The sequence below is a fragment of the Fundulus heteroclitus genome, chromosome 5 (genome assembly GCF_011125445.2).
Source record: "Fundulus heteroclitus isolate FHET01 chromosome 5, MU-UCD_Fhet_4.1, whole genome shotgun sequence".
NCBI classification, from domain to species: domain Eukaryota; kingdom Metazoa; phylum Chordata; class Actinopteri; order Cyprinodontiformes; family Fundulidae; genus Fundulus; species Fundulus heteroclitus.
The window spans coordinates 9,512,985-9,564,512 of record NC_046365.1 but is presented as its reverse complement, the minus strand read 5'-3'; the positions used below and the strand labels follow the sequence as shown (position 1 = coordinate 9,564,512).

General features: G+C 40.2%; 3 protein-coding genes across 3 annotated transcripts; all 3 read left to right on the top strand.

Moving 5' to 3' along the window:
* The first annotated feature begins 11,070 nt into the window (after nt 1-11,070).
* On the top strand, nt 11,071-12,525 carry LOC105936672 (retinal cone rhodopsin-sensitive cGMP 3',5'-cyclic phosphodiesterase subunit gamma). The gene is made up of 3 exons (XM_012877615.3): nt 11,071-11,221; nt 11,625-11,740; nt 11,830-12,525. Exons 2-3 carry the CDS (start codon nt 11,637-11,639, stop codon nt 11,945-11,947), a joined length of 222 nt encoding a protein of 73 aa, XP_012733069.1. The 5' UTR covers nt 11,071-11,221; nt 11,625-11,636; the 3' UTR covers nt 11,948-12,525.
* An 18,199-nt stretch (nt 12,526-30,724) lies between these two features.
* LOC105936695 (endoplasmic reticulum resident protein 27) lies at nt 30,725-39,121 on the top strand. Its single transcript, XM_012877651.3, has 7 exons — nt 30,725-30,864; nt 32,827-32,912; nt 34,608-34,745; nt 34,842-34,958; nt 36,226-36,351; nt 36,533-36,730; nt 38,999-39,121. Exons 1-7 carry the CDS (start codon nt 30,807-30,809, stop codon nt 39,038-39,040), a joined length of 765 nt encoding a protein of 254 aa, XP_012733105.3. The 5' UTR covers nt 30,725-30,806; the 3' UTR covers nt 39,041-39,121.
* Nucleotides 39,122-50,219: 11,098 nt separating this feature from the next.
* Nucleotides 50,220-51,351, top strand: bglapl (bone gamma-carboxyglutamate (gla) protein, like). The gene is made up of 4 exons (XM_012877652.3): nt 50,220-50,351; nt 50,442-50,840; nt 50,937-51,030; nt 51,185-51,351. The coding sequence occupies exons 1-4, from the start codon at nt 50,291-50,293 to the stop codon at nt 51,285-51,287; spliced, it is 657 nt and encodes a 218-aa protein (XP_012733106.2). The 5' UTR covers nt 50,220-50,290; the 3' UTR covers nt 51,288-51,351.
* The last annotated feature ends 177 nt before the right edge of the window (nt 51,352-51,528 follow it).

The following is a 51,528-nucleotide window of genomic DNA, read 5'->3' as shown; positions in this document are numbered from 1 at the left end:
TATATATATATATATATATATATATATATATATATATATATGTATATATATGTATATATATGTATATATATGTATATATATATGTATATATATGTATATATATATATATATATATATATGTATATATATGTATATATATATATATATATATATATATATATATATATATATATATATATATATGTTACTTCTCCAGTAAGGTGCAAATGTCAACTTTTACATTTTTGCTCAGATTAAACTTCCTGAGCTGAGAGCATACATCCATAGAGTAATTTGAAGGTATGCAGGTAACGTCACCAAAGTGTTTATTTTTATTTGCCATAAAAAAAATAACTGATCATAAGATTTGTTATCATGACAATGTAATCATATTTCACAAAATATGAAAAAAGCTCATTTGTTCATTTTTTTTTTTTTCCCATTCATGTTTCTGTGAGCAACTAGAGTGAATGAGAATAGGTCTGTGGCACTTTCATTAAATCAATCAACTGGGCTCATTTTTTTCCTTTTTATGATATTGTTTTGTTTTTGTTTTTTTCCGCTTTTAATGAAGTCTCCTTATCATTTCAGAGGATAGGCGGTTTGAAGGGCTGGAAGGGTTTTTACTCATGCTTACACAGGGTTGATATTCCAGCTTGTTGAATCTTCTACGTTGTGTAAAATAGGACTGTTTTCAACTGCTTTTGTTTTGTTTGTTTTTTTTGTTTTGTTTTTTGTTGTTGTTTTTTTTCCCCTCCAACTTTTTTAAGCTTTTGAAAGAAAAGAAAAAACATGTTGGACAGTCACATGTTTCTTTTTTTCCATTGAACATTTCTACTTCTACCTTTTGGTTTGGTATTTTTATCTTAATATAGAATATGCTCTGGACTAAAATATGAAAATAGGCGCCAGCCAAAAATGTTAAGTTCCCAGCATGTTCTGGTTCCCAATTTGAAAAGTGCTAGAAAAAAAATACGCTAAGATTGTCTTTTGGTCTTTTGGAGCCTGTAATGGCATGGACAAACCAGCATGAGTGATAGTTGTCATGTTTAAAAAAAAAATGTAAAAAACGAAAAGGAAAAAAAAAAAAAAAAGTTTTGCATGATACTCGTGAGTTTTCATATTTGAATCCTGCAGCTGAGCGCCGCAGCATCCTCCTTCACCACTAAACTTCCTGACGGGCAGCTAGCGGTCCGAATCTAGCTGACAACAAAGAGCACAGCGCTGTTGGCAAAAAAATAACATAAAAAAAATTGACTCCTGACAAAATGGCTGCTCAAAAAGAGGATTTGGCAGCTTTATTTTCCTGTCATGGCTTTCTGGGCCCTGTATTATAAAAATAACTATGTGGTCCTTCTTCATAGTTGCTATGGTTTCTCAATGAACAGTCCCTTTGTCCTGTCTGTATCCCTTTGACTGCCATTATGTTTTTTTTCCCCCTATTTTGTTATTGAATGTCCATATGAAAAAGTTTTATATAAAATGTTTTGTTGTGGTTGCGCCTCCTGCTTGTTTTCCTTCTAAGTGTCATTAGCTGTCCAACCAGAGAAGTGTTGCTCTCCGGTTTCAGCTTCAACGCTTCTGGTAAGAGTTACCAGCTATACTCTGATAAATACTCGCATAACCTGCGTGTTAAGAATCAGATCCAAATACCACAAATACAAATGTGGGTCTATTTAGGCCTTGCCTGCTTTGTGTGTTTGCTGCTTTGTTCGCTGTGTACCCCCCTCTAGGGTGCCAAGTGGCTCCATTTATTCCAGGATATTTCGTACTGACCGTACATCAATTGGATCAACATTTGGGGCTTGTGGTAACATCTTTGAGAACCAACAATTTCAAGTGTTTCTCTATATAGAGACATTTATGGCGGTCATATAGCTACTTTTTCTTACTGTAGATTATAGAAATATGTTTCTATATATGACCCCCATAAATGTTTCTCAGCAGGAGGCTGCTTTGAATCCTTTTTATCGGGGGTTGTATTCTGTCAATGTGGATAAGTCCCCTAAAGAGCTGAAATCGTGAGTTATATGAACGCTTTAACAAATACTATTTCTATATATGAAATTATAGTTGAGATTTGAGCTAAATATTTATTTTTTTATTCACCATGGTTTTGGTGTGTTTGTATGAAATAGAAGTTAGAAGGGACAAAATTACAAGGTGGTATAGTGCCAAACACTGCGATAAACATTTTTGTGTCACCATGCCTAAAACTAAAATAACTGGAAAAAACGTAGCTGCCTAAAGTACCCTTAAAGCTAGTTGATGTAATTTGTAGAAACTCATCAATCTGAAAATACATTTGAGCATTTTGATATTTATTACAATGGTAAAATCTAAATCAACCCTTATGTCATAATCATTACATGTAATATATGTTGATATAACTTATTACTCTGAATCTCATGATAATGACTTGAAATTTCTTTCAAATGGCAGAAATGGGTTTCCATATAGACTTCAAGATAAAGCAAAATATGCAGATTTCCTTTTACTGATGCATATTGCACAGTTTCCCTTACAAGGCATTAACCACTGAAAATTTCAGGACCAGTAAAGTCTGCATAATGACGTTCCTACAGTTTAAACAGCTCTTAATGTCATACCAGAACGTTTTGTTTGGATGTATTTGACAAGGAGTTGAATACATCCGAATCCAATGTTATGACCAAATGGGGCAAACAAGCTTATAGTTCATGTAAAAAAAAAAAAAAATCCTGTAAATAAACCCAACTAATTATGTTGGAACACTAAGATTTCAACCATTTACCTTGAAAATATCTGTTTCCCTTCAGTGTTCTTCAGCCGTCCTTATGGTCTAGCTGTGCATCAAAACTGATATGTTAGCTATGCTATTTAGCTATATCTGATATTTTGCGGCATAAATTTGTTCCATTTCTGTTTTTTTTTTTTTTTTTTTTTTTACAGAAAGTGGTAGATGTTTACAGTTTAGTTTTAGATTTTGATTTCACATCATGAGCTTGTGTTAATTTTGCTCAAATGTGGAGATAAGTACCGGCATCTCCAACCAGCACCTACCTACTCATGGATAAGATGGTTTTGAACGATAGTGACAGAACATTCAAATTAAGATTAAGATTATATAAGACAAGAAAGATAACCTCATGCCTAATAACATGTTTGACAATAGAATTTGAATCACAAAATCCATTATCACATTATACAACTTGAGGTAAAACCCCAAAGTTATAAAATTGATGCAGGTAAAACATTAATATTGTAATCTAATTATGAGAAAACATACTAAATATATCTTCATTCACCAAATGTGAATACTGAGCACAGCTAGCACTAGCACAGGTTATTGGCTTGTCCTGAAGAAAGTTCTGATACTCTTTGCTTTGGTCTCTGTTATTTCATCCTAAAAAGTGACTTAATTTCAGTTTCCACCAATAGGCCTATGGATAAACGCGGCTGGGGTCATTCTAATTAACCAAACAATAGGTGTTGGCTTTTGGACCAGAAGCTGAGTAGTTTTAACCACACAGAACAGTCTAACTGGGAGTCAGGTTGCTGGGCTGAGGAAGAGCCTGGCAGGTGGGCCTTCACTTTTATGGGTCACCAGTTTGCGCTCTACAACGAGCTGATCAGGCTTAATCAAACCTCTACCACAGGATGAAAGTATCAATGATCCGATGGTAAATTAATACATTATTATAATGCTAATATCAACGGGTTGTGGTTTAGTTTTTGTGTTTTGTTTTTTTCAACAAAGCCACAAATGAATGTCCAAAGATGCGTTTGCTATTATATCCAAAAGCTACCTTTTGGATCGCCAACGTGCATCAGCATAAAGGGAGATTTCCTCTCCACTGTCGCTTCATGCATGCTCAGTATGAGGGATTGCTGCAGAGCCATCATCAATGTAGACGACTGTCCACTGTGGCTCTACGCTTTTTCAGGAGGAGTGAATGCTGCATGGAGAGACTTGATGCAACCTGCTGGGTTTCCTTAGATTGGAAACTTTTTGACCAATCTGTATGATTTCATTGAATTTGACTTTGGAAAGTACCTTGAGATGACATGTGTCGTGAAATGGCACTAACATTGAATTGTCTTGGATTTTACTATATATATATATATATATATATATATATATATATATACAGTGTGTGTATATATAGTGAAAATTAATGCTTGACAAAGTAAAAATAAAGGAAAAGATGGATACCAAATCCGAGCAATGCCAACCCGGGGAAACTCAGGTTTGGGTATAAACTTTACTGGCAATCCATGTAATTGGGAAATGGACTAAATTTAATACAGCACTACCACTCAAAGCAATTTACACAAGAGTCACATTCACCCATTTGCTCTCACAAACACACATTCATACAGTGATACACAAATGTGTCATAATGGAGTTTTAATCGTCAGGACGAAGTTAGTCGAAGGCCCAGCCGACGTATCCATCCGTCAGAACGTTGTTGTGCCCAACTACAGCAGCGTCAATGGCATATTCACACAAAGAGTTCTCACATTATCTTCAGTATTAATAATATTCTACTCTGAAGTTAGTGTGTGGTAATGTGCGCAAAAAGGCAATATTTACAGTATACGTTTTTTCAGAACTAATGCCAACTAGCTCTGTAGTGGTATACTCATATATATATATATATAAATCACAATTTCCTTAAGTTAAATGAATCAGACATGCAGTCTAGACATTGTCAGGGTGGTGTTCTGTCTATAATGGAGCGGTCACCACATCTCAACCCTATGGAGCTGTTGTGGGAGCAGCTAGACCTCATGGTGCCTAAGAAGAGCCCATCCAGCAATCTAACTTGTGGGAGGAGCTTCAGGAAGCATGGGGGGACATTTCTTCAGATTACCTCAACAAGCTGAAAATGAAAGATTCTTTGATGAAAGCGAAGTTTGAAGGAAAAATGTATTATTTCAAGTACAAGTCCTTATTTTTAACCTTGTCAATGTCTTGATTATTTATTCTATTCATTACATATACATTAATACAATGCAAATATTCTTGGAAAAAACAATGTTTGGGCAGTCCCACATTATTGAGTGGTTGTATGCGTGTGTGTGTGTGTGGGGGGGGGTGCTTAATCTGAATAGCGGCACATTGGGAGGAAATAACTCCAAAGAGGTAGGCTCGGGGTTGTGAAAGAGACAGAAAGATGTTACAACACTTCATGGGAAGTGCAAAAGTACTGGCAGCGATGACAAATTCTACCGCAAGGAATGGAGAGCTCTGTGAAGTATACACAACTTTTACACATCAGAAGCAACTTTTGACATCCCTGGGAAAGGTCTGAGGTAGAGTCTTTGAGCATTACAACAACAGGCACAAGGTGATGTCACTGAGTAGGGAAAGAAGAGCAGGCTGGACTGGGTACAGGGAGCAGGTGGCATGAAGACATGGGAAGCGTTTTCTAGAGAATTCCATATTTGGCCAGGTCGCTGAGCTCCATGTCCACGAAAGCTTCCCACAGACAGATCACTGTGATGTCTGTGCCAAGGCCCTCCATGCCGGGGATGTCGTCGCCAAATCTACAACCAAAAATATGATTAACTCCGTGGGAATCTTTTTGGTTGTTGACTATATTACAGGAGATGAATCTCATTCTGCTCTTTCATTAAAACACTATTTCAAGTAAAGGTCTTGCTTGGAATTTCTCTAAACATTCCCTAGGCCTTTGATTAGTGTCTTTAAATTGCTAAATTACTTTAAACTGTTCATAGCTGCTCAGGACTATTGGCGTGCCTACAAAGTCTTGTCTTTTTTTAAGGGTTGAATTATACATTTTTGATTGTTTGGCAGTGCCGTTTGTTTAATTTTGTTTATTGAAGCGCTCTATACCCCTCCTGGCCAGGTTTTGGAGCCTTGCTCTTGAAGGTGTGGATTGTCCTCTGTTTGAATTTGAGCGGTGCCTTCTCATCGGCGGGCGGGTGTTGCGACACCTGTGTCAGCCATTTTTAAAAATCTATACTGGAAGAAAGAGAACAAACGGTTGGGTAATCTCAGAGTTTGAAATCTTCCATGTGCTTTCTTCTCTAAGACCGTACTGGCCCATATCTGGTGACATAACTCTCCCAGATTAGGTCAATTTATACACCAAAGCTGTCAGTCCACCTTAAGACCCTGTTATGCAATGAGCTTAGCCTTTTTGTTTACACTGGTCTATTCAAAGTCATCGATAACCAAATACCTCCTAACCTGACAGCTGGACTCAAGTTGTTAGACTTAGCATATGCCAATAAGCATAGAGATTTGTCTCTTTCCATCTGTATTATTTGTCTTCACTTAACATGTTGCAGGAAAACCAAAGTTTAGTACAATACCAGAAGTGTTCACTCTAAAACCAGAAGTTAGCTTTTTTTGCTTTATTGACCCAAGTTCTTAGGTTCTTCTTAGATTTTTTAACTATAAAGTCAAACACGACATTTTTTGATACTATTTCTTAGACCCCTACCTCTTTTACAAAGTTGGTATATTTCTCAGACTCCCTGTATTAAATCCCATCCTTGACTTATGCCCCCTGGTGGAGGATCAATGAACTATAGATGGCAAAAGCCAGCCATGCATCCATTTTCTTACAGGCTTTTCCCTCATGGGGTCGCGAGAGGTGCTGGTGCCTATCTCCTCCTATCAATGGGCGAGAAGTTGTCTTCAAGTGTCCAAGATGGCTGCAAGGACCTCCTAAAACGTTTTTTCATTGGCTAAAGGGGGTCAGATCTGTACATAAATATATGAAAAATATTAGAATAATATTTCAATGTCTAAGAGCAAAAAAAGTAATATCATTCAATGTTTTTTAGAAAAAACGGGAAAATATTTACATATGTTCTTAGTACACAAATTGTTTTGTTAGTGATCAGCTCCCCCCCCCCCCCCCCCCTTTGATTAAACACAAAAATAAAAACAGCCAAAAGATTCTTAACTTGACTGAGGCGTGAATATACAGTAATGTTTTCATTAAGATTCGTATCGAGCTGTCCAGGATGTACCACGCCACTATATCGATGGCCGCTGGGGATAGTCGCCAGGCCCAATGTGACCCTGCAGTGATAAACAGGTATAGACGAGGAATGGATGATATAATGCATGTTTATTATAAATTGCCGACATATCATGTGTCAATGGTGTAATTTAACAGCACAAAAGTAGAGAATTTTCTGACTATTATTTCTTGTGTCCAGCTTTAAAAGAGTTAATTCCTAATTTGGTATTCACACTTTCTCTAATTGGAGTTTTAATCTGCTGGGTAGTAATTACAGATCCCACTGTTTACTCTGTGTTTCCCTTGTAGTTTTCATTGGTAGAACAAAGCTCTTTCTTTATGTTGCATTATTATTATCTTTATTATTATCAAAATTATTATTATTATTATTATTATTTATTTTTAATTTTATTTTTTATATTTTATTTTTAGCAAATACATTTTTCCCCAGGTTGGGATATTTATGAAACATCAGGAAAACCCAGACTCAGTTTACTCAGGTGTCAGTTTGCTGTTCTTTGTATCAAACTGAACACTGTACCAAACAGGAAACCATTGTAGACAATGAGTTTAAAGTTTTTCTTTCCATCTATTAGCCAAAAAGATAATTTAAAGATTTGAATACTTTTTCTAAAATAGACCCAACACTTTTGTATTCAGATATTTAGCTGCTATGATCAGTTTAAAAAAATGCAACATAACATAACAAATATTTACTGACAATACTGAATCTAATAATAGAAAACAAGAAATAAGAGGAAACTTTGCATTCAGAAAATATGCTGCAAAATATATATAAACTATTGACATCTACAATTCTCTCCGAAACACAATTTAAGAGCCCCTCCCAAAAAAGAGTAAAGCTACAACAAAAACAACAAACAAACGAGTAAAACATAACAGGTAATACGCCTGGACATGGCGAGGATTTTAACAAAAACATTTGGATAATTCTGAAGAGTTACTTCAAAAAAAATTTTTTTTTCAGGGTTTAGCACTAAATCAAGATAAGATGTTTATGCAACTAGCAGCCTGCGGAGTGTTGCTCCTACCTGTGAGACAGTCGGCTCCAGGCTGATGCGTCTTTCTGATCAGCTTCTGTCTGCGGCCACTCTCTCATGTAATTGTCTTATGTAGAACCCGCCCCTCTCTGCCCCTCTCTGCCCCTCTCTGCTCTCTAACACCCTGAATCAATGTGTCCTGACATGTGAAGCTTTGCCGCCTTGCATAATGAACCAACACAGAATTCACACTCCCTGACCTTTTTCATAGTTTCGGGGGTTATAACCACACATTAGGCGACAGACCATCACAGAGAAGTGCAGAAATGTAAAGCGGAAGGAAAATGAAAGGGTTGTTTTTTTGTCTTTTACGAATAAAAATCTAAAGAGGTGCCCTGAACTTTTCTTTGAATTCCATGAGTCAACACTTGAACACATTTTGCTCCAATTCACAACAGCCTAAAGCTATGTTGACCACAGAGTTGGGTGAGTTATTTTAAAAATGTAACTGATTACGGCAACAAGGTACCACAATTAAAAAGTCATAGCAGAGCAATTAATTCAATTATTTTTAAAAGATAGTGTAAGACTGACATTTATTTACTTTTCTTTTTGACTCGTCATGGGTGGGTGGCACTATAGATCCAAACTGCAATATGACGGGGAGAGATGGGACATAGGCTCTTGTAAGGGAGCCGGATCATGTGGGTGTGTTCCTTCACTCAAAAGGCTTGTTTTTAATTTGTTTTTTAGAAACCAGGCTGATATCATTCATTTTGTCCAGAGAATATTCACCTGGGTTATGCAAATATTTGATATTTGCATAACCCAGACTTCCATTTTTTCCATTGTCTGTAACTTGCCATGGCTGCAGAGTCACGGGAGCTGATGTCAGTCTCCAGCTGACATGAGGTGACAGTCTACCTGTGTCTGTGCTCGCTATTTTAAAATCATTTGATTATTTTTACCTCGTCCCCCACCTCTTCTGGTTGGCTCTGAGGAAACACACATAAAAATAAACTAATAAACTAAATAAAATAAATGGAGAAGATCTGTGAAGAACCCTTTTTGGGTCTCGCCACGGTTTGTCGGTCAGATTTTGGTCTGGAATGGCTCATGTTGTGTGTTGAGGGTCGCCGTCCTGCTGGGAGGTAAACCTTCGCCTCAGCTTCAAGTCTTTTCCAGCCTTTTCCAGGCTTCATAAAGAAGCTTCCTGTTTCTAACTCCATGCACCTTCTCATCAACTTTGAGCAGCTTCCCTGTCCCCACAGCATGATGCTGCCGACACCAACTTCTGTGGTGGGCATGGTGTGTTCATGAGTCCATCACAAATAGCGTTCTGCATGTAAGGTTCAGTTTTGGTGTGATCTTACCAGAACAATTTCTTCCTCCATGATCGTGTCTTGTTGTGTCTGCGTGTTGTGTGTATGTATACGTGCATTCTGAGCACATAAATTCGGCTTCACCAAAGGTGTCATTATGGGAACACATAATGACAATAAAACGATGTCACTTTTGTTCAGAGTACAATCACGATTTTGTTCAACAGCATTTTAGATCCACCCCCAAAAACAGTAAAATCATATTTGTGTCTTCCTAATACTGAAGTCTTTACTCAATGTGGATTTATAACATTTATTACATGTTTTTGTCAGTCTCTGCTTACTTTGTCTTGCTAACATATAACAAAATCTTAACATTTTCCCTCATTAAGAACATTCTGACTCCTCTTGTCACATTTATAATTGGTCACTTAAGGTCCTTAAGTCTCAGCGTTGCCTTTTCTCCTCGGGCCATGCAGGGACAGATTAAGAGCTGAATAGTTAAGTACACTTTATCTCTTTCCATGCGGCTGATCTCCTGCAAAGACTTCAAGACTCCTGGGATCTTACGTCATATCTCCAGATCTTTGAGGAGGTGATTCTAGGACATATGTCTGTTTGCAAATACAGCATGATCAAAAAAATACTCATTTTGACTTGATTCATTGTAGGCAGGGACTGTGTGGGTATTTAAACCTCCAGAGAGTTAACATGGATGAAGAGCAAAATATTTACATGCTAGTTTAAGGATAATGAGAGAATATACTGTAGTGCTAAAAATGTTCTGTTTACAAATTTGTTAAAGCAGAATTACTCTCAAATACAAACATCAGATGTAAAATCAATGACAAAGCAACCAATGTTCAAAGTAGAAAAGGCCGGAGAATCATTGATCGTGGTATAAAAAAAATAATTGGACAGTTTAAAACATTTATTGGTAATGGGTTATTGATAAAAGGTAAGACAGGTTTGTCATTACTGGATTGAAAGTGCAAAAACATTAATATTTTGTTTTCCAAAAGGGATTTTCATCCAAATTCGGTTGAAATGCCGTTAGCTTTCTTTCAGGTTTTCCAGATCCGTAACACGTAACATGATCTGTTTTAAAATCATCTGCTGTGAGGAGCATCGAGAAGCGTCTCGCTCACCTGTCGCTTCTCAACACCAGCACAGCTAGCTGAAAGCAGGAAACGTCCTTGGCCATTCAAAGGAGACTAACATGGCTGATTGTCTGTGTCTGGAGTGATGAGAAACACCGCCAGCCATGGCAGGAAACCAAAGGAACACCAGCCATCATTGTTGTTAGGGTCACGGCGCTTTGAAACTGCATTTACAAGCTACGTGCTGCGCGACTGTAAAGCAGCGGACTGCAGGCTAGCAGGTCGCTAACAAACTGATAAACCACCTGTCAGTGTTACACTGTAACGCGCAGAATAACAGTACTCTGCATATTAAGTACTTAAATAATGCTGTTAAATCCGGCATGTTTTGAATCAAAATTTTTGTTCTCTAAATAACCATGAGGAAATATTTTTTTGTTAAAATTATTCTAACAATGTCAATCCGTGTGGCATAGCAGTGTGGTCGTGTTTCTGTTTTAAATAAACGCCATTAGCGCACTGGTGTAAAAACTGCTGGTGTGAAACGGCCGAGGTGCGCACTGTCACTCATGTGACCGCGAATAGAACAGCCGCTGCGACTCAGATGGATTTGCACGTTGACCGGCACGTCCATCTTGAAATACACCTTTGCATTTACGTCCAACCCTCCCTCATGTCACCTATTTGCGGTGCGGGGAGAGGTGCCAACTGACAGCAGGATTAGCAGCTCGGGGACTTTAAAAGCGGGATCTCGGACCGGGTGATGAGAGAAAGACCAGAGAGCAGAGGAACAGACGAGCTCATCACACCGCTTCTGAAAAACACCGAACGAGAAGGTGAGACGACAGGCAATCTACCCGGCTCTTGTGAGAGGAGTTAGAACTGTTACTGCTTTGATGGTGTTTGCTGCTTGGAAGAGTAAAAGGTCTTTTTTTTTTTGTTAGTTATTTGCCTTTTAAACATGCCAATAGCAATAGAGCTGTAACGAAAGAAACTTCTTGAGAAACGTTTCTCAGTAATGTGTTTTGTGCGCCATCCCACGATGAAGAACTTTTTCATTGCAGTTCTTCATCCAGTTACATTTTAAATGGTTAAAGTTAATTTCTTTCGTTGCGGTGACTGGTTTCATTGCTGGCAAAGCGGACAAATGTTTGCTAGGTTCCTCGGCCTAAGATCGGTGGCTGGAAGCGTAGCATTAAATTCCCGTCTGTAACCATTTCTTACTTTATTTTCTTTCAGTGACCAAACAAAATGGCAGACGTCGCAACTCCTGCTGAAAAAAAGGCCCCTCCCAAATTCAAGCAGAGGGCCGCTCGTACCTTCAAAAGCAAGGCCCCTAAGCCAGGCCAGAAAGGGTGAGAATCCGAAATTCTCGTTTTAATACTTTAGCCAACCTTCAGCGTTTGTTTTTGTTCTAATCAAAGCTTCTCTTTCTTTGGTCCAGTTTTGGGGACGATATCCCGGGCATGGAGGGTCTTGGCACGGACTTCTCGGTGGTCTGCCCATGGGAAGCCTTCGGGGACATGGAGCTCAGCGACCTGGCCAAATATGGAATCGTTTAGCCCTCCCTCCTTTGCCTTCGCCCTGCTTGCCACTGTTCTCCCCCATGTGGCCCTAATATTGACTGACAGGCCAGTAATCTATTACCTTCATGTTGAACAGATCAAGCAGCTCTGGATGTTGTAGAGGTTTGACCTGGAAACAAAAGAGGAATCCCTCATGCACTTTATTTTATTCCCTCCCCGTCCACATGTGTTTTTTTTTTATCTTGTATTCCTCTCTAGCCCTGTCCTCCCTATCTTTCTCTTCCTTGTATCTATAGTTCTTTCAAGCGCAAAGGGAAGAAAACTGATAGAACGTTCTCCGTGTATTTTTTACGTTAAAAAAAAGGACTTTAATATCTGTTACTGTGATAAATCAGGAGTATTTCGACCTTCTCCTCTCACACCCATTCTCTCTTCGAGGCTGCTGGTTCACCATGAACAAATGCCTGTCGATGTACAGCCTAACTTCATGTTGGTCTTCCATCAGAAATATGTAAACCACATTATGCTTTCGCATAAGAGAGGAACGTCCCCTCTGTCTGTGTCGAGAAAAACAGCTGCAGCAAAAGCAATAAATGTGAGTGCTTTCCGCAAAACATCTGTCTCTGGCCTCATTATTACCACAAAGAGGGCTTCGCTGACTATGATCACTGGAAGCCTTCTGGAAACAGCGAAGCAGGAGATAGGAATAAAAACAAGTGTTGGTGCCGGTGATGGCAGGTTGGTAAAAGGTACAGTTATCGACTCGTCCATCCGTCGATGAATGATTAGAGGCTGTGAGTCCGTCGGATCAATCAGCTTTCCCTCTCTAAATAATTCTTGAGATGTCAATAACAGCATTCCTCCTCATCATTTTGACAAGAAGGAAATTTCAAACAGTTCTCGTAAAGAATTATATTTAATATAGACCAGAACCAAGCTCACACTGACTGAGCAATCACAATCCCTGTAGGAGCCGAGTTTGGTCCATGTGTGTTTTGGTCGATAAGTAAGTGCACTCTGTCTGTTTTGTTTAAGGTTTATCTGCATTTTAATTAAATGCAAAGAGATAAATATGTCATTTCATTGATTAGGTTAAGCCAAAAACCATTTGATTAGTATTTATGTTGATTTAAACATTCCGTGAAAACAAGTCATTTTTTTTTATAAATTCATGGTAGAGGAATAAATAGGTTACTGTCACTTTAAGATAAGGGCCTAACGTAGATTTTGTTCAGGCAGTCACAGGCAGTTGAGGCTTGTGAAGTACCCAGCCAAAAATGGTTTTCTTACCAGAGCATAGTGGTTATTCAGAGGAAAACTTGTCTGTGATTGTCTCCTTTACAAAACCCTGGGAGAAATTGTTCTTGGGAAGCTGAGAAGTTTGATCCCTTTAAAACAAATAAAAAAAATAAAAAAAACTTGCTTCACAGAAAAGGTCTACCTTGCCACAGGCAGTCCTACAACAAACAGTGCAGGACACGGTTGTACAATGTGTATAGCCTCAGCATCTCCAGACATATTGTTGTCTGCTGAAAAGCATTATTGTTTAGCCTCAGCATCTCCAGACATATTGTTGTCTGCTGAAAAGCATTATTGTTTACTATCGGTACCCTGCTGCTGCTTGTGCTGAGCCATCATTAGTGATCTCTGTTAAGGCAACAGAGTGGTCTTCAATTAACCTAGCGAGTCATGTTTTTGGATTGTGTGAGGAAAGCTGGAGTACCTGGAGAGGTGCTCCATGCGTGCACAGTGAGAACATGCAAACTCCATGCAGAAAGACCCCAGGCTGGCATTTGAACCCAGGACCTTCTCGCTGTAAGATATCAGTGCTACCAACTGTGCAGCGCCATTTGAATCACACTAGCCCATTATTTATAAAATCAATATTTATTCAAATGAACTGACGTTGTTCATCTCCAAACACCTCCCACATTACATTCAAAGAATGTTCAAGAAACAGAAAGGGCTTTACAGATTAAGGCACATAGGCCAGTTTCAGACCTGGAAAATCAGAATCACTAAGAACACTTTTGAAATTTCAGTGTTTGGCTGAAACTCAGTGTGAGTCTCAGTGTGGACCCATAAAAATGTTCAAATACTAAACACCTCAAAGAAGGTACAAAAGGATGTTCTTAGATGATATACAATGTAAATAATATCATTAATATTGTTATTAATAATCAGAATAGTATATTATGAATTATATATATTAATATGTTATATATATTGTATACTATATCTATAATATTAGTAGTAGTGGTAACATCACATCACTCAAATTTAAATGTATAATTTATTATGTTTTTTTTCTTTTGAGATTATACATGCATTTCTAAGAGGCTTGTTTGCCAGATTTATATATATATATATATATATATATATATATATATATATATATATATATATATAGGGTTGGGAACCACTGGGCTAGTTAGCCTAACTTTTCCATTAGCTATGAGCACCCTGACGTGTTTTTGGTGAGCATTGCATGCAATTGCATCAATTAGGTGTTCAAACCTCAGAAAAGGGACACAGATGCCATATTTCCCTGTGCAACGAGGCATGAAAATGACAGACACCGACTGGAAACCTTTTATCAGTTCATTTCACTGGGACCTGAAGCTGATGCACGTAGAGGCGAGTGTGTAAAGTGTCACAGAGTTTACCCGGAGGGACAAAACATAGTTTTGCTGGTAAAGGCATTTAAAATAAAAGGGAAGATTAACTGTCATTTTAGATATACCATGGTCTGGGTGAATACTCGATTCTGATTGGCTGCAAGGGAGTCCTTTAAAAAAATGTTATAGGACACATAATACAAAATCTGATTGTACAATGGACTTTGCGGAAGCAACAACAGTTCCCGTCTCCGCATCTTACTTAATCTAGTCTTTTATAGCTTTCCACAGAGAAGCCCTGAGGAATCAGTCGTTGATCAGATCTACCGACCAGCAACAAAGTGACCAGCAGGTTGCAAACTCTTTTTACAGTCAGTGAACGCACCGTGTTTAAGCGCTACCTGATCGAGCTATGGGGGTTGTTACTGAAATAGTACAGTGTGTCATAAAGTTGCTCTGTTAAATCCTCGTGGAAAACTGTAACATGTTACTTTATCTCCCCAAATCAAAGTGCTGACTGCTCACAATGAAAGAGCCAAAGCTGGAGAAACTGTGGATGTCAGAGAGCACATCATTATCATGTATTCTGGGACTGCCATAGTATCCAAAAGTATTGCATGGATATTAATGATGCGGTTCAACCTATCGTCCAAATCTACATTCCATCATATTTTAAAAACACGTTTTTGGGCAATAAAACTGAAGCAATGCAATCAATAGATGGATACCTCTGGGAAATATATTTATAACAGTTATAAAAAAACAATTACGAAACAATGGATGGTTCAGGAGGGTCCAACTATCCCAGAATTCACTCAAATAGTGGCAGCTATTTACAAATTGGAACAAAAAGGTGACCTTCATAGTTAATTTAAAGATTAACATATGTTATAGACATTGGAACAAATGGAAAAAAAATATGGTGAACAATATGCTGGAAACATTAATTGAATATGTATATGGAAAGCACAAGATTGACACAATGATCCAGGAATTAGTGTGATTCCTGGATAAATGTGTTTCTGTGCCTTTTGTGTCTCTGCTCTGTCTTCACTAACCCCCAGTCGGTCGTGGCTCTACGCTCTTTCAGGAGGAGTGAATGCTGCTTGTCAAGACTTGATGTAATCTGCTGGGTTTCCTTTGATAGGAAACTTTTTGACCAATCTGTATGATTGGATTAAATTTGACTTTATAAAGTGCCTTGAGGTGACATGTGTTGTGAATTGGCAGTTTGGAAACAAAATTGAATTGAATTACCTCATATAGATAGTATGGCTTATGGGCATGTTTTGAACTCTATTTACAAGAGTTTGATGCATTTTCTGCTGTTATTGATTCATAGTTCAAAACATTGCTACATATAGTTGATGTTCGTCTTTCTGCCTGCTTTTTTTTTAATTCTTTCTGTTTTTTTTAGATAGTAATACAAAAGAACCTGAATGCAACTTGTGAAGCCATGTGTGTTTTGGACTGTATTTACCTTTTATAACTTATCATTTTTTTTCTGTTATTCTGTATACAAGGAATGACTAAAACGGAGTAGAATCATACACATACAAAATAAACTTAAATTAAATTAAATGAAAGAATGGGCCACACAGCTGCTCTGATGACTGTCTATAATTAGGAAGGCTAGAAAAAATATCTTGAATGATGGTCTTCATAATTAATTTTAGAGTATTAGAACGGTCTAGGATTTGTGTTAACGGATCAAAACTTCAGAAATATTCCACAAAGTTCTGATTACATCTGCCAACAACCCTTGACATTTACTAATTTAATAATTCCCATAAACCTAGGGTACATTTACAAAATATTGCTGGAATATTAACGTTTCTGTGCATTTTTTATTTTCTAAATCCATAGAATGGCAGTTTTGGCATGAAAGCAGAGACAGAATGATTTGACCCGTGCAGGATATAGAATATCTGGCATATTCATACATTTTAGGATGTGATGGCATATTGTATTTACAGCCTCATCATCTGGAGCCCCTGCTTCCTGACAGAAATAAAGTAGACACTTCTCTGTGGTGGATATGAGATTTCCTCTCAGCAATAAAAGATGTACTCCTCAGAGGGTGGCAGGATAACAAAATAACTGGAAGCTGCCAGTATATTGGAGTATTATTTTGGGTTTAATGTGCCACTTTCTAAATTCAGTCACTCTTAAGTTTGCTTGCAGGTGCCTGGAGTAAAAATAACCGTCAGTTTGTTGTTTCTCTCTATTGGCAATAGGGTTACATTATGGAAGTCTCCGACTGCACATGCATGGCAATCATTTTAGATTTATTAGTCTGTAAATCTTACATTGTGCTCTAACTGGGTCTTTAATCATTAACGACTCTGCAAAGATTAACTTCTGCCAGGCACGGTCCATTTGGAGACGTCAGGGTGTCTCTGCCCTGGAGCACCAGCGAGGAGCAATATGTTCAGTGAAAATCATTAGGCACATTCAGGCTGAAAGCCAATATATCTGTTGCATTATTTCCTTAGCAATATGCAGCACAAATATTCTGTCTGCTGTGAAAGCTTTGGCAACACGATGCATTTGCAATTCATAAATCTGAGGTCTGAGTCATCAACCTGCCACTCATACTGCTGCTACGCACGCTCCCTTCCTCTGCCTCCCAGCCTAATTCACAACCAAGTTTAAATATTTCTGTTTCTTCAAGGAAACGTTAAGATGATCATTATTATTATTTCAGATCACCTATTTTGTGAGCTGTTGTTGCTCATTTCTCTCGTTTTTTTCCCCCCTCTAAGTTAAAAATATTACTACAACCCCAGGTAAGAAAATGTAGAGCGTTTCATTTGTCCTCGGTGGTCAGAATTATCCACTTCTGCAGGGAAAATTTAACTGGAACGGCTCCTAAAGTCAGTATTACGAGTCGGAAACTTGGTGCAACAGGATGGTTCCCGACTTCTGTATTCATGATGAATATCTTTATCTGCTTGTAGCAGCTCTCTGTTATTTATGACACATTTAGTCAGTAGTACAGGCGCTACCTTTGATGTTCATCAGACGGGATGTTTCAGCTGTTTATCTGCACAAAATACTGCCTAGAACAGCGTGATTGTCATTGTTATTGTTTTAACAACAATGCAAGCGTTCATGTTTTTTTCCCTACTGTCCAACAAGGGAAACTGGAACTCAAAAAGGAGGAGATGATGTAATCTGCGACTCGTTTGTCCCGACCTCCGAGGCAAAAGTGACACGCCATCAATTGCGTTATCACCAACGATGCACTAATTAATAATTTCATGACTGGACTTGGCTGATTTTCAGCTTGACTGGCAGGACAAACCTGACCTTTTCATTCAAGCTGTAGATGCATGATATCAAAGCGCTAAAACGTTTGTGCTAACAACAACACTTCAGCATCATAAGCCTTTCCCCAGAGCACCAGCTACTAAAGGGGGCGCTGCTGTGACAACTCACAAAACAAGTACAAAAACAGAACGACGACTGCCGCCATTTTCTCAGGTTCTGTTGAAAATAAAAATTCTGAAAACATGAACAACAATCATACCCCGTACCGATGGGCACGACCAGCTCATCCAATGGAAATCAATGTTTACGTTTTAGTTCATGTTTAAATGAAGAGTGTTTGAGAAGCATTGCTAACCTTTCTAACATGTTGCTTACGTTTCAGGTGACCTAAATAACGTTAGCAGGTAGGTTTTCGTTGTTGTTACAAACTGAAGTTATGCTTTAAAACACTTAAAAATCTACTAATGTGTGGTTAAAATGTTTTTTTTGTTTGTTTTTTTTTTTTAAAAAGGAGCATTGTCACATATTGTTTTATTTTGAAAGGCTCACTTTGGCTAAAGAAGTAGTGTAGAGCATAAGAACTTTACTAGTTTGTCAATGGTCGATATCCAGGAATTGGGAGGAGCCTGGAAGTTGCTACATAACATATTAAAGTGCATTTAGCCTATCAGCATTATTAAACCTTTGAAACATAAAACTGCTGATTCACATGCAAAGGTACAGTTTCTGAGGAGCAGCCTACATATAATTTCATATCACACAGCCCTGTGGTCATTGGTATTACCCCAAACTGCCATGTTTTTGCACATACATTCTTTTAATATGACATGTAGAAAAAACATGGGAGCTTGAGTTGTCAGTGTCAGCCATTGATGTCAGCAGAAACAGCCAAAGCAAAAGTTGTTCATACAATAAATATTTATATTTTTTTTCTTAAAATAATGTTTAAACCCAATATTAAACTATGAATATGAAAATACCTGTTGCTGTTATTCATTCTGAACCACCAGTAACCTACACTGACTAATTGAAAGACTGTTTCCACAAGAGCTAATGAGTAAATGAGTTAAGTTGTCTGGCAATCAGAAGGTTGTGGGTTCGATTCCAGCTTGCCACATGTCGATGTGCCCCTGGGCAAGGCACTTAACCCCAAATTGCCTACCGAGCTGCGTCTCGGTGTATGGGGAGGGTTGGCCTAGTGGTTAGAGCAGCACGCTTGCACTCAGCGAAGGATGCAAGTACCCGGTTCGATCCCCAGCGCCTGCACTCTGGGTCCCTGAGCAAGACCCTTAACCCCAGAATGCTTCCCGGGCGCCACACATGGCAGCCCACTGCTCCCCAAGGGTGATGGGTTAAAAGCAGAGAACAAATTTCGTTGTAATGTATGTTTCAATGACAATAAAGATGATATTACTGTTAAAGCCAACGTGTCGCCAACTGCAACATTAACATTGATATAAATGTTTGTTCACATACTTCTTCCTGTCAAAATGACATAGCATGTGAAGATGTCAGTAAATCAGAAAACAAGACAAAGTGCAGGGCTTCCACAGGTGTTGCTTGTCACTTTGCCCTGACATGACACCATCATTCTTCACGCTGAGGCTAAGTGAGCAGCTAACAGCCTAATAGGATTGGGATTTGTCCATGTTGGTCAAGGTAGGCAAACACAGCAGCTGTGTGTTCTGAGCCTTTGTTCGTTTCTATTTCTGCTAAATCTGTCTTCATCTGATGTTGTCCACATCCACAGCTGACCGGCTCAAACAGAGCAGAACCCAGGATGCTTTGGATGTTTTCACTGACAACCATGATGGAAATAACGCACATGATGAGCTCTGATGATCTCCTTCCTTACCTTCTTTTCCTGAGCCCCTCAAGAGAGAAAGAAATAGATCATTAAATACATAATATGTATATAAACGTTATGTGAAAAATTTACCATGCAGTTCTTTAAGAAATATCCACACATTGATGTCTAATTAAGTCAATTAAATTTTATTTAGTTAGCACCTATTCACAACACATGTCATCTCAAGGCAATTTACAAAGTCAAATTCGATCAAATCATACAGACAGATTGCATCAAGTCTCTCCAAGCAGCATTCACTCCTCCTGAAAGAGCGTAGAGCCACAGTGGACAGTCGTCTGCATTGTTGACGGCTTTGTAGCAATCCCTCACATTGTGCATGCATGAAGCGACAGTGGAGAGGAAATCTCCCATTTAACAGGAAGGAAAAACCTCCAGCAGAACCAGGCTGAGTGTGAACGGTCATCTGCCTCGACCGACTGGGGGTTACAGAAGACAGAGCAGAGACACAACAAGAGAGACAAAAAAGCACAGAAACACACATTGATCCATGAATCCTTTCTATGTTATAGGCAAGGCAAGGCAAGGCAAGGCAATGATGATCTGTCTCACCTGGATGATATCACAGCTAACAGAACGCCAGACCAGGTGCACCTACTATAAAGAGAAAAATGACAGAGAGCTAAAAGTTTAAATAACAACAAATAACACAAATTAGAGAACAGTAGGAGAACTCAACAGTGTTAGAAAAATAGGCCCTGATGTCCTCCATCAGCCTAAGCCTATAGCAGCATAACTACAGAGATAGCTCAGGGTAACACGAGCCACTTTAATTATAAGTAATGCGATGATGAGCTCTGAAGCCTGACTGAAACTCCTCAAGTAGGTCATTACTTTGTAAATGTTCACATACTTGATTAGCAACTACTTTCTCAAGAATTTTAGTTAAGAAAAGAAGATTAGATATAGGTCTGTAATTTAAGTCATCTTGATCAAGAGAGGGTTTCTTAAGTAAAAGTTTAATAACAGCTACTTTAAAAGCCTGTGGTACATATCCATTTACTAAGGATAGATTAATCATGTCTAAAATGGGGGCATTAATCAAAGGGTACACTTCCTTAAATAACATGGTTGGGATTGGGTCTAACATAAAGTTGAAGGTTTAGATGCTGCATTTAAAATAAATAACAATTTTTATCTGTTTTATTTATTGAGCAAGATTTAGTTGCATGAAGCCAACAACAATGCAAGCGGTTTTAGTCTGAACCAAAGACATCAACCAAATTGTGTCTACCAGCCCCTAATAGCCAGTGGTATCCCCTTTTCTTGTGGCCCTTACCAGCCTCAGAAATCGGTCAGAGGAAAGCTCGCTTCTCTTTCTTAACGCTCAGCCACTCCTTGTTGGATTTGCTGGTATGTTTTGGGTCATTGTCATCTTGGAGGCTCCAATACTTGTCCAACTTGATCCATTTCTTTAAAGATGGTCTCACATTTTCCTCGGCCACGTTCTGATACACAGAAGAATTCCTGCTGGGTTCTGTGATGGCGAGGCGGTCCGGTTCTGCTGCGGCATCAAGGTCGAGCCATCATGGAAATCCTAATTCAGTTTTGCGCACACACTGTATTTGTGTTTTCTTTTCTGTTAAGCTTAAAGTGATCCCACATTTTTTACACTTTATGTCACAGTTCACTGAATAGTGAAACCGAATTTAACAAAGCCTGAAAGGCAGAGGAATGGCTGGAAGAAATTTCAGTAACCGAGTTACTCAAATGACTCCTTGAATCCCAGAATCTAGAGTCTCGTCTCTTCATCTCACAAGTCATCTGTAGAATTTAGGTCTGGGACACTGTTGGCGTGGAGGAAGTTTGATTTTATTACTGATCAACCATTTCTGTGTTGAATTGTTCATGGTTTTGGATCATCATCCAAAACCATGATACAATTAAGACCTAGTTTTAGTTTTCTGGCTGAGGAAGACAGATCATTTGTTCAAAGATTTCACAATCCCATGTGCTCGCAACATACCAACGACCTGTTAGCAGAAAATCAGCCTCACAGCACCACAGATCCTCCACCATACATTTTCTTTTGATACTGTGATTGGCTAAAACCAACCTTTGGTAGGTGATTCTGCTTCATCCAATCAGCTCGGAAAGTTCTGCTGAATGTCCCTCCTTCCCCCAAACTGATTCGATGGGAGCAGTCCCAGATTGATAATGTGCAGAAGGTAGAGTGCAACATTATCAATCTGACTTGCCAGATTAAATAGGTGTGGCACTGTTAAGTTTATCTCTTAACCTAGGAATGTATAACCCAGGTGTACTCAAACAAAAAGATTAGATTTTTCTAAACTATTTTGCATGAGATGCAACAAAAGTTCACGTTCACAAATGGGGGGAGGATGGAGCGGGAGATCGACAGGCGGATTGGTGTAGCGTCTGCTGTGAAGCGGGCGCTGTACCGATCCGTTGTGGTGAAGAGAGAGCTGAGCCAAAAGGCCAAGCTCTCGATTTACCGGTCGATCTACGTTCCTACCCTCATCTATGGTCACGAGCTTTGGGTCGTGACCAAAAGAGCGAGATCCCGGATACAAGCGGCTGAAATGAGTTTTCTCCGTAGTGTGTCTGGGCTCTCCCTTAGAGATAGGGTGAGGAGCTCAGTCATCCGGGGAGGACTCAGAGTAGAGCCGCTGCTCCTCCACGTCCAGAGGAGCCAGTTGAGGTGGCTCGGGCATCTGGTCAGGATGCCTCCTGGACGCCTCCCTGGAGAGGTGTTCCGGGCACGTCCCACCGGGAGGAGACCCAGGGGAAGACCCAGGACACGCTGGAGGGACTATGTCTCCCGGCTGGCCTGGGAACGCCTTGGGGTTCCTCCTGAGGAGCTGGCCCAAGTGGCTGGGGAGAGGGACGCCTGGGCCTCCCTACTGAAGCTGCTACCCCCGCGACCCGACCCCGGATAAGCGGAAGAAGACGGACGGACGGACGGATGCGACAAAAGATGAAGACCTTTTTTCCCATCTCTTCACCTGAGGTAAGCGTGAAGGACGCTGAAGGTTTGGGTTACGGCTGAAGATCAAACAGATAACACCAGAGTCACGAGTGTGGGTACGGAGGGGACGACTTAAAAGATTGGGAACAATGAACAGCTGCTGGATGGAAAGGCCGCGCTCGTCTGAGGGTCAGGTGGGGAAAAGTCGGGAGTTTAGAGGCAGTGAGAACGTGGCTGAGAGCAGGAACAGAGACACGAGCTCATTGTTGGTTTCACTACAGTGGTAAAAATGACAGCAGCAGAGAAAATGTAATTTGCATTGTGTCAGACTAACTGCAAAGTAATTAAAGGTTACTTGCAAAAATAATGAGACACACTGCCTGCGCAAATTCTCAGCTAGCGAGCCTGTTTGCATTAAGACACATTAGTGTTTTGCTGATGAAATGGACATAAACTTGCGCGTGAATTTTCTACTCAATTTAAAAATGTTAAAGTTTAGGTAATTGTCCCAAGTGCCTCAGTAATCTCTGACATACTAAGTGTCAGAGTTGTGTCAGAGCAAGCACGCATTGCACTGACACACAGCAAGTGTTGCCAGGCGCAATCAAACTGGAAACGCGTCCCTTAAGATATTACTCACATGTAGCATTTGAGATTAAGCCGTCTGGTTTGCATTTACTTTTCAGCACTTCCCGTCTTTTGCTGGAATATTGTTCATACGAATAAAGCTGAGTCAAAAACTGTAAGTCACTGTAAATGTTCTGTTTCTCAGTGTCACGCTACCTCAGTGTAGCAAGTGTGAGTTATGTAAGTCAGCTCACACACACACACACACACACACACACACACACACACACACACACACACACACACACACGCAGGCTGTGATAAAGCCAAACGAGGGTAGAGGTTTTGTAAGTGATGGTGGAGGAAAAAACAAAGCCGACCTCAGTCCTATTAGCGGTAATCTGTTAGCCTCAGGCTCACCTGCATTACATCAGCCATGTTTGAAGCTAGTACCCTGCTCTCTGTTTGCACACACTGCCAGCTCTGCCCGCTGCTGAGCCGGGACCACCCACGCTAATTATTACCAGGAAGGAGTTGAAAGAGTTTGAAATTGAACAAAAGGGAGGGAGGAAAGACTCACTTGCAACAGCTGCATTGGTGTTCTATCTGCAAATGTATTGTTTGTAAGAGGATAGGTAGAAATGAAGGACAAGAACTGGGAATTTATCATTTTTGCTTTAAAATACTTGGTTTTATAGATGTCTAAAAAGCTCTTGCTGCGTAAACTTTACTTTCCTTATGTATTGAAAAAATGGAAATCATGGACACAATTACTTCTATTGATGGCCTACAGACCGTGTCATCTATCTATACCCCATTCATTGTTGGATTTCTTTTGTTTTTTCAGCCATAAAGCAAACGTTCACACGTTTGTTCTAGAACAGGTGAGGCAGCCACACATGTGTCATGGGACCTTACAGTAAATATACATTACAGCATGGCCGCCCGTGGCTTCTGGTCACCATGTGACCCGTTCTTCTTAGGCGCTCTATAAATGTGCGGCGACAGATTGAGGACACGGAGCTCGCTCCAAGTTCCAAGTTTGTGGAGGCTTTTTAATCTCTACACGAGTTCATCTTCACTGGACGATTTTATCAAAGGACATCATCTCCTTTCATAACAATATGTTACAGCCAGGAGTGTTTAGATTTTTAAGTGTTTGTGAATATTGTACAATTTACATTCAAATGGCTCACAAACTCTTTTTTTGTTTGTTTCTGAAGCGAGACTATTTTTACTGGTTTTTGCATTTCTGCCCATTATAACGCCACATAAACGATGTTTATGAGCAGCACCAGCCATATGAGAAAGCTGGCATGTAATTTTATCCCGAACATGGTCCTTTGTGAGGCCGAGGAACATTTAACACGAATCCTGAAGGAGTTTGACATGTCAGATTTATTCCTGTCCTTCCTGTTCTCTCCCGTTAGGTCTCTGGCATTCCTTTTGTGTCAGGAATGCTGCAAACGCCAGCTTTACTACCGGCACGGCGTCTGTGTCAGCACCCCACAGTAGCGTTAATTACTGTCTGCTACAATTACAAAAATAAGGTTGGGGAGACATTTATTTTGGAGCAAAAGACAGCGGGTTGAGACGACGAAACTGATCAGACTGACTCCCACATTGCAAAAAAGCTCAGAAACATTTTGATCGTGTTGTCGGATCACTCATCAACTGCAGATTTTTATACCGAATAAATTAAATTCAAAGACACAATTAAATTTGTCCTGTTACCTTTTTTTCATTTTAACTTCTGTGCATACTCGTAAGAAATGGCCTAATATATAGAATTATTTTTCTTTTGTAAATTGCCAAAGAGAGCCCAACAGATTTACTTTCACATGTGGAGCATTACTGCTTTCGCTATAGTGCTAAATATACAAAAAACTTTATTAGATATTATTTGGGGATTATCTCAAGTTCAATGGACACCGAAACAGAAAGGTAAAAGAGAAAGAAAAGGAAGAGAAAAAGATGGGGCAAAATGTTAAAAGGGAGAAAAGGTGACAACCCTGAACCTAACAGACTGATAATAATATAAAGTCAGAACTCATGGCAAAACTGCAGGAGCCTAACGCCAAATAATCAAACTCCTGGGGATCCTGACAAATACGCAACATACAGCAGGGGAAATAAGAGCACAACCTCACCATTTTTCTAGGTAAATATATTTCTGCAGGTGCAATCTGAAATTCTCCTCCTGTCCATATGAGTCAGATGAGACAATGATTCAAACAAGCGTTCCCACAGGGAACTGGATTTATAGACATGGCTGCTCACGTAATAAAATGGAATGACATATAGATTCCTGATAAGCGTCCTCTACGTGTCTCAGTTAGTTTTTACCTCCTGTCTGATGTTCTAGGACCTGCTTTTTACTCTCCTCCACTCATGCTGCCTGATCTAGGCCCAGTTCTGTCCATTTGTTCCGAGAGCTCGACTTCTTTAGGCAGTAAATGTGTTTTACGTCATTTATTGGTTGGACTTCGCTTCTCTTTGTACTTCAGCAACATATTCGGAGATGTTGAAGAGGTTTAGAGTGACTGTGGGTCTTTTTCTTGTGTGCTTCCCATTGTCTGACTTGTTTATTGTGCTTCCTCTCCTGCCTCTCTGCAGTTTCCCTACAGGATCGCTTTCTTTCTCTTTATGTCAAAGTACGATGTTGTAGAGGACCCAAAGTGCGGCAGGAGTGATGCAGAGCCCTGATGCAGAGAGGTTCTTTTAATAAATAACTCAGAACTTAGAAACACGCGCAAACCCAGGTGACAGGGGGAACGCAGCGACGTGACCAGCGGGCGAATCCAGCGATGGAGAGTCAGAAACCTGGAAGTTAAATACACAGGGACGTTTATCGACAGGACGAAGATCAGATGAGTTACAACAGAATATCAAACAGTTGGGGGGAAGACGAGCTGGGGAGCTGAGGATGGCACGTAAAACAGAAATAAACGAAGGATCGTGACTCTTTGGTGGTACTTTTGTTTCTTTAAACTTCATAAAGTTTCCCACCAAACTTTATAACCGCGCTTTAATGTGCCTCTCTTTGGTTAGACACCACCTATAAACCTCTTTCTGTACAAGACAAAAACACAACAGGCACAGCTTTTCCAAAGAAGAACAGTCGCTTTCTCAGGCTTTTAAGAACGTGTTTAGGTTTTAATGGTTCAAAGAGAAAGTCCAAAGGATTCCAAGAAAAATTGTGTTTTCATGCATTGGTCAAGGGAATTTAGTCTTTTTCTAAGATAAAGTCCAGTTTCATATAAATTGTTATTTATATTACCTTTTTTTGTAGTTATGCTTATGTAATGCTGTTTTGAAATGAAACAAATGTCCGTCCGTCCGTCCGTCCGTCCGTCCGTTGTCTTCCGCTTATCCGGGGTCGGGTCGCGGGGGTAGCAGCTTCAGTAGGGAGGCCCAGATGTCCCTCTCAGATGTCCACATTCCTCAGGAGGAATCCCAAGGCGTTCCCAGGCCAGCAGAGAGACATAGTCCCTCCAGCGTGTCCTGGGTCTCCCCCTGGGCCTCCTCCCGGTGGGACGTGCCCGGAACACCTCACCAGGGAGGCGTTCAGGAGGCATCCTGACCAGATGCCCGAGCCACCTCAACTGGCTCCTCTCGACGTGGAGGAGCAGCGGCTCTACTCTGAGTCCTCCCCGGATGACTGAGCTCCTCACCCTATCTCTAAGGGAGAGCCCAGACACACTACGGAGAAAACTCATTTCAGCCGCTTGTATCCGGGATCTCGTTCTTTTGGTCACGACCCAAAGCTCGTGACCATAGATGGGGGTAGGAACGTAGATGTATGTAGTTATGGTAAATATATTTTAATCACTTCCAACATCAAATGGAATGGTGAATGGACAGAATTTATAGTGTTTTTCTAAAACATGCTGGCCACTCAAAGTGCTTTAAGCTATAAAGCCACATTCACCCAGTCAAACTCACATTCATACACCGATACGCAAACCGGCAGGCAATTTGGGGTTACGGTAAGTGCCGCCTTGCTCAAGGGTATGTCGCCACAAGATGGGAGGAACCTGGAATCGAACCCACAACCTTCCGATCTCAAGAGAACTACTCAAGAAAATTATTTCTATTTGCTGAATACAAGACTAGTGAGAGAAAATCCTTAAATTGTTTTGAAATTCAGACATTTACATGTATTTTCAAAGTATCTTGTATGGGTTCACACAAACATTTCAGCTGAGATAGAGCCTCTAAGTGCATTTGGAAACTGTAATCTGGCCTTTTTTTTTCTCCTTTTGGGGTAACAGCTTCTTTCTGGCTGAGTGGCCTATCAACCCGTGTCGGGTCAGGTTTGCTTCAACCAGCACCTTCCTAATGTACTTTGCTTTTGTCCTGAGGTTGACGCACACATTTCACAGCAAAACTCTTATCAGGGACACAGAACCAGAACTGCTAATGACTGGACGTTCCCATGATGTTTATACCGCCATCTGATAGTTTGGACAGATGAACGTAGCTCCAACAGGCCTCTGGAAATTGTGGCCAAAATAAAAACATGTGCACACAATTCTCCTTTATAGATCACAGCTGTACCTGAATGTTTACGCACCAGGTTCTGCCCTACTATCTACCCTCTACACGCCCAGATTCAACCATGAACGGTCAATGCAAAGCACCTCATGAATGTTAATGTCTATTAAAATGGGTCAGCTGAGGGTTTTTTTTTTTTCCATGGCAACCACAGAGAAAAAAAAAAAAACAAACTGGGAGAAAAGTACTCACTGAGGAGTTTATTAAAGGTGTAAATCAGAGGTAAAAGCACAGATGTCCACATTAAAAGACCTCGTTAAATCATCATTGGCCAGGATATATTTGATCCCTGAAACCGCGTTTCCTCCTAATTCTCCCATCTGCAAGGTCTTCCATTAGTGCCAAAGCATCCACTGCACAGCTTTACGCAAGAGTGTAGTTGACCGTTTACAGCAATTAAAGTAACCTTGTCACAATTTATCTATTACTCTGTGGCACACTTCACTCTGGAGATCAGGGGGAGAGGAATGTGATGGTAGAAAACCGTGATGTAGTGTTGTGGGGACTTAATTTTTTAAGATTTAAGTTGGCTTATGGTATTTATTTATTTGAAAGGTAAATATATACAGTTGTGTGTCACCAGCGCAAGCATGAATAACACTGTGGTTTTGTATGCTTATGATAAAATCGATCTAAGATTAAAGTCTGATATGGAGTAAAAAGTCTGAGATGAATCAGACAAGTTCCCCAGTCTCCAAAATGAGCGTACGCCTGGGTCAGAGTTGCTGTGAGGACCGCACATTTTCCCGTCAAGCCTTTGTTTTTTGTTTTTGCTTTTGAGTGGAAAGTGATGTATGAAAGTTTCCGGCCCCATTTTGTGCTTACACAAGCTTTATAAACGAGGCCCTTGTGATGGTGCGAATGAGAGCGTAAGAAAAAAGTCAATGAATGGGCCCCAGGTATCAATAAGCTTCTGACGAGATTTATTCCTAATATGTCGGAGCTTTTCTCAAGGAATAAGGGAGAGCATCTCCTTAATTCAGTCGGAAAATGATGGGGGTTTCTCCAACTTCCAACAGGATAAACCTTTGTGCTTGTAGTGAAGTGAATGCTATAAAATTAGCCAGGAGTTTTGCAATAGAAATATGATCTGGCACACCAAAAAATAGTAATTGTTGGGTTATAATTGATTTTGGTATGGTAAATATATTGGTATGGTAAATATATGAAATATATGAATTATATAGCTATTAGCTATATAATTGATTTTGGTATGGTAAATATATGAGAAAACGTCACAAATATGGCCCCAGAACACGGATAACGATGGTCAATCTTAGAACATATGACCAGAAGAAGCAGGGCCCAGGTGGCATCTAATAAACAGTGTGTAGGTTGAATCAGTGTCAGGATAAAACCTCAATCGTTTTTGCCTAGGATGATGTAAACGATGCAAAACTTTGAATATCGTGGACATGGGGATGTATCGTGGATACGTTGCAGATATTCTGACCACGTTTCTTCTGTGAGTGAAATTTGTAGGTCCTTCTCCCAGGCTCATTTTGTTTTATCAAAGGAAGGCAGAGCGCTGTTTTAAATAATCTTACAGACCATTGAAACACGACCTTTAATTTCTGCTTCCCAGTCTAGAATGGCGTCTAAGATGTTTTCATCTGGTGCATTAGGAAAAGAGTAGTAAGTTTTAGCAAAACTACGGGGGTAGAGGTATCTAAAGAAATGTGTCCTTGTTCCTACTCTACTGGAGCATTTCAAATTATGCAAAGGTGTCATCTATAAATAAATCCTTAAAAAACATAATTGTGCCACACCTGGAATGCTGTATGTGTCTAGTATGATTGCATTTTAAGTATGAAGTTCATGATTTAACTTTAAACAAAATGATTAGTATTATACTTCAAGTAGCAGAACGGAATCGATTTTGCATATCACTTTATAATGCTTGGAATATAATATAATATAATAAATTAAACATAGTAATCCATACTTCAAGAAGGGTTAATAGTGTCTTTAACTAAAACAAATTTCCTGTGTGACTGGGGAGAAAAACATGGCATTGTTCAGCATGAAGTTAAATAACTAGGATATGTTTCCATCATGTGGTGAAAGTAGAAAACTACACTTTGGTTAAACTTCACAGGTTACACAAGCATCCTTAGAGGCTGCTTTCAAACCATCCTGTATTCTCTGACCATACTTAAAGTGAGACAGTTAAGGAATGTGAACGTGTGAACACATTAAAGCATTAAAGACTAGTGGGACTGACCATATGATCTTTGTCTCCCTCATCCTTATATTACGGTCCCAGAACACACACTGCAAAAATGGATCTAAAAATAAGTACAATGTTATTAAAGTTAGTGTATTTGTCCTTGATTTGAGCAGGTAAATAAGATTATCTGCCAATGGAATGAGTATTTACTCCTAAAATAAGATAATTAGACATCCTGCACTTGAAATAAGATATATAATAAGATGATGGAGATGAGTTGTTCCTATTTTAAGTGCAAAAATCTCATTCCATTGGCAAATAATTTTTTTACCTGCTCAGATCAAGGACAAATACACTAACTTTAAGAACATTTTACTTATTTTTAGATCCATTTTTGCAGTGCACACACACAGTTGTTTTAAATACTTACTGAGGACCATGCCTTGACTTCTATTGACTTCCATTTACTTTCAGCCCTTTCTATGGCCTAACCCTGACCCCCACCCTAACCTTTACCAGTATATATCTGACACTAACCTAAGCCTAATTGGCAATTATCCTAAATCTAACCCCTTGCCCACCAAAAAAATGGTCCTTACGTTACATCAAAGTCCTCACTTTGGTGATAAAATATGAAAAATATGTTCTCCCTCAGCTGCAAGTACAAGTACACACACACGTGTCTCCTGTGGCACAGTGACACGTAGTCTAAAACTGCTGATTGTCCAACGTCTGAAGAACACCTGGCTGATTCCCACATAGCTTCCAATCACAACGCAGCGAGGCTGCTGCAGTCCCTGCCATGTGGCAGCCGTCACAGATAGACACAGAACGGAGCAGCCCCAGAGTGTGCTGGGCTTGCCCTGGTTGGCCTTCTCTTTACCTTCCTCCCTGTGAGTTAAATCGCTCCAAACATGCTGCTCACTCTGTGTATGACCCTCCTGCTGTCCTCTGTCATTGCCACAGAAAAAGGTAAATTGCATTAGATCTTCTCTGTGTTTCTCTCTGCTTCTTCTCTGTAGTGTTGCCACTCACACTGAATAGTTTAGTGCTGCCTTTGCAGCAGTAGGCTGTTTGGGATCACTCCTACGGACATCTCAGTAAGTACGTTTGGCTGAAACACTAATCTGACCATTTGAAGGGTCGGCATCTTTGGCCTGACCAAAGAGGTTTCACTAATAGTTCCATTCTGTTACTTCATCAAATATCTCTATAGATATAGCTGTAGATATATAGATGTAGATATAGATATGTATATGTTTAATAGCTCCGCAGTTTTAAACTGCTGTAAAATAACAGGCTTAAGTTTAATCAGAACTACATGTTCTAGATAAGTACTGAGATTGTGTCCAGATTAATTCACTTACTGATGATGTTATGGACATAATTGGTGAAGATTCTAAGTCATCCAAGTCATGATCATTGCAAAAAAAAGGTTAAAAAACAAAACAACTGGACTTTTTTCTGAAGTTTGAAGACGTTCGTGAAGTTCCAAGCTTTATATTTTTGAGCAATAATATAAAGCTTGGAACTCCACATTACTCCAGACATTTGAATTGAGAAAGCTTTCTGGATGGGAAGCGAAAACGTCTTCAAACTTCGGAAAAAAAGTCCAGTTGTTTTGTTTTTTAACCTTGAATAATTCTGGACATAACAGTGTCTCAAATGAATTTTTCATGTCGGCGACAGAAGTTCGGTCCCCACCAGAGTACGGGGAAACTTGCATCTTCCTCTTGGCGACAGTGTTTCAAGGCTAATGTTAGCATGTGTATTCTCCTTTATTCTATATTCTTGTTGCAGTTCTAGTTATGTGTGGAGAAAACTTTCAGAAAAAGTTATTCCCCTGCTTTAAATACGTAGTGCTTTGCTTCAAACATATTAATATAACTAGAGTAGCGTTTCAGCTGCTCACTGTTCACTTCTCCCAGGACAGCAGGTGATATCTGAGTGAGCGCAGAGCAGCACATGGTGCCACAGACCGGACGCTACAGCAGCTAGTCCCGTCTCTCTTTCAATGAGCATCACTGGAATGGTCAAAACACACTTAAATTGTTGTGGGAAACATTTTTCCTGAAGAAGGCCACAAGCCGAAACGCGTTGGTCTGTCAATAAAATGTGCTCCAGAACCTTCAAGTGTTGCTGAAGTTTTTATCGACCAGTTCCTTTATGCTCTTCATGCACCTTGAAGGTTGGTGAAGTTGTGCCAGAAACGTTTGGAACATTTTTCTATCAACAACAATGATTGGCATGCCGAACAGTTTTTTTTTTTCAAGCAGGTGCACATAAAACAGGCAGAGATTTTCAAACAGCTTGCTGGTTATGCAGTAGGCAGGGCTGGGTGATATAAAATCTCTGATTTTATTATACCAAATCTGATTCATCAATCAAATTCATGCTGTTACCAAAACAATTTCTGCTTTCAGGACAAATATGGTGCAAAGTTTAAATGCAGCTCAAGGAGTGTAAAAAAAAAATATTTTAATAAAAATCCTGATTTTCCAAAACTTTAATCTTCATAAATTGCAACTTTGAATGAATCGATGAATTAGATTTATTGCCCAGCCCTAGCAGTAGGTATGAAATCACAGACGATACAAAAATCAACATATAACAGTGGTTTGGGTTTGTCAGGGACTCCACCAATCATTTAAAAATGCCTTGATTGTAATTGAATCCCAGATTGGAATTTTGTGGTTAAATTTGATTAATTAAATATTTAAATAAAATGTTTTTACATGCACACTTAATTCAGGAGGCTAAACATGATAAACACTTGGTCAGTTTGTGTCAGTGTGAGCAGAACTGGGTCTTTGTCCGGTCTTATTGCTGGTAGCATCACTAGGAGTCTCGCTCAACGGTTTTGAAATGGAAAGCAGAGCCACAACGTCTGTGCAGGGTTGTTGATGCAGTCAATCACATGTCTTTGTTTCGCAGAGAGTGGCCTTCCAAGGCTCGACGATGCAAAAGCTGTTAAGGCCTTCATCGACTCCGCTGAAGTGGTGGTCATCGGATTCCTGGAGGTCAGAGAAGTTAATTATGCTGTCAGAAGCCATCTAATCAGAAAATGAGAGTCGTCCTCTTTATAATCTGATCTCCAAACAATCTGAAAACTTTTAGGTGCATTTATATTTACCTCCTTAACTCTAATAAGACTAAACGAAGCCCAGGCAGTCAACTGGCCTTAGAAATCACCTACTCAGCTAAGAGAGTCCAGCTATGTGTAATTTAACCTCAGTATAAATCCAGCTGGTCTGTGAAGGCCTCAGAACCTGGATAGAGAACGTTAATGAAGAAACACCATCACCAAGATGAAGGAACACAGCAGACAGGTCTGGGAGAAAGTTGTGGAGAAGATTGAAACAGTAAACAATGCGTCAGGCTTTGAAGACCCAACTATAGTTAAGACCCCGGATGAGTGGTAGACCAGGTTCCTGATATATGGACGTTCATATGGTATGAATGGAGATCTTCAACGCAGCTGACCTCAGCTTGATTCCTGACCCTGGACCATATACATCATGTCATGGCATGCTGTGCCTTCTTTCTCTGCCCTTCGTCCTGTCTAGCTACTAATGAATAGATGGCACCAGTGCCACGTCATCAACCGTGTGATAACTGCCCCTCCCCACTGCACACCTACCACGTCATGGTACTAATCCTGGTGATGTACGTACATCCTGGCAATCAAGGACCAAAACCGGTTGGAGCCTCCCGAAGACTTAAGACCGAGGTGAGAGTTCACCTTCCAGCAGGACATTGACTCTGAACATACACCCAGAGCTACAAGGGTTGGGTTAGATCAAAGTGTGGAGATGTGGTGGAGTGGCCCAGTCAAAGTCCAGACAAAATGCATCTGAAAATCTGTTGCAAAATTTGAAAGGTGATGTTCACAGATGCTCTTCATCCAGTCGTACTTAGACTAAGCTACGTATTTTACAAAGAATGGGCTAAAAGTTGGTCACTCATCATCTTGGCATCAACATAGCAAGATATGATTATACAAATTGACGCAGGACAAGCGTAACGTCTTAAAAGCAATAATCCTTTAACCTGATCGGTATAATCCTCCTGTCACGAACAGATTTTGAGGAATGTCACCACACCTTTGGCAGAGTAGAAGCGGTGGCCTTCTGTCCCAACCTCTTTGGCCAGACTCTGCATTCGGGGGAAGATGGCAGGCCCGACAGGAAATATACAAAGACTTGTGGGATTGGCTCTGTGGACTTTCATGTCCGCAGCCGCGAGTGCAGGGAGAAGGCTCACGAGGAGGAGAGCGGAGGAGCAAGAGCATCTGAGGATAGAACGGAGCTGAATGCTGGAAGCAACATGAGACCAAAATATTGGAGCAGTGACTCACAGAGAATAATCACACGGAGGCTTCAAAATGAAAAATCAGATTGCCAGAACTCATAAAACAGAATCTCAAAAATAGCGATGATTCATCACTCTTTGAGGCACCCTCCATTTTTCTCTTTTACTTTTCCATTTCTTTTCCCACCAACAGTCCCCGGTGTTCCCTGCAACCACAGACAGTCTTGGTCAGGTTACATAAGATTTATATAAGAATGATTACAATTTCATGGAAGCGGATCAGTAGTAGTGGCCAAGAAGGAGCCCAAATATGTCATTAAGACATAGTTTTGAAGGAATGAGAATAGATAGAGTGATATGAAACAGTTGAAAACTATCTTGTGCTTTTTTCCCTTATTTTTTAGAGCGAGGAGAGTCTTGGCTATAAGGAACTTCTGGCAGCTTCCCAGAAAATCGTCGCTGTCCCTGCAGCTATGTGCACTGAGAAGGAGGTGTGGACTGATTTCAGCATCTCTTCAGAAACCATCACCCTCTTCAGAAAAGTACTTCACACAGTCTAAAGGTTTTTCGTAGGTCTTTATTATTAGGGGTACGGTAGGTTTTGTGAGAGAGGTGATGATAAATGTCCTGTGATCCAGGCAGATAACCATCAGGAGAACCTGGTTCTTGCTGAGGCCAAGAAGTTAGATGCCGATGGGCTCGTGAACTTTATCTCCATCAACGAGCTCCGATACATCACAGAGTACAACCAAGTGGTGAGTAGGGTTGTTCCAATAAAAAATTTACAACTCAGCACCAATACTAAGAAAATGGTGAATAGATTGTACTTGTACAGCACTTTATCAAGTCAGACGACTCCAAAGCGCTTTACAATCAGTCATTGACCCATTCACACCGTGACGGTGGTGAGCTATGTTAGTAGCCACAGCTGCCCTGAGGCAGACTGACAGAAGTGAGGCTGTCATACATCGGCGCCACCGGACCCTCTGACCACCACCAGCAGGCAATGCAGGTGAAGTGTGTTGCCCAAGGACACAACAACTAAGACAGTTGGAGCGGGGGATCGAGCCGGCAACCTGCCAGTTACAGGACAAACTGTTTATTTTGTTAATTAACCCAAAACCAATACGCAGAATGCCATTCAGTCTCACTTCCAGAAAAAAAATGTCACTTCCCTCTAAGTAAACATAGTAGACAACACACTAAAACCCTTAAAACGAATGTTAACATCCTTTTACCGGTACCGGTATGTGCTTTTAATTTAGCTGCGCTATTATTTTGTAATATTAATTCTATTGCTTGTTTAAGTGTGCATCTGTGTGCTTCTGCTTACCTGTCGGTTTGCTGCTGATACACTGAACTATTTCCTCCAAGTGATGAATAAGGGATTATTCTAATCTGAAACTGCTTTTTTCACCGGGTAAACATGGATGTGGTCAATACAAAAAGTATTTTCTTCACAGTGTAGACTAGGATCCGTCCAAATGTATTCAGCCGCAGCCTTATTCAATTTTGTAGTAATTTTACATAATATTTCTCATTGCCATGAGTTCTGGCTAGTTTCTGCTGTAATCGTCGGCTTTAGTCTGGGCTTAAACATTTGTCAACGCATAGCGTGCTCATTTTATTTACATTTACCACATTAGCCACCAATTCTTGTTCAACTAAACCACGAGTAATGGAGAGTGCCCTGCTGGTTATTCCTATTCTTCGCCATTTCATACCCAATGAAGTTGACAGCTAATAGACAGTTTTCTACATTCATTTGTGCGTTTTGCATCGCATCATTAAGCATTGCTCTGTGTTGGCCTGTGACCTAAAATCCCAATAACACACAGCAGAGTTTGTGATTGTAATGTGATAAAACATGGAAAAGCTTAATGTGCACAAATAGTTTTTGAGGCGCTGCAGTAGATCTGGTCAAGTTAGAAGTCTGAAAAACCAATGGATTTCAAGTGGAAATAGCATGTCTGCCATCTCTTGTCTCGGGGTTTTTATTTGCTTCTATTTTCATTTTCCTAGACAGCCGTGGGCCTGTTCAACTCAGAGGTGAAGACACACCTTGTGCTCTTTGCCAACAGGGGGAGTAAAGGCTACAAGGAGCTCAAGGAGCGACTGGGAGCTCTGGCTCCCGAGTTCAGTGGCAAGGTGAAGAGATTCCCAAAACAAATTCTCCTGGTGAAATATAGATTCAGTTCAAACTTTAACTCGCCTACCTATTTGGCCAGTTATAGCACAAGTAGACTCCCAGTTATTTCTTTTTTTTGGTAGTCTGTCCTAGAAAAAATAACTGATCATGTCGTAATGTAATCAAACCTCTGTGTTGCAGCTCTTATTCGTGCTCATTAATGGAGGCGTAAAGTCCAATTTCAAGTCACTCAACTACTTTGGCCTGAAGTCAACAGACCTGCCTCGAGTTGGGATATATGATGGGGATTCTGACATGAAGTGGCTCCTACCTGAAGGAGAGATCTCCACAGAGCGTGTGCGGGACTTCTGTCAGTCTTTCTTACATGGGGAGCTGAAGGTGAGCCGTTATCATATATTGGTCTCTTGCTGTGTTACCGTCACATTTTATGGATAGGTTCTAACTGTGGGAATACAATAACATTTATATCACACATAAGGAAGATTAAAAACAACAAAATAAAAAGACACCCAGCTCAATGCCTGCTTAATACCAACCCACTTGGTAACACGTTAGTACAATCGACTGCTCAAACATTCAAGTCATCAAAATGTGAATATATCGTTGTTTTTTTTTTTTTGTTTTTTTAAATGTGAAGAGACAGAGAGCAGTGATACTTCTGGGGTGGATAGTTTGGAGGTAAAATTCACCCTCTACAAGGTCAGATTTCTTACTGCTTATTACTTTATAGAACAACATCGCTGAAAGCTCCAGTGTGTTAGATTTTCACACTGGCCCGCCATGTAGTGCTGCACTAAATGAATTACAAAGACTTCGCCGTAACAGCTACTATGGAAGCCTCTATTAGCTATTAGCTACTAGCTACTAGCTAATAGCTAATAGCTAATAGCAATAGCTAATAGCTAATAGCTAATAGCTATGGTCATCATGTGAAATGGTTTTTGGAACTGTTGCCAAGTCATTGTAAATTGCGTGAATCGTGTTTTTTTTTGGGCTCATTTCTGAGCATGCAGTCGCTTATTTGGGGGTCTAAAATAATTATTAACCTTATTTACCATAAAAGGTAGCTGTTTAAACCAGTTGTGAAACTGAGTTAGACTAGCCACCAGTAAATGTTAACAAACTTAATTTATAATTGCAATTGGAATCACTAATCATGAACCACAAGAAAAGGAAAATGTCTCTATGTATCTGTGTTATCTGTGAGACAATTCAATCACTGATATACGAATAACCACAGATGACCACAGATGACCGCACTTAAGCCAGCTGTCTACCAGCTTTTATTGTAAGGCTGCTAATTGAAATAGAAAACTCTCTTATACACTTCTGTTGTCTTTGTGAAAGGAAACAAGTAAAACTGTAATGCTCACAGAGTCTGGAGACCAGATAATTCACCTGACACAGAAATTATTTATTGAATGAGCTGGTGTAGCTGGAACAGGAACTGACAGGAATGAACTCTGGAACCACTGTGGGGGAGAGAACAGGGTTTAGTGGCCGACAACGACTAAGTGCGATAGTGAGAACACTGAATAAAAGCCACTAACCTTCGCAGAAGCAATCTCTATCAATGAACGTTGGATGGTTGACTCATTGAAAAGGCGTTCAGGAATCTGGCATTTACACACCAGAATAAAAATAAAAAGGTAACAGGTCATTCTAATCCTTTTTTTTAACATAATGACTTCAATTGCTGTATGAGCTGTTGGCCTTCAGTAACTGTGGCCCTAATTTAGTCAGATAGTCCTGATATAGAACAAGAACTTGGTGAGAGTGGAAGAGGAGAAGTACAGAGGAATCACTCCCATTTAACAGGAAGAAAGTTACAGTAAAAACCAGGCTGTCATAAATCAGGCATGAGCCACAACCAGTTAATTCAATTTTTATTCAAATAAAGGCTCTCTCTATATGAATAATATCAGAATTCATCACATTAAAGTCTAATAAACTTCAGGGTGAGGCATTAGGTACAGTACAATAGTGAGGGCAACATTGCTTCCTTTTAATCTTCATATTCAAGAAAAGAATTGTGTATATCTCGGTGTGTTTTGTGGGATTTTATGTCGCCTAACTAAGGCGTGGATCAGAACGATAGGGGTAAATCTCTTCCAGCTTAGCTGAAAGGTGAGCCGCCACCCCAGTGCACATAGCTCCATGCATCCTTATTAGCGCTGACCAGATTCCCTGTCCCACCTGGAGCAAAGTATCATGTCAGCATGATGCTGCCACCACCACGTTTCACTGTGTGGAGGATAAAAGGGTTTGTTAGGATGACGTGCAGTGATCATAGCACCTTTCACTACGTGTGTGTGTGTACAGCAAAGGCTTTTATTTGTAAAAAACATCGGAAAATCAGATATGTCTGATAATCTGGACCGGTCTTTCAAGTGAAAACTGTTCAAATCCATTTCAAGTTGGGATTGATGTCTAAAAGTATAAGGAGTTTTTATACTGCTGCTAGGCATTGTGTGGAATATTCCTGACCTTATATCCCTCAGCTAAAGCTACTTTTTCTTTTGTTTAGAGATATACATATATGCTTCAGAAATTGTAAATTAAAAAGCACACCTCTGTATTGTTCTCATAGTACTTTTTTCTTCTGTAATTCACTCAGAAAATGTTTTTTTTTTTCTTTTATTTCAGAACGTGAAGCAGGCTGGAGAAGAGCCCAAAACAGAGCTGTAAAACTCACCACTACTGTAACTGATTTATCAAAGATCTAAATAAAAAAAAAAAAAAAAAACACATATATGAAAAACAGAACATCTGACTCTCCTGGCATGCAATTTTCTTTCTTTAACGCAGGTAATGTGGTAAAAAAAAACAAAAAAAAAAAAAACAATCCTGTTTACATTCACCTGTTTGCTGGTGCATGTCAGGTTCTGTCTGTTTACACGAGTTGCGAGCCAGTCTGTGGTCGGGTTAGACAGCCACAGGTCACTGGCCACAAGTCGCACTGATGTGGTGGGGTTTGATATTCTGTCTGCAAATGTTAGCGTCCAAACCACAACACACCAACCTCAGGGAGACTGACAGAAAGCAGACTGGGCAGACGGAAATGGAAGAAGTCAAGGCAGAGTTGTTATTGCTAGTTATATTGATACTTTATAGCAAAGGATGCAAAAAATAAAATAAAAAAATAGGCAAAACACAAACCGAGTCAACATCCAAATCCTCATTAAAAATACTAAGAAGCCACATTTGTAGCAAATACACACATTCAAGAACTGGGGCATCTAAATTAAAATCAACTCTATATCTGACTTGAGAACATATGTGGCTGTCTAAAAAGAGATTAAAAGTATGATTATTTTTGCTGTAAAAGCCGTGGAAGCCCAGTAAAAGAACAACAGATGGGCCGTAGACATCAAGAGAGAAGAAAAGTTTGGGCTTGTCCCAAAAATATTCTGTCAAGCAAGATGGGAATTTCAAGGCCCAGACTGGGATCGGTATAATTAGTGGTGCTGCGCTGCCAAGCGGATACATCCGGCGGAATCGGGGAAGCCTGGCAGGTGATGGTTTCTCAGAGACCAGATGGAAATATGCAGTAAGCAACGCCTGCCGTCCGAGTTTGTTTGTGGCTGCGAGTGAGACAGCTGACAGAGAAGACGAATGTAAAGCTGAGCGAGGTCAAAGGGAACAGATTTGATGCTGTGGTTTTGGTTTTATGGCATCTGAAGGCAAAGCAAAACTGTTCCCATGTTTTTAGTTTATGTACGCTTTGGGCAATAAAACAACACCACAAATTATTGCATTTTAAAAACATTTTATTTAATTATTTATTTATTTATTTATGTTGCTACAATGACATCCCCCTCTTAACATCTGTTTTTTTTTTGGGCCACCCTTAAGTGAGTCACACAATTAAACAAATGATAATATCAAACAAAGATAACTGAAGTAAACACAAACTACAGTTTTCAAATGATGATTTTGTTCATTAGGAGAAAAAAGCCAATCAAACCAACATGGTCCTATGTGAAAATGTGATTGCCACTTAAACCTAATAATAGTTTTCGCCACCTTCAAATACAACTACCATCAAGTGTTGAAGGATTTTAGCCCACTCTGCTTTGCAAAAGTGTTCTGATTTAGCCCTATTTGATTTGAGGGTTTTGAGCACAAATAGCATTTTTAAGGTCTTTGAATAGACCATCCCTGGATCATCACACCAGTGTTTGACACATAGTATGGTTTATTTTGCTGACATCTATATGCCAATGTAATGGGATGCACTCCTTTCGGGGCCCAGAAAGAATCTGTGTTCCATTGATGAAGTCTTCTTCCATGATGCTTGTGCTTAACTCAGGGTTGATTGGACGCTGAGCTTAGTTACCTGATTGATGCCACCTGTTTTGAAGCCAAAAACACGGGGGCTTCATCCAAGCACCCTTAATAATAGCTCGTAGGTCCTGTTCCTTTACAGGGTCAACAGTAAGAAGGAAAGGAGCTTCGGACTGCTTGAATTCAGGCGGCCTTTAACCCTGACATCACTATGTGAAGGAAACAGGGTTGCGAGTCAAATCAGGCCTGCAGCTTTCCAAAAATGAACTACAAAGTGCACAATCTCTTCTTTCCGGACATTTACGTTAATTTCCATGAGGGGGCTGTGCTGATACATCATGTCACTCAAAGGATACCTAAAGGGATAGTGCTGGTAGGGGATGACGCAGGGTTCCTAGGCAAAACTAGCCATGACAGGGAGCATACAGGCTAATTTTCCTACTGACTGCACTATTCGGACAGCACTCATCATGGCGACCACTGACATATTTCCAGTCCTTGCTTTATGAGGGTATTCAGACTGAGCCTGAGTATGACAGAGTTTAGTACAACTAAAGTAGAAACAATGTGATGGGGCTTACAGTTACCTTTAAATGGGTTCCACCACATTATGGAGTTAAGGGGAATGAAATGGCACATACGATAGCCAAGGGGAGCATCAAACATTCATTAGTTAATATGAATGTTAAGTTTAGTAAAACAGAAATAAAGAGTATAGTAAGACAAAAAATGAAAGAGGTGGCAAAAATAATGGGAAGAAGCATGGAAAGGACAGAGGTTTTATAAAGTCCAAAGAACAATAGGAGAGATGATTAAAAAAACAGGAAGAAATTAGTTGGCAAAATGCTTTGTCCCATAATGTTTTGGCCAAGTTTTACACAGAAATAGGTAAATCATTTTAGCGACCCGTGAATAGCTTGGCTGGGTGTCACTACTGTGTGAATAACAACCGTACCACCGTGAGCGTAGTGTTCCCAGTCTGAGAGTGAAGCCGTAGCAAGCATATTTGAAACCGTAACATCAACGAGGGGAAATATAACAATGTAGAATTACATTTTTTAAAATCCTTTGAGCTGAACAAACCATGACACACTGAGATGGGAATATTGAAGTTTAAAAGTGTAAAATCTCTGTTCATAAGAGATATTTACTGCTGAGGGAATGCAGTGTTGGCTTCCAATCAGAAGATATAAATACATTTTAAGGTGAAATTAAATCAATCAAAATGATGTCTGAATTGTTTCTACTTGTGATTGTTATCTTTTCTGGCATAAACCACTTGTGGGATGATCTATAAAAGAAATCTGAATGCTTTGTGCTGACAGAGAGACAATTCATGGCACAGGATCTATTCCATAGTTTGTTTTTCCAGTGGACTTCCAAGGGCCATAGAAAAATAGAAAACGATCACCGCCTGTAGCCGAGCACCACAGGAGAAACTAACCCAAAGCAGAAAAGCCCCAGACGTTTTATTTCCTGACTCTTCAGGGACATTATAGCAATTGTTTTCTACAGCTTTGTCCCCCCCACACACACTGAAATGCATCCACAAAAATGGACACTGAACCAGACATTGAAATTACACAGCGTACAGTCCAAAACAAATCACGGACACCAGGAATAACGGCAGGCTGCGATACAATACGGACACCGAGGTCACTCTGCAGCGGAATGAGTCCCTTCCCATGTGACCAATGAACAGACCAGGGGTCCTCAAGGATATTTATATATGAAGCATAAATGGTTGGTGATCTTTACAAGGGAAGTAGAGTTCAAGCCAATTTTGCAAACTCCAAATATTTATTTTTATCAAAAAAAAACAGCTAAGGCCACACTTGAACCATATTATACAAACCAAAAAGCTGCAGCCAAAGCCGCATGCATAACGCTTTGCATCCAACACGTGGGGGTTGCCTAAATATACCTCCATATACGCTGAAATACCTCAAGCAAGGCCGTGTGTTGGGCCACCAATTTGTGTTTGTAAGCCGTGGCCGTGCTCTGGATCTTACCAGGACCCGGGCCGAGTAGCGTCCCAAAATAGTGACTGACTGCGGTTTGAGACGGACTGTGTAGCACTCTAATTAAGCTCTGTCGCATAATGAGGCTGACTGCTGTTCCATGTCACTCGATTAGTAGCTTGCGGTCAACTCAGGCTATAGTTTGGGGTTTGTGGAGGTGGGGGATCACATCTGGGACAAAGAGTGTAGCAACACAACAGTGACGGGACAAGGAGAAACCTTGTTGTGAAAGACGTAGCATTCCATCGACGTCTCCCTGATTAGAATCCAATTACTTAAGGGTAATCTTTAGGGTATTTTATGGAAATATTGTAACACATTTTAGGGTTGTTTTTGTGCAATATTTATAACTTTTTATAAAAGATTATATAATTGTTACAGATACATTTGCAATTGTGCATGAAAATGCTAATTTGCAACAAAAATAAGGAATGTGTGCAAAGCGAATCCCAGAAATCGTAAAGGTGGTTTAACAGATGTAGTGTTATGCCTGTAAGCATACACAGTATATTGCAAAAGTCACTAAATCACATGAACCAATTCACCTTTTGTCTCCCTTTGTAACTGCACATTTCAATGGATTTTACTGGGATTTTAAGTGAGGGGGCAACCGAGTAGTAGATCATTTTGAAATGGAAGAAATTATTCACTATGTTCGTAACCTTTTAACAAGTAATTGGTGTACATTTTGTATGTTACCCATATGGAAAACCCTAAATGAAATCTACTAAAATGACTTCAGTGTTCACCTGTTTAGTAAATAGAATCCACCAGTGTTTAATTTCACCTCAGTATGAATGCAGCTGTTCTGTAAAGGCCTCAGGGGTTTGTTATAGAACATTAGTAAACAAACAGCATCATGAAGACCAAGAAACACAGCGGGATTAAGTACGGAAACAAAATCCACAGCTCTAAACATCTCAATCCAATGATCAAAATTTAGAACAAAAAGAATAAACTGCAAACTTACTAAACCATGACCATTCACCTAAAGTGACAGGCAAGGAGAGTATTACATGGAAAATGAGCCAATAGACCCATGGTAACTTTGGAGTTACCATGGGTCTGGAGTTCCCCTGTAACAGGAAGGAAACCTCCATCAGAACCAGGCTCAGTGTGAAGGGGGCCATCTGCCTCGACCGACTGGGGGTTAGAGAAGACAGAGCAGAGACTCAAAAAAAGCACAGAAGCCCACATTGATCCTGGAATCCTTTCTATGTTATATGATAATGGGAGATAATCTGCCCCTGGATCATGTCACAGCTAACAGAACACCAGACTAGGTGTACCTACTATGAAGAGAAAAGAGAGAGAGAGAGAACACAAATTTAAAAGTTGAAATAACAACAAACGATACAAATTGGGGAACAGTAGGAGAACTCAGTAGAGTGAGAAAAATAGACCCTGATGTCCTCTGGCAGCCTAAGCCTATAGCAGCATAACTATAGAGGTAGCTCAGGGTAACATAAGCCACTCTAACTATAAGCTTTGTCAAAAAGGAAAGTTTTAAGATTAGTCTTAAAAGTAGACAGGGTGTCTGCCTCACGGACCAAAACTGGGAGTTGGTTCCACAGGAGAGGAGCCTGATAGCTAAAGGATCTGCCTCCCATTCTACTTTTAGAGACTCCTAGGAACCACCAGCAGACCTGCAGTCTGAGAGCGAAGTGCTCTGTTAGGAACATACGGGGTAATCAGAGCTCTGATATATGATGGAGCTTGATTATTAAGGGCTTTATACGTTAGAAGAAGAATTTTAAATTCTATTCTTGATTTAACAGGAAGCCCAATGAAGGGAAGCTAAAATTGGAGAAATATGATCCCTCTGGTTGATTTTCATCAGAACTCTTGCCGCAGCATTTTGGATCAGCTGAAGACTTTGAACTGCATTTTGTGGACTTCCTGATAGTAAAGAATTACAATAGTCCAGCCTTGAAGTAACAAATGCATGGACTAGGTAGATGGATTAAGTAGAATATTTCTAATTTGTAACCTGAATGGTCAGTATTCATGCTAACTTGCTAGTAGCCATGGCTATGACCATCACAGGCTCCGAGGTACCCTCTCCAGCTGACTGGAGTGTACTTTGGTTTCTTTGTCATTGAGTGACGCTACTTGGACTTTGGGACTTTATTCCTGGCATTCAACCCTGCCCGCTGGAGATCCTTTAATCCATTTTCCCAAGGCTTTTCTATTTCCTCCAATTTTTATTGCAAATACTCAAGAACCGACTTCTTCCTCAATGAAGAGCTATTAAATTGGGTTAATTCCAGTAATTATCACAGCATTGTGATCTAAGATCATGGTCCTACTTTAATGCTATAGTTGGTGATCCTGCTAAGAAACACTTTTTGTTACACTGAGTAAAATCATCCTTCCATCCAGAAAGTAGTTTATACATTATGTATTAATAAAAATGAGGTTGAAAAAAATATTTATCCATTGGAGCTGTGGGAGCCCTTTGGAGCTGCATCCGAAGGGCATGGATTTGTCAAAGTTTTGTTCCTGCACTCATCCATAGACGTCATATACTCACCTCCCTCTGTCCCTCAAGTTCCATCTATCTATTGGTTTTCACTCATGTCAATCATTCTGACAGGCTCATGTAATGTGTCCGTGCTCTTTCCTTCTGAGTTTCTGCTTGCTGGCTGCGCATGTATTCAGATGTAATTCTGGTGTTTATGTATCTGGTTAGCTTAGCGGCTAGGTTAGCGGTTAGCTGTTCATTGGACCTAAATGAGGGGAAAACTGAGTACATTGTATTCTGCCCCAAACCACATTTCCATGCCCCTAATTTTGACTCTTCTACCATTAAGTTCACAAGCAGGCTATAACTGTGCTCAGAGCAAGCTTTTTCAGATAAGGCCCTTGTCAAAAGTGAAGCCTTTTCTATTATTACTATTCAGATTTCTCTCCAATGCTCCTAAACATGCCCATATCACCCCCATTTCATCATCTCTCCACTGAAGTCCAGTACACGTTAGGATAGACTTTAAGGTCCTGGTGTTTGTATTCAAAACTATCAATGGCCTTGTGATGATCTCGGCACTGGCATTGGCACTGATCTGTCCCATCAGTTCACCTGCTCATCTCCACCGTGTCTGCAATTAGTCCTCATTGGTTCCATCTGTTTTCACCTCCTTATAATCCCTGTGCAGATCAGATGCCAGTGCCAGATTGTCTCAAGCAAATCGAATGAGCATTCCAGCGTTCTCTTCCCTGCCTGTCTGCCTGTTTCCTGACCCCTGTGTTTCTTCTGAGCCCACCCGTGAACGAACCTGGACCTGGACTCTCCTGAATTACGCCCCTGGAAAAGCCCCTATCGGATCCCTGCCAGTTCGCCCGCTAACGGACCTCCACTCCCGGACCTCCACTCCCGGATCAGTCCGCTTGGTTTTCTGCCGGCTCTCCAGACTCAGCTACCCCAACTTCAGGTTAGTGGATAAGTCCTACACATTGCTACCGTGAACCAACCACTGTTAACTAACCTGTTGTCTCTGCCTCAGGGGTTAACCACACTAAGTGCGAGCTACTGCTTGTGGAGAGGGCGAGTCCACTTCCTGCTTGTAAATAAAAACATTGAAAACGCCACTGACCTGTGTCGGTTGAAATCAGAGTCCTGCTTCTGCATATTACAGGCCTTGCTTTAATTTACTTGACAGAGCTTTTAAGTTTGCCATCATGTCAAGGCTTTCTGAGCCTTGTCTTTGGAAATCTAGAAGTCCCAAAGGCAAGATATGTAAAAATGGAGGCATGATTAAACTGTTGTTGTTTTTAACATTTCCTGAGCGCCTTGCCAACAGAACTGCAATCTATTACTGTGCTACAAGTTTTGAGATCACAGCTACAAGCAGGCATGGGATGCTCAGTTATTGTTTAGGTGTAGCTCTTTTTTTAATCTTTTAATCGCGATACTAAGTATCTTATGTTTTTTTCTCATTTGTTCCAACTTGTTCCATTACTCCAGACATGCAAAGCACTTTGAGCACCATTCGAATTGTTGGAAAATGCTATATAAGTTTTCATTGACTGATTGATCGATCGATCGATCGATCGGTTGATTGATTGGTAATCTTTATAACAAATCTTAAATTAGAGATAGATTGCCCCTGACCCTGTCTGAAGCTAATATCTCTCTTCCGTTAGAAAAAAAGACAAGGATCCCCTTATTACAGGCCTATTTCTTTCTTAAATGTGGATCAGAAAATTCTTGCGAAGATCCTAGCCACACTATTACAGCAAGTCCTTCCTGTTGTGATACAATCTGATCAGACTGGTTTCATGGCCAGAAGGAGCTAATTTTTCAATGCAAGACTTTTCTAATATCACTAATATCAGTGGGTCACCTGACCCTCGGGTACTGGAAGTGATATTTACCTGTATGTAGAAAATGCTCGACAAAGCTGAGGGACAATATTTGTATCAAATTCATATCATATTTATGTATCATATTAATCAAAAATTCTTGTCAACTGATTTTATTGCATGGATCAGATTGCTCTATGACTCTCCCACTGCTTGTGTCCTAATGAATGTTTAGAGCAGGGGTCCTCACTGTCCTCACTCTCCCTTCTTATTCCCATTAAAAGTGGTACCATTCGCTATCTGGCTTCAGCAGGCCAGAGTGGAGGGCATCACCAAAAATGGCATTACCTATAAACCTTTAGGCAGATAATTTGCTGCAGTATGTATCAAACCCAGTTTTGTCTATTCCAGTTATTCATAGACATACTAACTCAGTTTGGCAAATACTCAGATGATAGATTAAATTTGATAAAAGTGGACTTCTCCAGGCAATCACCTGTCCTGGAGCTTGGCAACATCCCTCTTCCTGTGCAGGATAGTTTCAGAAGGATTTTGATATTTGGGAGGTTTTATGTCTCCCTCCTTCCATGACCTCTTTTATTGAAATTCTCTGCCCTGGTTGAGAAGTGTGAGCAGGACATGACTCCCTGGTCTTCTCCCCCCCTTTCCTTGACTGGCAGATAAATTTTAAGAGGACTACCATCTTCATTAGATCAGTTCTAACTGTTCCAACATATTACAATATTTATTAAAAGATATGTTTTTCCCCAACTAGATCAGATGGTATCCTCTTTTATGTGGTCTGGCAGGCTTCCCTGCATTAGCAAAACTGTTCTGCAACTCCCTAATGAGCTGGGAGGTCTTGCATTACCAAATTTCACTCAATCTTACAACAACATCAACAAGCTCTGCTGCCGGCTCAACGGTAGTGCTGAAAAATGCCCCTCCTGGGCCCGGATAGGGCTGCAATCCTCAAAGTTCTTGCTACAGTCTGTTATCTGTGCAACATTTCCTCTTTAGATCCATAACATTTAACAAAACCCTATGGTCACCAAGTCCTTGAAAATTTTGATTCAGTTTCGTTAACACCACTGTTTGCAAGAACCCTCCGCTGTAGCTTCAGCTTTAAAAAAAAAAACTTTGTTCCCACCATCCAGCTTTGATCCAATCTTCTGTAGGGGAGAACGGGGTGAGTTGTGCCACCCCCTGTTTCTAGGTAACTATAAAAGAAATATGACCACATATTTTTTTGAAGTGTCAGCCATTTCACTCATCCTGCAAAGAAGAGAACGTCATTGCATGCGAGTTTAGAATTGGGGGCAATTGAAGTGAAGTGTGTCCTTTAAATCTAAAGAGATGGCACCAAAACGAGTTGCTCTCAGACGCATCTCAGAACAGGGGTAAAAGAGGGAGGATGTAGAGCTACGACAATGAGAAATTCAGACTAAAGCATTGCAGTTCCACCATAGACCATAATTAAATAATTTACATGGGAAAGGGAAGAATTATGAAACATTATATGTCCCCTTTAAGAAAACTGACCTTTGAGGAGCTCTTGTGTCACAATAGGCTTGTAGAAGATTGCCTGTTGATGTTGCAATGTAACTTTAAATAAACCTTAAAATAGTAATAATTACTGAGTAATTTTATACTGAACTTGTCTATGCCTTTATATGGAATCACAGTTTCTGGGATTAAAATATCCTTATTTTACTTCAATAATCAATGGCATAATTTATTCTCTCCAAAGGTACAACTTGGGGGGACTGGGGGCAAGTTGCAACACAAGACAACTTTTTCTCAGAAAGCTATGTTTCTTACTTTCTATATTTCAGATCCAGTGATTGTTCCCAGGAATGCACCACATCCTGAAATATATGTACATGCTTGTACGTAGTTGGAAGAATTACTGTCATGGTCTCGCTTTAAAGTCAGTTTACGTAAAAACTGGCACAACTCACCCAACTTTCCCCTACCAGGTGAGAAATGGGCCTACTACAGATAAAGCACCTTTACAAAGAAAACACTTTCAATGACTTCACAGAGCTTCTAACTAGATTTGGGCTGCCCAAAACTCTTTTGGCCTGTTTCCTTCAAGTCAGACACTTGGTTAAATCCCAATCACCCACCGACTCAAAACAAAACCAACTTACAAATGAACTCAGGACAACGAACACCAGGCATGGAGAAAATAATGCAGCCAGAGGGAGCATAGAATTAACAAATCTACAGGAAGCAGAAAATCAAATGGAAGAAACCAGCGGGGAACAAAGTGAACCAGACGGAATATATACTGAGGACAAATGACCAGCAAAAGAAGCGCTAATCAGGAGGGATGAGGAACAGCTAAACTAACGAGACCAGAGGAGCTGAGGTGAGGAGTTTAATGAACAGCGACTGAAGGGAAACACATGGAATTAATCTAAAAGGAAATAGTATTAATTGTCAATTGACCTAAAATAGGAGCAACTAGAAAACAAATCAGAAACAATCAAAAACACAAACATACAAAATTAATAAAAAAAATAGTATAATAAAACCCAGGAAACACAACAGCAAAAATACTGTCCAAACACAAAACAAAATTGAAATAAAAACAAACAAAATGCCAACAAATAAAAAAGAAAAAACATCCAAATAAATGTTTTAAATAAATACTAAATAATCTGGGAAGATAAACAATGCAAGTCATCTCTCTATTACCAGTTTTTTTGTTTCCTATCTTGGACAGAAATAGCAATATCACCATGTGCATTAAGCGTAGGGTTCAAGCTGTCCCATAGTCAAAGATTTTATCTGCAGAATAAACTGGGATATGTGCACACCTTTAATAAAAAAATGCAGATTCTAAGAAAGAAAATAATAATAACAGTTGTTTAATATTTCCTGATCTATTTCACTAAATCCCCACCAAAATGCATTTAAGTTTATGCCTGCAGCATGGCAAAACGTAAAAAAAAAAAAAAAAGTCCCAGTGAAGACTTTTACAAGGCATTTCAGATGTACAAGTCCTGCCATGTAGTCTGCAAACAGGCAAATGAAAGGAATGCTTGTGGCTGCATGAGTTTTGCGATTCAGTGCCAGGGGTTGCGTGGGTGTTTGTTGGAGCTTCCATGACAAGTGGAAGCTGGAACGTTGATATTTTGATTCTCCAGCCAATCAGAGACTTCTGTTTTAGTGTGTGGGTCTGCTCCGACTATAGAGCTGGACTACAGTATATATTGACCTCGACTTTGGGTACAGAAACAGTCAAAGACATCGGAAGAAAAGCAGCCGATAAAAAAAAAAAATCTGCTTGGCTTCTGAGAGAACCTCTCTACAAGACACCATGAAGACGCTGGCTCTGCTCTCCATCTGTGCTCTTCTGTCGGTGTGCTGGTCCATGGGAGGTAAGGACCAAATGCTATTGCTCTCTGGGCTGTGTGCGGACAACGTAAATACCTGAAAACGACTTTACCATTTTGTCCTGTCCTGCTCAGCTGTAGAACCCGAGGTCATCGTGGATCCTGCTGCTGACACGGCCGCCGACCCCGCAGCCGATGCAGCTCCCGTTTCTTCGTCTTCTTCCTCATCTGAGTCTGATTCAGCTTCATCCTCTGCATCTGACTCTGCATCCGACTCGGCCTCTGACTCCGCGTCTGACTCTTCGGCCTCTGATTCAACGTCAGAGTCCTCCTCCTCCTCTGAGTCCACCGAGTCGTCTGAGTCCTCCTCCGCCGAATCCTCAGAATCGTCCTCCTCAGAATCGTCCTCCTCAGAATCCTCCTCCTCTGAATCCAACTCTTCAGCCTCTGACTCCTCAGCGTCTGACTCTGCTGCTCTTCATCTTCCTCCTCCTCTCTCCTCCTCATCCTCCTCAGAGTCAGCCAGTGCTGAAGGTAATTATGATTTGTTTGCATAGTTTTAGAAATATAGTTCTGTTAGGATTCAAAGCGAGAATCTTTAAACATGTTCTCATCCTTTTCTTCCCTCAGATTCCCATGTGGTTATGAAGAGAGACCTGGCTTCGGTTATTCTCAGGAGAAGAAGAGCTGTCCAAGGCAAGCTCAGCCCCCTGCAGCTGGAAAGGTACTACCAGCCGACGAAACCGAACTGCTTAACGGGAACAAATTTAAGCTTCGGTTGTCTAGACGTTAGTTTGGCTAATTGCTTGTCCTGTAATATCTAAAAATGTTCTTGCACATGTCTGACTCTATTTCCCCTGTTTGTTTGTTTTTTGCAGCTTGAAAGAGGTGTGTGAGCTGAATGTTGCCTGCGATGACATGGCTGACACCGAAGGCATCGTGGCAGCGTACACCGCCTTCTACGGACCAGTCCCTTTCTAAGTTAAATAGCACTCTATCATCCACTTTTGGACATTTTTTTTTTTGTGCCTTCTGTTAGCAATAACACGAGACAACTCTCTCAAAAAAATGGAAGAGCAGAGCTATCTTCTGAATTTATAGCTGCCTAACATTGCATGCATGGACAGCTGCAGTGGGCCTGTATGTTGAGGCTCTCCTTCAGGCTTTCTGAAAAGGCACATGGAACACAAGCCTGTGAACGATGTAAACCCCACCCAAGTGT

Bases quoted from the DNA above. Each gene is read 5' to 3' on its own strand.
- LOC105936672 (XM_012877615.3), top strand. From the start codon at position 11,637: ATGGCAGACGTCGCAACTCCTGCTGAAAAAAAGGCCCCTCCCAAATTC. The intron at 11,741-11,829 runs GTGAGAATCCGA...TCTTTGGTCCAG, and splicing joins CCTAAGCCAGGCCAGAAAGG to TTTTGGGGACGATATCCCGG.
- LOC105936695 (XM_012877651.3), top strand. From the start codon at position 30,807: ATGCTGCTCACTCTGTGTATGACCCTCCTGCTGTCCTCTGTCATTGCC. The intron at 32,913-34,607 runs GTCAGAGAAGTT...CTTATTTTTTAG, and splicing joins TGGTCATCGGATTCCTGGAG to AGCGAGGAGAGTCTTGGCTA. The intron at 34,746-34,841 runs GTACTTCACACA...CCTGTGATCCAG, and splicing joins CCATCACCCTCTTCAGAAAA to GCAGATAACCATCAGGAGAA.
- bglapl (XM_012877652.3), top strand. From the start codon at position 50,291: ATGAAGACGCTGGCTCTGCTCTCCATCTGTGCTCTTCTGTCGGTGTGC. The intron at 50,352-50,441 runs GTAAGGACCAAA...TGTCCTGCTCAG, and splicing joins GGTGTGCTGGTCCATGGGAG to CTGTAGAACCCGAGGTCATC. The intron at 50,841-50,936 runs GTAATTATGATT...TTCTTCCCTCAG, and splicing joins AGAGTCAGCCAGTGCTGAAG to ATTCCCATGTGGTTATGAAG.